The sequence below is a fragment of the Apodemus sylvaticus genome, chromosome 16, assembly GCF_947179515.1.
Source record: "Apodemus sylvaticus chromosome 16, mApoSyl1.1, whole genome shotgun sequence".
Classification (NCBI taxonomy): Eukaryota; Metazoa; Chordata; class Mammalia; order Rodentia; family Muridae; genus Apodemus; species Apodemus sylvaticus.
In genome coordinates, this window is record NC_067487.1 from 38,198,255 (window position 1) to 38,270,343 (window position 72,089).

The 72,089-nt window shown below is 43.4% G+C and overlaps 2 protein-coding genes and 1 non-coding gene across 4 annotated transcripts in view; all 3 read right to left on the reverse strand.

Moving 5' to 3' along the window:
- Positions 1-3,767: 3,767 nt before the first annotated feature.
- On the reverse strand, positions 3,768-40,157 carry Prkaa1 (protein kinase AMP-activated catalytic subunit alpha 1). Of its 2 annotated transcripts, XM_052159516.1 has the most exons (9): positions 39,996-40,157; positions 22,826-22,967; positions 21,046-21,139; positions 16,984-17,128; positions 15,531-15,618; positions 11,333-11,557; positions 8,843-9,329; positions 8,610-8,736; positions 3,768-7,001 (listed from the first exon to the last, which is right to left on the reverse strand). In XM_052159516.1, the coding sequence occupies exons 1-9, from the start codon at positions 40,120-40,122 to the stop codon at positions 6,757-6,759; spliced, it is 1,680 nt and encodes a 559-aa protein (XP_052015476.1). In that variant the 5' UTR covers positions 40,123-40,157; the 3' UTR covers positions 3,768-6,756. The 2 variants fall into 2 exon arrangements, with proteins under 2 accessions (XP_052015476.1, XP_052015477.1); XM_052159517.1 differs by lacking the exons at positions 21,046-21,139; positions 39,996-40,157 and having other exon boundaries at positions 22,826-22,909.
- A 31,035-nt stretch (positions 40,158-71,192) lies between these two features.
- Rpl37 (ribosomal protein L37) overlaps positions 71,193-72,089 on the reverse strand; it is a 2,060-nt gene continuing 1,163 nt past the window's right edge. The window contains exon 4 of the mRNA XM_052159605.1: positions 71,193-71,307. Within this exon, the coding sequence (XP_052015565.1) occupies positions 71,238-71,307 (70 nt within the window). The 3' untranslated portion in view covers positions 71,193-71,237. The remainder of the gene's footprint in view (positions 71,308-72,089) is intronic.
- Positions 71,384-71,464, reverse strand: LOC127667164 (small nucleolar RNA SNORD72). The gene has a single exon (XR_007973811.1). It is a non-coding gene; the product is annotated as a small nucleolar RNA SNORD72 (small nucleolar RNA).

Below are 72,089 nucleotides of genomic sequence, written 5' to 3' on the forward strand. Positions count from 1 at the left end.
TCTTCATGTAAAAATTCTTTGTTGAGCTTGGTGCCCCACTTTTTAATGGGGTTATTTGGTTCTCTGGGTTCTACCTTCTTGAGTTCTTTGTATATATTAGATATTAGCCCTCTGTCGGATTTAGGGTTGGTGAAGATCCTTTCCCAGTCTGTTGGTTGACGTTTTGTCCTTTTGACAGTGTCCTTTGCCTTACAGAAACTTTGTAGTTTTATGAGGTCTCATTTGTCAATTCTTGATCTTAGAGCATAAGCTATTGGTGTTCTATTCAGGAACTTTTCCCCCGTGCCCATGTCCTCAAGGGTCTTCCCCAGTTTCTTTTCTATTAGTTTCAGTGTGTCAGGTTTTATGTGGAGGTCCTTGACCCATTTGGAGTTGAGCTTGGTACAAGGAGATAAGAATGGATCGATTCGCATTCTTCTGCGTGCTGACCTCCAATTGAACCAGCACCATTTGTTGAAAAGACTATCTTTTTTCCACTGGATGCTTTCAGCTCCTTTGTTAAAGATCAAGTGACCATAGGTGTGTTGGTTCGTTTCTGGGTCTTCAATCCTATTCCATTGATCTGCTTGCCTGACATTGTATCAATACCATGCAGATTTTGTCACTATTGATCTGTAGTAAAGTTTGAGGTCTGGGATACTGAATCCCCCTGAAGTTCTTTTACTGTTGAGAATACTTTTAGCTATCCTGGGTTTTTTGTTATTCCAGATGAATTTGAGAATTGCTCTTTCCAGCTCTATGAAGAACTGGGTTGGGATTTTTATGGGGATAGCATTGAATCTGTAGATTGCCTTTGGCAAAATGAGACCACGCTTTTTCAACGCACCACAGCATTTCTTACTGGTTAGATATTTGTTGAGGTAAACTGATAAGTTATTTCTCCTCTGGTCAAATGAGCCAATTCAAGCCAGATTAAAATATATACAAATATGGGTTTATTTAGAAGCTGCACTCGGACAGGTGAGTTCACTGGCCCCAAGGAAGGAGGCCAGAAAAGATAGAGAAAAGGAGAGGAAGATAAAGAGAGAAAGCGCTCAGGCAGAGAGAAGGGGCTGGTGTGAGAGGGGAGAGAAAACAAAATGTCTGGGTTACATAGCAAAGATCCTCTGGGGGAAGGGCGCCCAGCCCCTGTGCTGTTGTGGGGGGGGTGGTATACTCGGTAGGGCCTGAGAGATGCTGGGAGAACCTGGTGGCCAGGTCTGCTTTGGTATGTAAAATACGCACCTAAGCTGTTTGTTCCTGGGTCTGAAAGCAAACAGAAACATAGCAAGATGCTGAGATACCATCAGTAACCCCACACACACAAGTCACCAAAAGGACCACCAACTTGTTTCTCTCCAAAATATCAAATATGCCCTGGAAGAAAACTCAACCCAACACTGGTATTAAAGTCACTGATGCTGGCCTAGAGTAATGTCTCTAGAGTGAGGTCCTCTTGTAGATCCTGTTCAGATCCTACACTCAACAGAGACTCAAAACTATCTGTAACTCCAGTTAGAGGGGACCCATTGCCCTCTTCTAGCATTCACGGATACCAAGCATTAGAGGCCCTTCCATACCCTAAACTCATACATATTGCTATTTTTCACAAAAGTTAAAATGCCACAGTGATAGAACTGCTGCGTGGATTTGAGGTAATGATGGCAAACTCTAATGGTAGTGATGTGCTCTATCACACTCCTACAGTGAAACTCTGGAGTACAAGTTCCTCCTGAGGCGAGACCTGGCTATGTCACCTGGCAAGACTCTCAATTCCCAGGCACAATAGCCAGGTATCATTGCTTCATCAGGGGTATTTCTAAACGATGGCATTCATTTTTCTACGCTATCAAGTGCTTTTGCGGCTACTGAAGTGTGATGTCTCTCAAAAGGGAGTGAAGATTCCAGTGATGAGTGAGGGCTGGACAGAGGGTCCAGCAGTTAAGAGCACTGGCTCCTGCTCTTCCAGAGAACCAAAGTTCAGTTCCCAAGACCAACATCCGGCAGCTCACAGCCTCCATGGAATTACAGCTCTGGAAGTTTCCACCACCGCATTCTGGGCTCTACAAGTGGCTACACACACACGTACACATCCCTAAGAACAAAATTAATTTTCATTCTCTCTCTCTCTCTCTCTCTCTCTGTGTGTGTGTGTGTGTGTGTATGTATGTATGTGTACACTGTAGCTGTCTTCATACACACCAGAAGAGGGCATTGGATCCCTTTACAGATGACTGTAAGCCACCAGGTGGTTGCTGGGAATTGAACTCAGGACTTCTGGAAGAGCAGTCAGTGCCATCTCTCCAGACCCAATAAAATCAGTTCTTTAAGGCTATTATAAAGCTCTACTGTCTTGTGGAACACAACTGGTTTTTTTTTTTTTTTTTTTTTTGAACGGCAGACAAACTGATTATTCATGTTTAGGTCTTTGACCTTTTGTTGAAATGAACAATGCAAGGGGCTTGTGAAATGGCTCAGCAAGTAAAGATGCTTGCTGCTGAGGTTCATGGCATGAGTTCGATTCCCAGATCCTACTGGTTGGAAAGACAGTTGTCATCTGACCTCCATGTGTGCCATGACGAACACACACACATTTTTATTAAAAAAAGAACTTCGTTTAAAGGAAAACAGTTGACAATGTCTGTTACCAATGACAAATTGTACTAATCTTGACAGCTTGCCAGTGTGTCTAGACTTTGAGATCAATGGTGACTTCAGATGCAACTTTTATTTATATTTTGATTATACTCATTAACATTTTGTAAGAGTTGCCAGGTCAGTCAGTATATTCAAAATAATCAATATATGGCTGTGGTAGCCAGCCTCTAAAATGGACTTCGGTGTTTCCTACCCTTGGTGTTCACACCTCCTTGAAAGTCTTCCCATGTCAGAGTTGGTCTATGGCACCTCACGCCCATATTAATCATAATGGACATTCTGGTGGAAGCAATGTGCCTCAGTCTGGATAGAGGTTCATGTGGTCACTACAACCCTGAAACCCTGAGTATCTACTCAGTGCATACTTACAGTTTTGTACTTTAGTATCTGTGTATCTCCCTCCATCCAGCTCTAATAAAATGGTTGGAGCAGGGCCTGTACCCTGCTGTCCTGGTGACGTCTGTCATGAATGGTTCACAGCGGCCCTATGAATGCTTGCGGCTCTGTTCTTCCCAGTCTCTCAGGGTAGCTTAACTGTGATGCCCTCTACTCTGGTAAGGAACTGGCAGTGTCTTCCAGGGCAGTGAACAGTCTCTAAATATTTGGCATTATTGATTGGCATTTACAAAAAAACCGAAGCCCACTCATTCGCAACAGGACAGTTTAATGGATGGTGTTTTCACATGCCAGTTTGTGTAAACTTGTAGACAAGATCTAGAAGAGTGAGCACTCCAAAAGAACTTCACATGCTGTTCAAAACATCTCTACTGAAGGTTTTTTGATTATTTAGAAAGCTAGCAATCCAGGAAAAGGCTCAAGAAATGCTAAGTTCTAGATTTAATAGTAGCTGAATGGTAGCAATGCTGGAATTTAAGTCCTGTGTTTGTGACTGGGCTGTGACAGTTGCTTCCGCTTTTACTGTCTGCATCTTAATATTTTTTGTCTATGGGCCGATTTCTAGATGAAACCTATACACATTTGTGAGAGACAAAAATCAGTGTTTTGAGTATGAAAATATAACCAAGCACTATTTTATATTTCAGTACATAAAAGAGCCCAGATACTCAGGGACGAACAAGCGCCTCCCTCCACCCCAAACCTTGATTAAATAAGAAAGACAGTGTAACAGGTGAAAAATGAAATTTTTTTCTTTATTATGTCATCTTTCTAAATCAGGTTACTCTGGGCCAACAAACATAAACCACAGTGATTGACTCCTCCCAACAACCGACTCACAGCTAGGCTGCGTGTGGAATCGTGTTCATCGTGTCAGGGCCCACAGTGAACAGGTGGAGGAGGAGTTAAGAAGAAGAATTTAGACAACATGGTTTTCTGTCCCAAGATGCCACTTGGAATACATATCTTACACACCCAGCCACATTAGTTCATTTGTGAATGGTATCAAAGATCTAAAGGATGGGGCAAGGTAGGGAGAGAATTCATATAAAATTATCTAAAACTCCAAAACGCTACAAAAGCATCTTAAGAAAAAATAGAACCAAAGTGAAAGCAATGGTGTTTTATTTCAGTGAAATTATTTTAAATTAGATATATTAAGCTCTCGCGTCTCCCAACTTGGTAGAAAAGTTCCTTTCATGACAAATCAACTTTAATGGCAAAATTTTTACATATCAGCAAAATCTGTTATATTTAAAACTATGTATACAGTTCTTTTCTGGCAAAAAAACATCACACAGCTTTCTGTTGTCAAGACGAAGTAAAAATATGGTTGCACAAAATCACAAAAAAAAAATATAAACTGCTGAAAAGATAATAAAAAGATTAAAAACCATTTGCATTGACCCCCCTTACATTTTCAGTATAAGGATTTGCAAACTACAATACATTTGTGGAAATTCTGTCCCGGGCTTGACATACTTAACTGAAAGTTGTCATCTCAGATGTCCTAGCTTTAAAAAAAAAATATTGACTGCAATAGTCTGCATTTATCATACTATTTATACAAGTGCAATATTTAAATATCTTCAAAATAAAACTCGGTAACTAAAAGGAATCACAGAATAACTTATAAAAGAAGCAAAGTTTACAAAATTAACAAATTTTAGAAGGTCCTATTTAATTGGCTCCTCCTTTTGTGCCCCGTACCCCCCCCCAACAGTTTATAGAGCTATTATTTAGTTCTATGTACAAATCTGTAACTTTACAAATGCAGCCTTCTGCTCCCAACATCGGGAACACGGCTCTGCATTCGGACAGCATAAGTGACATCCGGGAGCCCCACGCAGAGGGCACACACACAGTTATAAATACAGTTGGGAACTCATGTAAATGGAGTCTCCATTACTTTATACAGCATTCAAATCAGAGTTGAATAAAACAAGCCCCAAACCAAGAGCAGCGTCATTTTCGTCCAGAAATCAGTGCATGAACCATAGCGCCATCTCTTATGCACACTATCATGTCCTCCAGAAGCATTCCCACCTGGTTACATGAGTGCTGGATAGATTGGAGGATGGGGCAAAATGTTTTTAAATGAATGCAGTGGGGGGGGGGGTCCTCTCTTATAAATGGGGGGGATGATTAATCTTTAAAGAAAATGCATTTTTGCTTTGCTGGAGATCACTCAGCCTCGCCACTGAGCTAGCGTCTCTGACCAGTTCCCTAAACTTAAAGGAAACCAAATACGGCCAATATGAAATTAATTATTACCTCATACAATACCAGCTTTGTCTTGTGTAACTTTAAATCTTCACTTACACCTACTACTCTGATATCACTAAAAGAGAGAGGCATATAAATCAGAGATCGAAGAAAGACAGAACTTCTATAGCCACTCATTTTTTTAAAAATTAAAACCTGAAATAAACTTGACCATTTTGAATAAAGAATTTCTTCTACGTCTTTTCAAAATAGTATTATTAACCTGATTAAAGTATTACAAATGAAATCAGGCTGCAACTTAAGTGGGATTCTGAGTAGTTACAGCTAAATCTGGAAGACCAGGAACTATCTGGTTATTATTGATTTTATAATGGTTTTAGGAGATTTTTAAAGGACATTATCATTATTTTTAGGAGATGCTGAAGTATTTAGGGCTGGGATATGTATGTTAACATCTCAATGGTTCAGAATAAAAGCAAACATACACTCAAATATATGTGCATATCTGTATTTTATACATGTGTGGATCTAGAGAGCAAATATGGCCAAACAGTAGTTGTAGAAGCTAAGTAGTAGATATACATGCAGTCACTATATTCTTTCAGATTTTCTTTCTTTAAAAATTGTTCAGAATAAAATCAGGGGTTAAAAACTCAATCCTAGCATTCAGAGCTTATAAAAGATGTCCTTTCTATGCACTGGATAGACTTAAAAAATACACCATCAAATGACATTCAATACTGGCTGACATGACAGCATGTCTGTGCACTAACAAAGCAACATGATTCAGTGTGAGCAACTCAGCTCCTGGACCCAAAGCAGCACTTCATATACAAAACAAGGGGGAAACTGTAAAAGAAAATTCGGGCTTGGAGGGTCTGAACATATAAATCCTGGGGGCTTGGGGGCTTACAAGCCAAAGAAAAACTTAAAATTCAGACTGTTATCTGATATGACTTACTACACAAAAACAGCATTTTTGAGAGGAATATGGAAATAGTTCACAATGTTACCAAAAATGGGAACTAGTAGCTATTTTGGAAGTTAAGGAGCTCAAAAAACAGCATCACTTAATAAGATCTCTGGGGATTCTAGGCAAACTCACTCAATAAATTCATGAAGCTAATATAAAACACATCAACATGTACTAATGTGAAGGCTTTATGGTAAATTTATGGTCAATGGAGACCTGTCACAGCAAATTCAAATGGCCAAAAATCAAGTGAGCCTGAGGCCTACAATCCATTGTGTGTATATTATGCTGTGTGTACCCACTGAATGAGGAATAACAGGATAACCCTGATTCATTTCTGCACATTGGGCTTTTAACGATCAATCGTTTTCCAGCCCCTGTGCAAACTGCATTCCAAAAGGCCAATCCTTAGTTATATATACACACACATATTATAATATATATAAAACTTGGTAGGTGGAAGTATTTGGCTATTATTTATTATGCATGCTTATTGCATCAAAGAAATAAGCAAAGTTTTAGGTTTACTGTGCAAGAATTTTAATTAGATTTGCACACATTTCAAAAAATTCTATTGTGTGACTTCCTGGTCGTGGAGCTACTTCAACGGGAGAGGAGTCGAGGGAGGTCGCAGAGGAAGTGAGAGAGACTTCGGAGGGCTTCCCTGGAGCCTCGGCGTCCGAGTCACTCCTTTGGCAAGATCGATAGTTGCTGATGGACCCCGACCTCTGTGGAGTAGCAGTCCCTGATTTGGCTTCTGTAATTTCATCTGGGTGAAAAGAATTGCAAAGTTTTAGTATCTATGTCTCCCTGACATGTTTAAGCAGCACCCGCATGAGACTCCTCTCTGACTCTCTAAAGCACAGTGATTTTCTATACATTGGAGCAGGTGGGCCTGTGTCAAGCCCCTTTCCACGTTTACACAGGGCATGGAAAATCCATACAATGGCTAGTCAGCATGGGGTACGCCACAGTGCTCTGGACTTTGATGTCGACAAAGAACCAGTAAACTAATAGCCTGGGCTTTAATAAATATCTCCTAGCAGTAATACTAATTAAAACCACAGACTCACTGGGCAGTGGCAGGCACGCCTTTAATCCCGTAGACCAGGAGGCACAGGCAGCTCTGGGAGTTAGAGGCCAGCCTGGTCTACAGAGTAAGTTCCGGTACAGCCAGGACTACACAGAGAAACCCTGTCTCAAAAACAAAACAAAGCAAAAAGTACAGAATCGATTACTTGCAATATGAAAGGTATCCTGGAACTTATCTTGCCTAGGAATAGTTTTACTGATATAAAGGAGCCAGAGAAGTCAAGGGATTTATCCAAGGAACCACCAAATGGACAGTAAGTCCCCACCACTCAAGATCTCTACCCTCCCTCCCCTGACCAGTGCTCTTACCCTGACGGTTCACAAATGTCACTTAGAGCATAAAAAAAAAAATGTAATATATATATATAAAACATACATACATACATACATACATACATACATACATACATACATACATACATCTATGGAGCAAGAAGAACAGGTTTGACAAATGTCAGTCTTGCAGAACACAGGAAGTAATGCTTCCTAGTGAATTAGCAGGAAAAGGCCAGGAAGCTTCCTAAGACCTTGCTGAGGCGGCGAGGAGGATGGTAAGGACACAGGCCCTGTGTGACAGTGTGCACTGGGGCTGGGGGCGAGGAGGATGGTAAGGACACAGGCCCTGTGTGACAGTGTGCACTGGGGGGCTGGGGGCGAGGAGGATGGTAAGGACACAGGCCCTGTATGACAGTGTGCACTGGGGGCGAGAAGGATGGTAAGGACACAGGCCCTGTGTGACAGTGTGCACTGGGGCTGGGGAGAAGGCTCAGGAGATACAGAGCCTGATGCACAGCATACGGACCCTGATGTTGACCCCAGACCCATGTCAAGGACAGGCCAGCGAGGGCACACCTATAACACCCAACCGGAAGTCAGGCATGAAAGGGCCCCTGGAGCTCGCTGACCAGGAAGTGTGCCCTGAAGGGCAACCTTCTGTTTGCAAAGAGACTTTGTCTCCAAAGTAGGACGGAAGGGGAAGGAGAAGGGTACCTGACCTCTGCATCCCCTCCCATGCGTTCGTTCCAAGATACAAGCAGAGGGAGGGAGAGAGGGAGGGAGGAAGGGAGAGAGGGAGGGAGGGAGGGAGGAAAGGAGGGAAGGGATATAAAGATAGGCAAGGGATAAAGAGAGAGAAAGGAGGGGCGGAAGGGGCCATACTTACTGAAATGTATTACGTTGCAGGCTTAATTTTTATTTAAAAAAAGAAAACAAGACTATAAACCAAATTAGGTAACCAGGCCTAACATATCACATGTCAGGCCTCCATGGCTCTCTGTGTACATACCGTCAATACTACGGAAATCCAGTAAGTAAGTCCTACTATCCACTTGGTATAGCTGGAGACTCATTTTGGAAAATGTGCTTGTCACAGGATTCTTCCTCCGAACACGCAAATAATAGGGGTTTACAACCTAGCATTCAATATAGACAAAAAACAGAGGCGCGTCACATCGGCCCTTCCCCAGAGGACTTCTGTCTAGGGGCTCGCCACATATGATGGAGCGCCTGCCCTCTTACCTTCCATTCATAATCCAACTGCTTGATTGCTCTACAAACTTCTGCCATGATATCATTGGGTCGGCTCTGACTTCGAATCCCCAAGTGCCATTTTGCCTTCCTTACACCTTGGTGCTTGGATTTCTGTGGGTTTAATTCATCCAGGGTGTGCCTGGCCCTTGGTGTTTCGGCAACCAGGAATGGGACTCTTTCAGGGTGGGGCCGAGTTAAATGGTGATCGTCGAGGAAAGAGTCAGGTGGGCTTGTTGCCAGGTAGAAGTCTTTGGCCTCGTTCATGATCCTCCTGTTGTCTATTATGAGGTGGTAGGCGACCGCCAGCGGGTCCTGGTGGTTCCTGTTGTACAGGCAGCTGAGGACCTCCTCCTCCGAGCACTCAAACTTCTCACACACTTCTTTTAAGGCTTCGTCATCGATCATGGTTGAACTGTAAGACGGGTCCTCAGGAAAGAGATACTTCGGAAGGTCCTGTTTAAACCATTCATGTTCCCTGAGAGAGACAGCAATGGTGGAAGAAGGGTTTTCAGACAAACCAAGAATAAAAGTAATCGGTTCAAGAGATCAGGTTATGACTTAATTCTCATGCTACATTGCTAATGTTATTCTCTTTAAACTGTTTTCCTCTTCTAGTTCATACTTCATTGAATATGCTGAAAAACTATAGTCTACCACTAAAATTATAGTCTACCACTAATTTTTTATTTAGGTACTTTTATGTGTATGGGTTTTTTGGTCGATATGTACAATTTACACACCAGAAGGCTTTGGATCACATGGGACTACAATTACAGCCACCATGTGGGTTCTTGGAATTGAACTCAGGACCTCTGGAAGAGCAGCCAGTGCTCTTAACTGCTGAGCCATCCCTCCAGTCCCCTGCCAATAACTTTTAAGGATCAAGGCAGCCAAATGGAAAGGTATGTATGTCTACCCAAATGATACTGGAGTACACAGTCTTTTCCCAGCTCGCAAAGAAATTGTGTTGTGTGGCTTCACTGTTTACACAGTGTCAGGTTACAGGAAAAGTGCTTACTAACAAAAGCCAGTGTGTAAGAGCCTACAGGTGCTTACTGCACGCATAGTTTCACAATAAACAACTCACTCATGTAAAATCTATCCTCATCCTTACAACCTAGCTGTCCCAAAAGACCATCCTCTAAACAATTTCATATTATGTTCATTAACTGTTTATATAAAAGGATATGGAACTAAAACAAGAACTATACTAAAACTTTAAAAAAAAATAAACAAAGCAAGCACTGAAAAGAATAATGGTTTTTAAGGGTATTTTTTGTTGTTGTTGTTGTTTCCAACTGGTGACTGATTTTTGAGACAGAATCCTCATTGTGTAGCCCAGGCTGAAAGCAAACTCGCTGTCACACCCTTTCAGCTTCTCGAGGACTGGGGTCGCGGGGGTACACCCACGTACGGCATTTGCTATCCATTTAATTCTGAAAAATACCCAAAACATGTATGGATATACTTCTCACTTCAATATTTTATAATATTAATTTAATAGACTGAGTTTCCCTTCCCATGTGCCAGGCCCTGCCGCTTGGGGTCTCCTTCTCAGCTGGTCTTTTGTTTGCTTATTTGTTTTTGTTTTTTGAGACAGGTTCTCTCTATATATAGCTCTGACTGTCCTGAACTCACTTTGCAGACCAGGCTGGCTTTGAACTCACAGGTATCTTCCTGGTTCCACCTCTCAAGTGCTGGGATTAAAGGTGTGTACCACCATGTCCAGCTTCAACAGGACTTCTAGAGTAAGGAGAAGTGGGAAGGAATCCAGCTGCAAGTCCCATGTGCCCTAATGCTTTCTCCTCATTACTCGTATATGTACGGTCTGCCTTTAGGTCTTTCTGCTTCCAGTATCAGAAAAATGTGTAGTCTAGCCATCAGAAGATCAAAGAATTAAAAGAAACAAAAATAAAGTGACACTGATGGGAGACTAAGGTGACCAGGGAGCACGGAGTGCTCCTAAGACGTGACTTGCCTCAACCTGAGAAGCACAGCTGCCACCATCAGTCCTGCCTTATTTAAACTATTAGGTTAAACCATAATACAAAATGCAGTAATTTCTCAATACTCAATTGAGTGCAATACTCAATTTCCTATGACTCAAAGTGTATTGCTACAAGAAAAATATGTCATTAATAAAATAAAATTTTTCTCATGTCTTGAGATTCAAAAAGGTAGAAAAATACATTGGTTTAAAATTACCAAATTGCTGTGCAGTGGTGGTACCACATGCCTTTAATCCCAGCACTCAGGAGGCAGAGGCCAGGACAGTCAAGGCTACACAGTCTTGATAGATAGATAGATAGATAGATAGATAGATAGATAGATAGATAGATAGATAGATAGATAAGATAGATAGATAGATGATGGATGGATGGAAGGATGGACAGACGGATGGATGGATGGATGGATGGATGGACGGACGGACGGACGGACGGATGGTTAGTGGGTAGGTAGGTAGGTAAAGTGAGTTACCTGATATCTTTTATTGTGGCCCTCTTCATGGGATCTACCTGCAGCATGTGCTTCAAAAGGCTGATTACTGAGGGATTCAAATACTGAGGGGTATAAAAGATCCCATCGCATATCTTCTTAAAAAGAGTTGGCACATGATCATCATCGAAGGGGAGGGTTCCACACAGCAAAGCATAGAGGATGACCCCACTGCTCCAGATGTCCACCTCAGGGCCTGCGTACAGTCTGCATGGAGAATGCTAACATATTAACCCCCAAATCAGAAAGCATTGGTTATCAGTCTTCAAACACAAATACTTTATGAAGAATACAAGAAAATAATTTTTAAAGAAATCAGTGGTCAGAATATGGTATCTATAGCGACTGCTGCACATCGCACATAAAGATTCTAATCTTACCAGAATATTACCTTTTTTAAAATAAGCTATTTTGTAACTTGTGATCCATGGGTCAAATTGTTGCACTACCTTACTATGACCCTCAAAGTTCCTACCAATCAAGTCAAACCTTGAGCCGTCATGATCACTGTTGAATCGAGCAACAGAGATAATTGTCTTAAGTAAATGTGTGTGTGTGTGTGTGTGTGTGTGTGTGTGTGTGTGTGTGGTGGGCAGGTGTCACAGAGGGTGTGGACCTAAGATGACAGCTTTGTGGAATCTGTTCCTCCTACTTTTACACAGAATCCAGGGGCCAGACTCTGGTCACCTGGCAGCAAATGTTTTACCAGCCACGCCAACTCGCCGGGCCCAAAATTCGAGTCTGTAGTGACACATTCTGAATCCATTTCTCCTAAAACCCTCACGTCAAAGTGCAAGAACCTTGAGTGAGTGGCAAAAGCAAGTCAAGGGAGGTGGAGTTCACAGGATGCTCTACTTGAGGGCTTCTACGTGACGTGCTCTAGACACCATCTTAACTAGCTACAAACAAGCTGAATCACCCAGAGCCTGGCTTCAGGAGGAAAAGGACCCTTAAAGTGACGAAAGTACATCCTGTAGATAGCAGTAAACAGTTTTCAAAATGAGTGCTCCCATCCGTACAGACCTCAAGGAAAGACTATCCAATTACATTTCCCTAAGAGTCCATTTCATGCATGTTTGATCATGATGCATAACTTTTTTCTTTAGTTATATTCCCTATAGTATCTAGACTTTGAATTTTTCTCATACCAAAGGAATTAAGATAGAAAACACAAATGATTTTTTTTTTAATTCATCAAATTACCTTTCCTTTGAATGGTCTAAGAAAATAAGCTTGTGAAAATCGAAAGCACTGGAATATTTTTGTACTAGGACCATCACCATTTGAAACATTTAAACAAGGAAATGGTTTGGGTGGGCGGGTTAGTAAAACGTGACTGCAGACACTGGTGAGCAAGGCTCCCTACCACTGCATTAGCGATTCAGCCATAATGACAAAGCACCGTCTTTCTGTTTCCTTTGATTTTTGTTTGTTTGTTATTTCTTTGTTGGCTTGCTTGTTTTTGCAACACCATTTTACTTTATAGCCAGGCTAGCCCTGTCTCATGTAGGCCCTATGTAGCCTGAGCTGGAAGCAGACTCACATCATCAGTCCGCTGTCTAACCTCCCGGGTAAGAGGATTACAGAGGTATACCACCAAGCCTGGCCAAAGCGTTGATTTTTAAAAATAAATTCTTTGGGCTGGAGGGATGTTTCAGCCATTGAGAACCTGCGCTGTTCTTACGTGTCCCTGATTCAGTTCTCACCATCCACAGAGGGAGCACTAGCTCTGAGGGGTGGGGACTGGGGGATAGGGGGACACTGACCTCTGTCAGCAGCTACACTAATGTATACATACCCTCACACAAACACATATACATATATGATTTAAAATAAATCCTTTAAATTAAATTTTATAACTTCTGAGCAAATATCTTTTCCCAGATCACTACCCCATTTCCAAATTTGGGCGTGCTTTCTCTTTGTTAATAAACTGTCTCTATTTCTATCAAGAAGGATGAAGAAGAGGAGGAAAAGGAAGAAGAAGAAGAAGAAGAAGAAGAAGAAGAAGAAGAAGAAGAAGAAGAAGAAGAAGAAGAAGAAGAAGAAGAAGAAGAAACTTGAGCCTTGAATAAAACAAGGAAATAAGACGAAAATTAAATTTTGTTTTCACACTAACAAAAATACATCCGTATTTCAGTGCTAGTTAGTAGTTCAGAGTTCAGCAGTCATACACTGAAATCTCTAACAGATTTAGATTAAGACTGAACACAAATGAGTCTCTCTCCTTCCTTTTTACAACTCTCTTACCCCTCCCCCACCTCGCTTTTCGCTGATACCGGGTCGACCTCTATAACCCAGCCTCGGCATCCATGTGCGATGCCAGGCTATAGGCACGCAATAAATTCAGCCTGTCTGGTTTTTAGAGGACCACTTCTGTAATTGAGTTTCTAACACACTTTCCTTCCTCATAGAACATGAAGCTACCACATGAATGCCATCTATTTGAATACTTATAAAGCTACACATGACATTACACTTGCGACTGTGTTCTGCCTTCTGTGAGGTTTGGTTTGGTTTTTTGAAATGGTGTCTTGATCATCAACCTCTCAAGGTCCAGAATTACCAGCAAGGACTGCCATTATGTTACATTCGTAAATTTTTGCCTAAGTAAACCGCTTCTCATGAGTAAGTATTTCAGTAGTCAGGTTGTAAGTGACATATCTACCTTTACAGCTGATTAGCTTTAAACTCTCCCACCAGAGAAAAAAATTAAAGTACTTCATTCTAACTTCTTTAACATGACTTGCCAACAAACATTCTCCTCTATATATGGATTTGTTAGTTTATCCACTTGTTTTTTATTTATTTCTATCATCATCATCATCATCATCATCATCATCATCATCATCATCTTGTGTGTGTATGTGTGTGTGTGTGTGTGTGTGTGTGTGTGTGTGTGTGTTGAAGAATGTAGGCATCCAGGTATGCAACTGCTTGCAGAAACCAAGAGTGTGTTGGGTCTCCTGTAGGTAAGTTATAGACAACTGTGAGCCACCCAGATTGTGGTGCTGGGTCCCAAACTCCGGGCCTCTAGAAGAACAGCAAGTGCTCTTAACCATTAAGCCATCTCTCCAGCTCCTTGTGTGTTACTCTTTTTTTTTTTTAAAGATTTATTTATTTATTATATGTAAGTACACTGTAGCTGTCTTCAGACACTCCAGAAGAGGGGGTCCAGATCTCATTATAAATGGTTGTGAGCCACCATGTGATTGCTGGGATTTGAACTCAGGACCTTTGGAAGAGCAGTCAGTGCTCTTAACCTCCAAGCCATCTTTCCAGCCCCTTTTGTGTGTTACTCTTAAAATACAAAATATATATTCCCTTCTTTCTGCTGCAGGATATTTTATCACACTGTAAACCCCAAGATTGTGTTATTTACTGAAAAAAGTTGCTTCTAGTTGTAGTGTGGCTCAGCCTTAGCACACACCTTCCATTCCTGTGGCTGGAATGCAGACCTGCCTTTAGTACACACACCTTTAATCCCAACCAATGAGGGCAAAGTTAGTTTCTAAAGGAAAGCACCCATGTTTGAAAGTAGCTTCTAATTGAGTGGCAGACAACATAACAAATCAGAAAAAGATCAGACAAAATAGGATAGATATGCCCAACTCTCAGGAGAAGAGAGAGGACGTCCTTAAGGGGCAGTGCAGAGAGGGGCCATGTTACCAGGACAGCTGTACAGAGACAGGTTGCAGAGGAAGAACAAGCCAGACACAGGTGAAGACGGGGCAAGCCAGAGACTGAGAAGGAGCCAGATTAGAACAGATTGACAGTGATAGTCTGAGGTCAAGCAGAGCAATTCAGGAGAAGCCCAGAGAAGCCAGACTGGATCAGTTATGGTGGCGAGGAGAGTGAGCCAAAACGTCTGAGTTGAGACAGCCATAGATCACAAAGACCAAGGAAGGGCTGAGCTTGTTCAGCAGCAAGGCCCGGAAGCTGACATCTTTCTGGGCCTAGATTAGATTGTACAGAAGCTAGACGCTTCCAGGACTAGGCCTAACCTTGGCAGACTGAGGCAGTAAACCTTGGAGATGACAATTATTGCAGGAAAATATGTCACTTTTACATCCCTATTACTGACATTACATCCTCAAGGTGACAGACAGTACAGAGTAACACACCTAAGAGATATAAGCAACTACAAATACATCAAAAGAAGCAGGACGCCGGGCACTACCTTCCTGAAATGACTTCCGGTGCAGCGTAATTGGGTGAGCCACAGCTTGTTCTTAAAAATTCGCCATCTGACATCATGTTTGAAAGACCTGAAATGACAAAAAGTGGCCACTCAAGACTTCCCGAGGGCAAAAAGCAAGGGAAAACCCATTAAGCAACACAGCTAAGTTTGTAGTAACAAGATCAGCAACCATTTTTTGGTTAAAAAAAAAAAAAAACCAACTTTAACATTTTAACATGACCATAGTCTTTATTTCCCAAATATTCTGACCTTATACAAAAATGTACAATGGGGGGCTGTAGAGATAGCTCAGCGGATAAGATCACTGACTGCTCTTTCAAAGGTCACGAGTTCAAATCCTGGCACCCACATTGTGGCTCACAACCATCCATAAAGAGATCTGACACCTTCTTCTGGTATCTGAAGACAGCTACAGTGTACTCACATATAATAAATAAATAAATCTTAAAAGAAATGTACAATGTATTTCAATATTTAGAGTTTAATGTGTTTATACTAACTAGTGGTCGTTTTGAATACTAGAATATCCAACGCCTACATTTTAATATATATATTGCTAGGCAAAATAGACACAGATGAACAGAAAGATTTCTACCAGCCTCCATCTCTGCAATTCTAGATTGAAGGCATGTGCCACTACATCGGAAACCCAACTCTACAGCATTTAAATATCAATTTTTATTTTAAAAAGTTTCCTCATATAATTCATCTTTCTAGATTTTGATTTTACTTCATTAATTCCATCCCACTTTCCACTTTCTCCATAGTTGACTAACAAGAAATATTAGAAATTAAGCTGCAGTCAGGCAGTGGTGGCGCACGCCTGTAATCCCAGCACTCTGGGAGGCAGAGGCAGGCGGATTTCTGAGTTCAAGGCCAGCCTGGTCTACAGAGTGAGTTCCAGGACAGCCAGGGCTACACAGAGAAACCCTGTCTCAAAAAAACCAAATCCCCCCCCCCAAAAAAAAACCAAAAAAATAAAAATAAAAAAAAGAAATTAAGCCGCTACCTTTTTGACAAATAAGAGTCATTTCTTTTCAAATGAGCTCTCTAATGTTGACAGGTTGAGATATTTACGATCACAAAGCTGAATTTCAGGGCTGGCAGGATGGCTCAGCAGGTCAAGGTGCTTACCACCATGCCTGAAAACTGAGTCCAACCACTAAGACCCTCGTGGTGGAAGAGCAGGAGCATTTCCCAAATGCTGTCCTCTGACGTGTGTGTGTGTATGTGTGTGTGTGTGTGTGTGTGTGTGTGCATGCGCATTAAATAATTAATCTCTTTATGATCACCTTTGGAGACATGAGATTAAGCGCACACCTTATTGTTTTCCCTTCTGAATGCTCACTTGCAGAGAGGGATTCTCGTATACCCTATAAGCAGTATCAGGAGACATTGCATACACTCATTTAATCCTTACAACCATCCTTACCAAAGTCGGCTATCTTGGCATTCATGTGTGCATCAAGCAGGACGTTTTCGGGTTTCAAATCTCTGTGGACCACCATATGCCTGTGACAATAATCCACGCCAGAAAGGATCTGCTGGAACAGACGTCGACTTTCCTTTTCGTCCAACTAGGAAAAAGCAAAAAAAGCATTTTAAGCTGTGTCTCTCAAGGAAAACATTCTTACTTCCAATTCTCCAGGCTATAAACTGTCACAGCATGAGAGCTTCCAGGTGACGTCACCCACGAGGCACCTTTGAAGCGGGCAAGGAAGGCACGCAGCCCTCCACTGGAATGCCACGGCCTTACGGGACGGAATCAGCAGCTCTGACTTTGATCCTAGCATGTGCATAAACTATACTTAAAAAAAAAAAACACATCTTCTGTAGCTCGTGAGCGATTTCTAGTACCTTCAACTTCTACCTGAAACTCTGAATGAGAAAACTGAATGTTTTTCAGTTAGTGATGTTTAATCCTTCCCTCTTTCAATAAATATTTATTGAGCACATTCAATATGCTATACAGGTTAGATATTCATAATACAGAATTGAATGAAAGGGAGGGTCTACTCTAGTAGACAAAAATAATCTCCCCACCCACCCCACCCCCGCAAAAAAACAGACAAACAAACAAACAAAAACCATCAGTGGGAAGATAAAGGTCACAGAGTAATACAGAAAGGGCTCCACTGGGCAGATCCAAACCCACGGTCAAACAGATGCTTCTGGTCTGACTCAGCGGGTCACAGAAGGAAACAAAGCCATGCAGGTGAACAGGGATCTGTAGGAAGGAGAAGGCGGGAGTGGGAGGAACGAGGGGACAGTGGGGGAGAGTAAACAGGAGGCGCAGAACACACGGATGGAGCTGCCAGAGAGCAAATCTAATCGATGAAAAGGGAATGCAAAGGAGAGTACACAACGCCATGCTGGTGTGAGGGGACAGACTATGAAGAAGGGACACACAGGCAGCTGTTGTCATTGAGCCACACGCAATGATAGCCTGGGCTCTGGAATTTAAGCTATTTTTTAAGTTTTGTGTGTGCACATGTGTGCATGCGTGTGCGTGCACGTGTACATGTGTGTGTGTACATCTGCATGCAGGTGCCTATAGAGACAAGAATGCTAAGAACATTGGATCCTCTGGACCCGGAGTTAGAGACAATCGTGGGCCACCTGATGTGGGTGCCAGGAACCAAACCCCGGCCCTCTGGAAGAAGACTCTTAACTACTATTGAGCCATCTCTTCAGGCCCAAGATGTTTTCATTTAAACAAAAGAAAATCCTTAGCACATTTATGTTTTGCATGTTTATTGAAAGAGAAAGCTTACACTACAATTAAAAATGTTAAGTACAATCTTTTAAAACTAATCTTCAAATCTCTGTATTTTCTGACGTTTGCTCAACAAGGGGTAGGCAGCACCGCTCTACCCATGCTCCCGGACAGAGTATTTAACAAGTAAACTACTGGTCCCCTAGGCGGACTGCCACAGGAGATCCTCTGGTAGTCCAGAGTGAACAGTCCAAATCCAGAACTCTACACCTTCAACGCATGGATAATGTGGGGACAGAGAGAAACCAGTCATTGCTTTGAATACAAAATCAAAACTGCTACCGAAGTGTAGCATACCCTCACACTGAAGTGTAAGATACCTTTCCTTAAGAAAAATACATTAATACTTTTGCAATCTCACACCTTTATTTGTTCCAGTAGAAAATTGTGCAAGAGGAAGAGAAAATGTAACAAACGTTAAGAAGTAACACAGAAGCTGGGCAGTGGGGGCGCACGCCTGTAATCCCAGCACTCTGGGAGGCAGAGGCAGGCGGATTTCTGAGTTCGAGGCCAGCCTGGTCTACAGAGTGAGTTCTAGGACAGCCAGGGCTATACAGAGAAACCCTGTCTCAAAAAAACCAAATCCAAAAAACAAAAAACAAAAAAAAAAACAAAAAAAAAGGAAGAAGAAGTAACATAGAGGCTACAAAGGTGACAAAACTTTTATTTACAAAAATATAGTACAGAGAATGAAAGAATGGCAGGGACTAAAGAAAGATGAGTCAGGTCAGCAAACTCCCGGCAAATAAACATTACACACTCGGTCATTTGTGTCACTCCCTGAAACAGCACCAGGGTGCTGTCAGCACCACATAAGGCCCACAAAGCCAAACGATGGGGGGACGGCAGCCACCAAGAGGAGTGTGTGGGCAGCAGATGAAAACTCAGCAGAACGGAGACAAGCAAAACCAGATCCTAGAGGAGAAAATAAACACGTGCGCACATGGAACCCTGGGAAAGCTGAGAGGCGGGCGCACAGCGACTTTCTGAAGCAGCGAGGGGCGGGTGGGCCGCTGAGACAGCGGCCTCTGCAGGAAGCTGATGCCTCACCAATGTGGAGTAAGACCTCTGCTCCTCAGGGGAGCCAAAGCCGGGCCGCTCGCACGGGCTCCGTGGCAGGGATAAGGAAGAGGTAGACGACGTACATATTAACAGAAAAGACCTGACCCCATCTCCCAACTCAGATCCAACAGCTAAAGCAACACCGTCAAGAAAAATAGGGAAAAGCAGACACCAGATCTATCCAAGAAGAAAAATATTTGTGCCTGTGAGCAAAGAGTTCACCCTACCAAAATCAATGTCTCCAACAACTCAACCTGTGGGAACTTAGTTCTGAGATGTAAGTGGACAGCTAAGAATCACCAGAAATCTGAGTAAGAGTCATGTGGGGGTGGGGGGAGGGGGAAGAGAGAAATAAAAAGAGCAGAAGAAAAAAGGAGGGGGGCAGAAAGCCGGGACTACGGAGCGGGGCAGTGGCCAAAAGACTTTGAAAACCAAAATGTCGTTCTCAGGCAGGTAAGGCTACGTCTGTGAAGCCAAACAGGCAGCTTATCCAAAGGGAATTTCAGAAAATAAGGCAGAGATCTGAAATATAAACATGTGACAGCTGAAAGTCCGGCATCCAAATGGTACCACTAAAGACATCCCCGCGTCGTGCAGCAAAATGACCAGAAATGACAAACGGGAGGGAAAAAAAAAAAAAAAGATGAGAAACGCAGGCATGGATTAATTCAGGAAGAATTCCTCCAGTGGATAAGAATGGGGCCTTGGAGGATGAGAAAGGGAAAACTTCAGACAGAAATTAACCATGTTGAGAAATAAAGATTATTAACGTGCTTCATGAGTTTGATTCTGATTAAAGAGATACACTACATAACATGAAAGAAGGAATAATGCAAATAACTTTCTCGACTGAAGGCTAGCAAAGCTCCTTTCTCTGCCAGATGGGGATCTTTTAGAAGGGCCTGTGCCAGTCAGATAACTTGGGAGTAAATATGGCCGGGAACAGTGCTCAGTATTTGTAGTCATAACTTAAATGTCTTCAAGGCTCCTTCAAACACTAAACTCTTTAAGTCTAACTCCTAGCTCCTTCAAATTCCCTATTCCTTTCTCCTCCAGGTACATCAGAGTTCAGAAACCAAATCACGAACACAGCTTAAATGTGGCCAGGGTTGAACAGCAAGGCCTACATCGGTTAAGTACTTAATAACATATTTTGTGAGGAACACTTAGGAAAGCATAGTAGGAAAGTTTAGGAAGCAAATTAAGAACGTGCATAGGCCAGGCACACCTTTAATCCCAGCACTTGGGAGGCAGAGGCAGGGAGATCTCTATGCATTGGAGGCCAGCCTGATCTACAAGAAGGTCACAGTGGCATAGTGTAACCCTGTCTCAAAAAAAAAAAAGTTTGTATTGCCAAAACCATAAATCTAAGGATTATGAATTTTAGGGATTTAATTGAACTCTATATAGCACTAATAAGTCACATTACCTTGAACAACTACTTAAGAAGTAGGCTTTATATCCATGTCAATTAAATGGGCTCAGGGGTCATCTTTGAGATCCTTTCCCCCTACACAGCCTGGGATCCTACACAAAGTCATGCTAAGGGAACATATTACCAAACAGACCTCTGGAAACTGCTTGCTGACATTTTAAGCAATAAGGGGTACAGAGGAGTTAGCAAAATATGTACAGGATTAAATGAGAACTGCTTACCCTTCCATTTTTACAGATATAATCAAATAGCTCTCCTCCTGAGACATATTCCATCACCATGAAAATATCAGATGGTGTACTGATGACCTGGTACCTGGTGAGAGAAAACATTATCTACTAATATTAAAACACGAGTATTCATCCATTCAGTAAAGAGTTACTAAGCGCCTATGAGATAGAGACCAGGTACTGGGCTAGCTGTTCCAAGTCTGTGGGGAGCAAAGTCAGTCTCCTGCTTTGGTTATGGCCTTGATCCAGGTGCCAGGAAACAGACAGTATGTAAACAAGCTGGTTATGTTCTTGATCCAGGTGCCAGGTGCCAGACTTACTAAGTAAGTAAGTGAGTGGCAGAACATGCGATGCAGCGAAGACAGCAACCTCTTCTATACAGAGTTCTCCAGGAAGGTCACAAAGTACACCAGAGCAGAGCCCGAAGGAAGGAAAGAAGGAGCAGGCTACCTTTCCTGAGAAGAAGGTGGAGTGGGCAGAGGGAAGGAAGAGCTGGGGCCTGGGCCCAGCTGGGAGCCTGCCTGGCACCCTCAGGGTAAGGTAAGAGCAAAACAAGGCGGGAGAGAAAAACGGCATGTGGATCTCGTCATTGGAGACCAAAGATACAGAACTCCACGAGCCGGGAAGAAACCTTCGGCTTTTATTTAAAGGAATATGGAAAGCTGTGGGATGTTTTGATGCTAGCAGTCACGTCGTCTGCAGGGTCAAAAGGATAAGCAGTGTCGGTATGAAGATCGGAGAGAAGGCTCAGAAGCAGCCGGGGTGCAGCAGGTAGCTCAGGCCAGTGTGATGGTGATAAAGGATGGAGGAAAAGGTCAGAGATACATTCTGGAGGAAGAGATGGAGCCATGGTGGGAAGAGGGATAAACAGGATTGTTAATGATGCCCCCGACGGTCCCCCGGGGTCACGGGACAATTAACTGCGCCAGAGAGAACAGTGTGGGCGTCAGAGCTGAGATGATGGGGAGATGAGACCTGACCCGGTTCTTTGAAAGACCTCATGGACATCTCACTGAGTAAAAAGCAGGCACAAGGACTGTACAGTTGGGGACCATCAGTAGATATATCAAAACACTTTAATAAATGAGAGATAAAAAAGCAAAACAATTTTGAGCCAGCCAGTCCAACAGAGACGTCCCAGCAGCTTTAGCGTATAGCCTACAAGGTAACCGAGGGTAAGAAATAAGTGACCCGTAAGCCTCACCGGGGCTTCCTCAAAGCAACAGTAAGGATTGCTGTCCTTCTGGAAGACTGGATTTCTCAAAGTCTGGTATGAGTATGATCAAGTACAAGCAGGGTAGAGGAGGAAAAAAAAAAAAAAAACATTTCTAGTACACAGTATCTCCTGAGCCTAATTCCCAGCATGTTAAAAAAAAAAAAAAAGTTGAAATTTGTAGCTCAAGAATTTCTCCCCTCTTTTTGTTTTTCCTTTCGGGTGGTACTGGAGACCAAACAGGCCCTGGCACCTGCTACAGAAACGTTTAGTAGAAATCCAATGGTTGATAGTATCCATAAAAACAATATCACTGCCTCTTTCCAGACAACAGGAAGAACAGGAAAAAGGTAGGTATGAACTGTGCTAAACCACGAGGGCGGGCTCTGTAGCTGGCAGTGAGCCGGGGTCAGACACAGGCAGGAGCAGGAAGAAACCTCCAGCCTCGGAAGCAGGAAGAAGGTTAGGCCTGGGTCTGGTTTGCCAGGTCAGGCAGGTGTGGTAAAGGGATGCGCTGATGGCGGGGCGGGCGGGGCCAGGTGAAGGAGCTGCGCTTACAGTTTGATTATGTGAGGGTGCCTGAAGAGCTTCAGGTTCTGAATTTCTCTGCGGATTTTTCCCACCACGTCGAGGCTTCGAATCTTCTGCCGGTTGAGGATCTTCACAGCAACTTTATGGCCTGTCAATTCATGCTTGCCCACTGCGGAAAGAATAATTTTAATATGTTATACCGGTACTGATTGATAATCTACTTTGGTATATCATAATAGAAAGCTAAACACTCAGAAAATACTGGGGCATGTTTGCCGCCCTCCTCCCCGATTATACCCTTGAAAGTTTAGCCTTCAGTCAGGAGGAGACACACACAGGAACTGCTCACTAAAAGTGGATTTTGGGAAAAGGGGATTTGGAAGAGTTACAAGAGAAAAATTCTTCCTGTATGCCTTCACGTACTCAAATGCCTTTAACTTACTATTCATCTTTAAACTACTGTACATATAAAATCAAACCATCTTTTGTTTGAAAACTTTCTACAGATGTTCACACACAGAGAAACTGATACACCACCATTAAAATCACATGGTAAGGATCCAGACATGGTAGCTTATGCCTGCACTAGTCAAAAGCAGAGGCAGGGGGACTGGGAACTAAGGGAGGGCCTGGGTTATGTGGTAACACTGGGTCTCAAAACAAGCAAACCAAACAAAAGCCATAACACAGAATAGTTTCCCCTCAGACAACTTCCCTGCAGGGCCAGAGAGATGACAGCTCACCAGGTAACAACTGTCCAGGCAGGAAGCCCTAAATTCAAATTCCCACAACCCACTTTAAAAAAGAAGGAAAAAAAAAATCTAGCATGATCCATGCCTATAACACCAACACTGGGAGAAAGAAGATAGGTAGGCAGAGACAGGGGGATTACTGGTGCTTACTGGCTAACTACCTAGCTCTAGTTTCATGAAGAGATCTTGTCTCAAGGAAACAAACCAGAGAATGGTAAGGCCGGCCATGTCCTCTGGCCTGACATGCACACATGTACAGGTACACATGTACACACACATGCACAACACTACATAAAGGAACTCCCCTGTGACATGATTCCCTCTCATTAACAGCCCCTGTGACTGGCTGTTGTTGTTTTGTTGTGTTTTGGTTCTGTTCCGTTTGCAGTTTGGGCTCAATGGCATGTAGTTTCCATTTTCAAATAGGAAATCTAAAAATACGTGACTTTAGGCTGAAGAGACGGCTCAGAGGCACCCCTTCACCCCTAGAGAGTCCAGGTTGGACTTCTGGCCCTCGCGTGTGGCTTGCAACCATCTATAACCCCAGGTCCAGGGGACACGAGAACCTCTTCTAGCCTTCTTAGGCACTAAGTACATACATGGTGCGCATATGTGCATATATATATATACAAAACAGCCATGCACATAAAAACAGACAAATCATGTTTAAAGGGATTCCGTCTTCCCATGCCTACCCAGACGCTGATGGGCAGGCACAGAAGAATTCAGATATTGCTGCAGAGGCAAAGTCCCCAAAAGTCTAGTATCTGTGTGCCCTTCCTCAGAACCTATAGAAAAACACAGATCCTATCCAAATCAGAACAAAAGCAAGAGCACCAACAATAAGACATCACATCTAGTGAAGAGGAGCTCTAAAAGCCGAGGGCGCCGGCTGAGGCTTGTTGTCCTGGGAACATTGCTGCTAGCTAGCTCCAGGCCAGCAAAGGCGGCAGCACGGGATGGGGCCACTGCCCGGAAAAGCAAATAAAGCCGACTGTGGCAGTGCACGCCTGGGGTTGCCAGCGTATGAGAAGAAGGGGCAGGGAGCTTAAGGTCAGTTTGACTTCAAGGATACCTTATGACCAGCCTTGGTGACTTAGACTCTGTCCCCAAAAGAGCCCACCACCACCCCCAAAAAAAGTAGGAATCCAATACAGGAGGAAAATTAAGAAACCTCCCAAATGGTGACAGGTGTGCTGGTGTGGACAGCAGCAAATCCAGGCAAGGCCACATGGAGAGGAGCCAACGTCATTATTTTGAGGGGAGAGAGATAATCCTATATCTTTGAAAGTACGGGGTCCACATAGAGGAAGGAGAGGAGTCCCTAAGGCCATTCTCTCACAAGCACATGATGGCACATGTGCCCCTACGTACACATACACACACATATACACACATTAATAAGTGTTTTTCAAAAACACTTGAGGTTTATCCAAAACTATAGATATAATTTCTTTCATCAAGAAACTAGGGTGGGAAGCTCTGAGCATTCTGTTTGACTCACTTAGGAATACATACTTAGCATTTTAATATAAACCAGCCAACCTAGCCTGGTCCATGGGCCCCAGGGCAGTGAGAAACCCTATCTCAAAAAACTAAGTGGACCTCTTTAATCCCAGCAACTCAGAGAGGGAGGGAGGGAGGGAGAGAGAGAGAGAGAGAGAGAGAGAGAGAGAGAGAGAGAGAGAGAGAGAGAGGGAGGCAGGCCAGCCTGGTCTACATAGTGAGTTCTAGGCTGGCCCAGGCCACAGACACATTGCTGGACTACCTTTCTCCTTCTACGACTTTGGAGTCCCAGGCTATGTTTGTATCTATCAGATTCAGGCAGGAGCCTGGCACAACCGTCCTCTGAGAGGCTCCACCTAGCAGCTGACAGAAACAGATGGCATCTGACTGTTTGGGAAGTCTGGTGGGAGAGTTGGGGAAGGACTGAGGTACTCGGAAGGTATTCAGACTCCACAAGAAGACCAACAGTCAGCTACCCTGGACCCATGGGGGATCCCAGAGACTGAACCACCAACCAAAGAGCAAGCGAGGGCTGGACCTTGAGCCCCTAGACATATGTAGCAGATGTGCAGCTTGGTCTTCAAGCAGGTCCCACCCAAACTGGAGCAGGGGCTTACCCTCAACCCATTGCCTGCCTGTGGATCCTGTTCCCCTAACCAGGCTGCCTCAGCGGGACAGGATGTAACTAGTCCTGCAGAAACTTGAGGTGCCAGGGTGGGTTGGTTCCCCAGGAAGAACTTCCGCCTTCTCAGAGGTGAAGGGGAGGGGAGCAGAGAGGAGAGGCAGTGTGAGGAGGGGGCTAGGAGAAGAGGGGATGCTGTGAAAGAAATGTAAAGTGGATAAATAAATTAATTAATGGGGAATAAAAGCATTAAGTGCTGGCAGACACCTGTAATCCTAACACTAGCAGCTGAGGCAAAATGTCTGCCAAGAATTTGAGGCTAGCCTGGGCTACAGAGCCAGACCCTGACTCAAAATAACAAAGCAGGGTTGCAGATGAGGCTCAGCTGGTAAAGTACTTGCATAGCACGGGCAGCAGGCACTGGGGTTGAACCCCTGTACTATGTAACGGAATGTGATGCACCCAAGTGCACAACAGGGAGGCAGGAGGATCACAAGTTCTGGCTCATCTTCCAATACACAGCCAGTTCAAGGTCAGCCTGGGATACAGAAGACTGACATTTTAAAGAGAAGCCAGATATGGTGGCACATGCCTATGAATTCAACTTAGACGTCTGAAACAGGAGGACTGCCGTGACTTTGGGGCCAACAGAAGCTAGCATGTAAGACCCTTTCTCTAAATTAATTAATTAATTAACGATTCTAGCTTGACTCAGCCTGATGACCTAAGTTCAATTTCTGGGACCAACAAAATGGAAGGAAAAAACCAACTTCTCAAAGTTGTCCTCTGACCTCCACTAACACAACATGGTGTGTATACCCATATATATATACATACACATGCACACATCCATATATACACATACACACAAATGTGCACCCCCATATACACACATACATATGCACATGTCCATACATACACACACAATGTGCACACTCATATACACATACACATGCACATGTCCACACACACATATGCATACCATATACACATATACACATGTCCATATATACACACTATGCACACCCATATGCACACATACACATGCATGTGTCCATACATATACATATGCTACATATGCATACATCATATACATATACACATACACACATCCATACATACACACACACACACACATACATTTTTGTTTTTGATTTTTTGAGACAGGATTTCTCTGTACAGCCCTGGCTGTCCTGGAACTCACTCTGTAGACCAGGCTGTCCTTGAACTCAGAAATCCGCCTGCCTCTGCCTCTCAAGTGCTGGGATTAAAGGCATGCGCCACCACTACCTGGCACCACCCGGCACATTTTTGTATTTAAGAATATAGGGAAACAAGGAGCACAATGCGAATTCTACAACAGGACAGTTCAAGTCACTTAAAAGTTAGTATGACTCAGCAATAATGTGGCACATTTTATGGTCGGATACTAAAAACCGAGAGAGAATTTAACAAGAATAAAGGCTGCCAAGTGATAGGAATCAAGTCTATCATTTCAAGTACATAATTTCAGGCAGGAGTATTTCAGTATTTCACCTGCAAACACTATTAGTCCCCCTGTTAAGAAGGCAAAATGAATGAAGCTAATATCCAACCAAGCATAGCACAGTTTGTTCTGATACCTGAGTATTTCACCAAACTACAAATAACAAGGAGCGCTTGGATATAAGTTCTCACTTTCAAAACCGCTCCAGAGAGCCTTCAGTGGGTAAACTGCTGGCCTCCCAGCACAGTGACCTTCGTTCAACCCCTAGTATCACATACGTGGATGGGGAAAGAAGACTTGGGCAGTGCATATACAAAGCTGCCCTCTAAGTTCCACATGTGCTCAGTGGCACACACACACACACACACACACACCACATATACATAAATGAAAATTTTGCTGACTTAAATGCAAAAAAATAAAATAAATAATTAAAAAAGCACATGACGTAAAACTGTTCAAACAAAAAAGGTGAAAATTAACTGGGGGGCAGAAGGAGTTACCTCAGCCATCATAAAGCAAATGGCCATTCAAACCTCCCTGCACACAGAAGGAAACAGGAAGGAAGCAACAGAGAAAGGCATATGATTGGTTTTCCTGTCTGCTTAACAGAAAATTAGCATAATGGTTCCTTTGTTGTTGTTTGTGAGGGAGACAGCTGGAGGGACACTTTAGGGGACCAAATTAAATAAAATGCCTTGAGAATTAAAGGTGACGCTGTATTAAAAAAAAAAAAACAAACATACAGCTCCAAATTGAGCTACAAAGTAAACTGAAAACATGCATAAATGTGTCTCCGTTTATTACAGCTTATTATGTCAGAACAAAAGACTGCAGATCTCCTAATGACTAATTTCAGAAAACAGCTTAATCTGTTGCATTGTTCCAATACAGCAGGCTCTTATAGGAGACTATGAGAGGTGTTCCTCCCTATCAACATGGAGAATAAAGTTACCCAGGCTTCCATAGTTGCCGGCTACTATTTAAAAATAAGAAAGGAATTCTATAGCCACTGGATTTCGAATTGAATTGTTTTATACTCCTTTTCAGTTAAAAAGAAAAAGAAAGAAAGTCTGCCCACCCAAGGGGAGGGCGTCCATACCAGGCACTGGCAGATCCAGCCTTCCACAAGAGCAGACTGAATGCCCAGGTATCCTTCCAACCGGGAAGGCAGTACTCGGTAGCCTCTGGTGATGTTCCTCTTTGAAGGTGCTTAGCAGACTTCTGATTTGCAAATTTAAAACCCTCGGTAAATGCCATCTCCTGTTCTATAACACAGGGGACAGTGTTTGTAAAGGACCTTTCAGCCAACCAGCACAGTAGACAGGGATACATTTCTACTGCTCCCAAACCAATCCCCGTTCCCTATTTGATCAGCCCTGAGCAATCCATGCGGATAGTTCATGTGGATGTGGGAATAGCCATTTTGGATCTCAGCTCTTCAAACAGTGCCTTCGGTTCATTGGTATTCAAAGCCTGCCCTTATCGAGAGCCTTGGACATCGCCCTCGAGGGCAGCTTAAATACCACCATCCCAACCCACCGCTCCAAGCAGCAAGCTGGAGACGTCTGGATTCTGAAGTCCAGCCCATCTCCTCAACAGTTAATATTCAACAGGTCACTCACACACAGCACCAGACCTTTACAAAGAGGTCGCTTTCTAGCTAAGATTTTCAAGAACATCTCTATGGCCGCAGACAGGAACCATCCATTTCTCTGTTTCCCAGCACAGAAGGGAAGTTACAGGCTCATATGACTACAGTTTAAATCATGTAAATTCTTCTTAAACAAATACTGTTTGCAATAATATGAACCTAGCTGATTTGTATTGTGTAATACAATGAAGCCGTACACCTCATAAGTCATCGGCACATCCACTTTGTACACAAACATACTTTAACTAACTCTCAGCAGTCTTGGAAGACTGGCATTATGAATACCATTCTATGGGGCACTGAGGCACAGAGACCACAACTTATCCTCAAGTACTCGGTTGGTGAGTGGGACAGCCTAGAGTTCAACTCAGACTGGGTTAAAAACTTGATGCTCCCTCCTTGAGAGGAAATTCTCTTTGGACACTTTGAAGCACTCTTTGGACATTTGTAAATTCTTTATTTTATGCGTGGTATCCATGTGTGAGTGTGGGGAGCCTCGTGCCACAGCACATGCGCAGAGGCCAGAGGCTAAGTAAGCTTCAGGAGTCAGTACTTTCCTTCCATCCAGGCTCCAGGGACAGAACTCAGGAGCAGTGAACTTGCAGTGCACAGCCAGGGTTGGTACCCACAGAGCCACCTCGGCAGACCACAATAATACATATTTAGAAAAGCTCTGGGAACTGGAGAGGTAACTCAGGAGGAGTTAGGAGCTTGTCATGTTTCTGCAAAGGATCTGAGTTCAGTCCCCAGCACCTGAATTGGGCTGCTTCACAACGACCAGTAACTTCAGCTCCAGAGAGATCCAAGATTTCAGGCCTCTGCAGGCACTGGCACGCACAAGTACAAGCCCACACACAGACCCGCACACGTGTACATAAATAAAAAGTAATAAAATAGCTAAGCATGTAATGCCCACCATCAGGCCCCTAACTCAGACGCAGGGGCAGGTGGATCTCCAAGTTCAAGTTCTCTGGGTCTACAGAATGAAATCCTATCTCAAATAATGATGATGATAATAAAAATTAACCCTCAAAAAAAAAAAGGATAAACCAAAACAGAAGTTGTACAATATAATGCATATATATGCACCCTTTTAATAAAACATATAAAAGTTGAACATACCAGAAACATCTTCTGATGTCTCATGGTGAAAATCTGAAAATAGATCGAATATTCTATACTTAAGAAAAGAAAATCACTCTAAAATTTCATTCTTTCATTTGATCTTTTTCCTATATTAGAGCATATAAGCCTTGTCTGCTAAAACCCTATCAATTTCAAAATCGTTTATTCTAGTTTTTTAAATTTAAAAATCTTAGATATTATAGAGACATTTGGTTAAAAGATTCTCTCAAATCAACTTAAAAGTTACCCCCAAGGTGTGCCTAGTCTTACTGCAACACGATGATACACCATGTTTGGTTGATATCCCTGGAATGCCTACCCTTTCTGAAGGAAAACACGGTGGGGGGAGCGGACATCTGGGGACCAGGGAGGTGAGGAGGAGAGGAGGAAGTGGGAAGAAGGAAGGAAAACCACAGTAGGATGTATGAGAGAATACATTTTAAAAATTATCATTAAATAAATGATAATAAATGTAAAAAAAAAAGTTACCCTAAAATCTTGAAAAGGGGCATGATGTCACACAATTTTAATCCCAGAATTCAGGATTAAAGGCAGCTGATCTCTATGAGTTTAAGGACAACTTGATCTTTATAGAATAAGTTCCAGGACATTCAGATCTGTGTAGAAAAGACCTTTCCCCCTCCCCCAAAAATCAACACAGTAAATGAACTAAATCCTTTAATGAATCCTTTGAAAAAGCATCCAACTTACACATGAAAGACCTCCCTAATAAGAGAGATAATAAGAGAGAACTTGAGTTCAAAGTCTCAGCTCCCATGCCTGCAACTCAGCATCTGGAGGGGAGAGGCAGGCAGACCCCAGGATGCCAGCCAGCCTAGCTGACAGGGTGAGTTAGCTTCAGGGTCTTTTTTTTTTTTTTTTTTTTTTTTTTTTTGGTTTTTTGGTTTTTTGGTTTTTTGGATGTGTTTTTTCGAGACAGAGTTTATCTGCATAGCACTGACTGTCCTGGAACTCACTCTGTAGACCAAGCTGGCCTCGAACTCAGAAATCCGCCTGCCTCTGCCTCCCAGAGTGCTGGGATTACAGGTGTGCGCCACCACCGCCTGGCTAGCTTCAGGTTCTATATTCTTTGTTTACATTCCAAGTGATTTTCCCTTTCCAGGTTTCCCCCTCCCCATAAGTCCCATAAGCCCTCTTCCCTCCGTCCATTCTCCAATCAACCCCCTCCCACTTCTCTGTCCTGGTACTCCCTTACAATGCTACATCAAGACTTTCCAGGACCAGGGACCTCTCCTTCCTTCTTCCTGGGAATCATTTGATATGTGAATTGTGTCTTGGGTATTCAGAGCTTCTGGACTAATATCCACTTATCAGTGTCTGCATTCCATGTTGTGTTCTTTTGTGATTGGGTTACCTTACTAAGGATGATATCTTCCAGATCCAACCATTTGCCTAAGAATTTCATGAATTCATTGCTGAGTAGTATTCCATTGTGTAAATATACCCCATTTTCTCTATCCATTCCTCCACTGAGGGACATCTGGGTCCTTTCCAGCTTCTGGCTATTATAAATAATACCCGGGCTGCTATGAACATAGTGGAGCATGTGTCCTTATTACATGCCGGGAACTCCTCTGGGTATACGCCCAGGAGTGGCATAGCAGGGTCCTCCAGAAGTCTCATGCCCAGTTTTCTGAGGAACCACCAGACTGATTTCCAGAGTGGTTGTACCAGCTTGCAATCCCACCAGCAGTGGAGGAGTGTTCCTCTTTCTCTACATCCTCTCTAACACCTGCTGTCTCCTGAGTTTTTAATCTTAGCCATTCTGACTGGTGTGAGGTGAAATCTCAGGGTTGTTTTGATTTGCATTTCCCTAATGACTAATGATGCTGAACATTTCTTAAGGTGCTTCTCGGCCATTCAAAGTTCTTCAGGTGAAACGTTCAGTGAAGGACCTTGAACATCAGGGAACAATGCAGGAAGACACCCGACACTGATGTCTGTGTTCACATATAAATCATAAACCCCGAAACAGTCCAGCAGGTCTGGCCTGCTGAAATCCATGTCAGCCTGGAAGTGCAGAATCTTACAAACAGCTCTTTCAAAATAAAATTAGTAGGGGCTGGAGAGAAGGCTCAGTGGTTAGGAGCACTGACTACTACTCTTCCAGATGTCCTCAGTTCAAATTCCCAGCAACCACATGGTGGCTGTAATGGGATCCGATGCCATCCTCTGATGTGTCTGAAGACAGCTACAGTGTACTCATGTACACAAAATAAATAATTTTAAAAAATAGAATTAGTAAAGGCTCTCAGAATGGTATGATGCTAGATTCAGGGTGGGTACAAGTATCTATGGACTTGTTCTCTTATAAAGAGTGCAGAAACAGGAAACTAGCCATATGTGGTGGCAGCAGCGGCAGCAGAGAGTAGAGTTATGCTACCACAAGCCAGGCAAAACCAGAAATAATCAGAGTAAAGGGACACATTCGCCATTGACTTTCAAAAGAAGCACAGCCCTGGGGATCCCTGTTTTCACTCCTCTGACCTCCAGACTGTAAGAGAATAATTTCCTCTTGTTTTAAGCCAACAATCTTTAGTGCTGCTATTGCAGCCCTAGCAAGGTGATATGCTTATTGATTTTAAAGGTGGCCAGCACTCTGGAGGAGGCAGGAGAATTGGGAGGTCAAAGGACACGAGGGTGATAGATAAGAGAGATGGTCCAGCAGTTCAGAGCACAAACTGCTCCTCCACAGGATGGCCGCCAGCAGGAGGCAGACAACCATCTGTCACTCCAGCTCCAGCAGGCTCTACACACACACCTTCAGTCAAACATATATATATATATATATATATACAGACAGACACATATACAAACACAATTTAAAAAATAAGTCTTTAAAATAGCACTAATAGCCAGGCAGTGGTGGTGCACGCCTGTAATCCCAGCTCTTGGGAGACAGAGGCAGGCAGATTTCTGAGTTCGAGGCCAGTCTGGTCTATAGAGTGAGTTCCAGGACAGCCAAGGGCTACACAGAGAAACCCTGTCTGGGGGGCACAGGGGGGAGCTAGAATAGCATTAATAACAAGAGTCATATAAAAAAAGGCTTTCTACACTGGATTATATACTTCAAGGTCTCTGCAGAGAGACTGGGCAGTAGTAACTAAGCCACTCCTACTTCCCCATGCCTGCCAGGTGATCTGGGAGTGAGCATCTTCCACCCTGGGAAGAAGAAATGCAGCATTTCCCCTCCAGTTTGTTCTCATTTTACACCTTCATCACTGAGATCAAAACTAGACTAAATGGGGTGGCACAGATTATTCTGCCCTTTGCCAGACCTCAACTGGCACACTGGTTCAGCCAAGTGTGGAATAGGTCCTTCTACACGTGTTTCAACCGGCTTTGATCCCCTAGAGCAGGCTGGTTAGCTACACTAGCCAAAGGTGTGAGCTGACTTAAGGTGAGAAGAAAAGTGCACTAACACACAGACTCATAAATAAATGAATAGATAGATAGATAGATAGATAGATAGATAGATAGATAGATAGATAGATAGATAGATAAATTGAAGTAATACAAACTTCTCTTTCCAAAGTTTTCAAGCAATGTCTCAACCCTGATGCTCATAAAATATTTTCTGTTACCCTAGGCCTTATCTCAGCTGGGTGTGGAGGCACAGGTCTTTGATCCCAGCACTCAGAGGCAGATGTAAGGACGAGTTCAAGGCTAGCCTTGTCTGCAGAGAATTCCTGGACAGCCAGCCCTACACCACAGAGAAACCCAGTCTCAAAAAACAAACAAAGAAGTGAAGATATTATCTCCTTCCAGTTACCCATCCTTCCCACCTTCCTTCTTCCCAGTTAAGACAGTCATTTAAAGCTATGGCGTTACAATGTTGCCAGAGTTAACCTATAGGAACACAGAAATGTTTGCTTTGAATGTGATTGGCAACATTAACATTTCCACAGTGTAACACTTTTAAAACATAGTATCTCAAGATTCATTCTATGTCTTCAAAGCCTGTTATTTTGAGGATGAAGAAATTGGGGATTCTTAGGGTCTGTAGTTTGTCAGGGTATAGAGGGCTATTCTGATCAAGTTCCACCGCTCCTCTGGCTCTTAAGTCCTTCAACCTATCTACTCTTCCCTACCAACCATATGCAATGAGAAAGGGAGAGGGAATGGTATCATGTCAGAATCAGAACTGTTTTTCTCAAAACTGGGCTAAAGATTCTCTATTGAGTAAACTTAGGCGGAGTCAAAGAAATTGCTGTTCCCCAGAATTGCTGCTCCCATCAATCAGTGAATGTAACAAAAGGACTTGTGCCAAGAGTATATATTCCCTGAGGGGCCTGCCCTGCCTGCCCTTTATCAAAGCTTAAGTGGTATTTTTCAGACTGTTACTATGTTTTCAACAGTGCTAAAACGTTGCTTTTAAGCAAACCGCAACACTGGCATTAGCCACATCTACAAGGTTCACCTTCCAAGAGCAGCAGGTCAATCAACTAAAGATGAGCTAACTACAAACTCATTGTTCTCTCTACCCTGGACTCTGTTTAACTACAAAACATTGTCAACAAATGATCTCATCATACACATAATGCTGAGGTGTAACAAGATCCTATTTTTAAAAGAAAAGATTTTAACAGGCTAGAGACGCCACAGGGATAGAAAGATTCTCTGAAAGCATTCTAGCTGCCTAACCATTTCCGCTTGCTTTCTAAAATTAGAAGAAAATTCCACTAATAAAAGTGTAAGGGAATAGTTTAATACTTTTGAGAGGGGAGCTTAAAGGATTTATTTTAGGAACATCAAAACATACAAGGGCTGGAGAAAGACACCAGGCTGCTGTGTAAGGCGGCAGACTCCAAGCCTGATAACCTGAGTTCACACCCCAAGACCCACATGGTAGAAACAAAGAAAGAACCATCTCCAACACACACACACACTAAATAAAAAGGTAAAGTTTTTTTTTTTAATCATACAAAATTTCAAATACCAGAAGCGTAAGCAACACGTTACAGACATAGGTGAAGTCTCAGATGATTCCTCCCAGAGCCTTTCTCCATCTCTCCCCAGAGGTGACCACTAACTCTGAATTCAGTGTCCCTCTCCCATGCACTAACGTATTTTATTACACATAAATCCATAAAAACACAGTAACACCTCATTCTTTTCATAAAATGTAGGTACTAGAGAGACGGCTCAGCGGTTAGGAGTACTAGATACTCTTCCAGAAGTCCTGAGTTCAATTCCCAGAAACCACATGGTGGATCATGACCATCTGTAATGGGATCTGATGCCCTCTTCTGGTGTGCACTCATACATAAATAAAAATTTTTGAAAAGTTTTGAGAAATTACTATGGCACACTCACAAAAAAACAAAGAATGAACAACAGCATCCTTGGCTACCTAGTCTGTGGAGCAAAGATCACAGCAGTTCATGCATATCTACATAGAGACACGCTATATGAGGAGAAAAAATGTACTTACACATATATGTTGAGTAACTATGCATTACCTTTTGCTCTTAAAGTATTTATAGAAAACTCTTCTCTAAATTACATAACATTCCTTACTTCTTCCCCTAAATGTTTACAAGATATTTCACTGTGCGGAGAAACTATTTGCCTATTAGAAAAGTTAGTTCCAGGGCGATGGCTTAGTATGTAACGGCTCTTACAGACCTGACTCTGATCCCAGGGACCATGTGGTAGAAAGAACTCTAGAAAGTTTTCCTCTGACCTCCACATATGTAACATGGTGTGTGTGTGTGTGTGTGTGTGTGTAAAGTTCTAAACTTTTTATTGTAATTGTTGTTCTGTTTTATGAGGCAAGATCTCATGCAGCCCAAGCCGGTCTTCAATTTGTTATGTAGCAGAGGCTAGACTTAATCTTCCTGCCTTCGTCTTTCTCCCGAGTACTGGGTTTACAGATGTGTGCTACCACACCCAGCGAATTCTAAGCTTCTATACTACATAAATGGTATCACATAATAGAATGTTTCAAGCACATGCATATGTACAGAATAAGTCCCTACAAATTCAATTGTTAGGCTAACTTTAGTACATATGTCCTCTACAGATAGTATTTATACTGGCATTAGACAAATGTCTTGTAATCCATATAAATGTCAAACTGTACATATTCTTCTACAACATGAACTTGTATTTCTGTTTTTAGAAACAGTGTCTCATGCAGCCCCAGCAGGACACAAACTCAATATCTCACCAAGAATGGCCTTATATGCTCTCCAATGTTAAGATTACAGGCATATACTACCATGCCTATTCCCGATTGATTTAAGTATTTTGAGACAGTCTCACTATATAGCTCAGGCTGGCCTCAAACTTTCAACCTTCCTGTCTTGACCTCCTGAGTGCTGAGATTACAAGTATGTACCACCAGGCCCCGTCCTACAACCTACCTTTGATGCCTAACTTTATTTTCTAAAGAGTCACTCATGTCACGCATATTATATATGTATATATACATATTATGTGTGGGATTTTTATATTTATTTGTGTATAGGGGTGTGTATGTTTTGTCTTCTCAAACAGCAGAAAAAGGGATTAAGATCCCATTACAGATGCTTGTGAGCCACCATGTGGTTGCTAGGAATTAAACTCAGGGCCTCTGGAAGAGCAGTCGGCGATCGTAACTGTTGAGCCATCTCTCCAGCCCAGATGTAGATTTTTTTTTTAACTTAAGGAAATTTTCCTGATTCATTCAAAGAGAAGATTATCTATTTACCTGAAGTAATGGCTTAATATAGAAATACTCAGCAACTTAACAGGTAATATGTAGAAGTGACTTACTTGCTTCATGAAGACACAACTCATAAAAACTGTCAAAAACAGCCATTTGACTCTACTATTATAGTAACATGGCTGTCTGTCCATAGTTGATAACTGTTTGATGGGAGTTGGGAGGCAGCAAGCAAAGGAGCGGAGACTAACCCTTAACAGACCTTTCCCCATCTTTCCGCATCACAGCTCCCGTTAGAGTCTCTTATGTTAACTTTACCAACACTCATAGTTCTTAAAGAATGTACTCCACATTTCTCAATTAGAATTTAGGGCCAGAGTGGAGGTGGCACACACCTTTAGACCCAGGCAGAGGCAGGTGAATCTTTAAGTACAAGTCCAGCCTGGTCTACAGAGTGAGTTCCAGGACAGAAAGGCTCCGCAGAGAAACCTCTCTCAAAAACAGAGAGAGAGAGAGAGAGAGAGAGAGAGAGAGAGAGAGAGAGAGAGATCAGTATGTACATAGATACACAGAATTTATGGCTGATGCTATTATCTCTAAGAATTCTTAGAGAGGGGGGCTGGATGGAGAGGTGGCTCCCTGGTTAAGAGAACTGGCTGTTCGTCCAGAGTACCGAGGTACAATTCCCAGCACTCAAATGACAGCTCACAACTATCTGTGACTCTAGTTCTAGGGGATCCAACACCCTTAAACAGACACACATGCAGGCAAATACCAATGCACAGAAAATAAAAATAATTAAAAAAAAAAGAGTTCTTGTCAAACTAAGACTGGGGTTAATTTCCAATATGACCAGACACGCTTATTTCTACCCGCTCTCTGGGAATTCCTGCCTCCCACTTTCTCTCCTACCTAACAGTACTCATTCTTTCTGGTGTCCCTGCAGCAAGAGCAAGCACACACGTAACTCCAAACCTGGGTCACATTCCTCCCATGGTCATTATGGTTTGTATATACTTGGCCCAGGGAGTGGCACTATTAGAAAGTGTGGCCCTGTTGGAGTAGGTGTGTCACTGTGGGCGTGGGCTTAAGACATTCACCCTAGCTGCCTGGAAGTAAGTCTGCCACTAGCAGCCTTCAGATGAAGATGCAGAACTCTGCCCCATGCCTGCCTGGATGCTACCATGTCCCCACCTTGACGATACTGGACTGAACCTCTGAACCTGTAAGCCAGCCCCAACTAAATGTTGTCCTTATAAAAGCTGCCTTTACTGTTCACAGCAGTAAAACCCTAACTAAGACAGTCATGCTCTCCCCTCTCTGATGCATAAACCAAATGACATATGGCACAGTCCAGCCATTCCTCAGTAAGGAGAGGATCATAGCCAATCCTGTGGTTACTAATTTGACATTACTAATGTAAAAAAAAAAAAAAGCATCCCAAACAACTGTTTAACAGTTTTAAAATGAACTGGCTGCCTATTTAGACCCACGTCAACTAAGAAGTTCAAGGACAAGTTTAATTATAACCACGAAGGCCGCGATCCTCTGACTCACTCACTCGGGCCCTCTGTATTGGAGGAGGTTTATGAATGACGGTATAGTATTTCAAGAGAAGGCTGAGTGGGTGGAGAAGTGAAGGTTAAGGAAAAGCAGAGTCACTGGGAGGGAGGTTCGAGTCACTGCTACTTCCCAGGTCAAATCCCAGGACTGAAAAACAATCTCTTCTTCCCATCCATTCTGTTTGATCCGCTCTGGTCTGAGTCAAAGGAACGGAGGACCAGACGCCACCATTCCAAGCAGGACCTTCAGAAGGAGCCTGCGGAGCTCAAGCCTGCCTTATCACTTCGATCAGAGCCTTAAGCATTTCTTACCGACTCTATAACAGCCAACAAGGAACATACATGCCTAGCTAAAGGTAAAGAAAACACTGGAAGAGCTGCCAGTGAATGCCAGCTACCTAGGGAGCTGAGGCATGAAGAATGACAAGTTCAAAGCCAGCCTGGGCAGCATTCTAACACTCTCTCAAAAATAAATAAATAAATGCATGCATACATGCATACATAAAAAGAGACGAAGCAAAAAGCCGGAAGGTGTTCACAAACATCTCACTGGCTCTCCGAGATCAGGGCTCCCGCCCCAGACCACACCTGCTGTCTTTCACACTGACTGACTGGCTGACTTTCCTAGGAAGGTGTATGCATTTGTTCCCCTGAGGGTTACACAGCAACTTTCAGTTCTAGGACTGGGAAAGGGCAAGAGAAGGATGGAAGGGCTCGTCTGCTCCTCCTGGGAGCACAGAACTCAGTTAGCTTGCTGTGTCATTTGACAAACTTTTTCATTTCAATCAAATATCTACGAGCTTACTATATGCAGGTCACAATCCATTATTTCTCCAAAACCAATGCATGAATTATTTCTTAGCAGCTCCAAACTTCCTTCCTCTAAATACTTAATAGCAGGCTTAAATATTTTAAAGAGGGAAAAAAAAAAGTCCACCTCACAAAGGTTGTAATCAGAATTTTCCTTGTCACAAATGGTGGGCTAGAGAGCAAGTTTGTTGAAGACTGAATGCTTGTGCTTTTGCTAAAGCTATAACATGGAATTCTACCAAAACAAACAAAAAGTCCAAAAGATGGGCACTGAATTACTAAAATATAAATATATTGTGAGAATAAACGGTAACTGTACCTATAAGCTAATAAATACCATCTGGAGCTAACATCTGTCCTATCTACCAGGTATGGTTCTCAAAAACCGCAAAACTTCCGAAAACGGAAACACTTAAAGCAGCGTCGCATCCAACTATAAACCACGCATAGGAAACAGCGCCAGTTCACAGGCATAGCCATCAAAAGTCCTGATGGAGATCAATAGTCCTTACAAAGGCATTATTATTTCTGAAAGATATCTTTACAGCTGCCTTGCTTTTGGATGAACACATTTTGATTCAGCAAACTGAAGAAGCACTTAAGTCGACAGCCTCCTAAAAGCGAGGCAGCGACAAGTCCGAGGACCGCCAGGGCGCGATGGGCTGGCCCTGCGCCAAGGGCGCACAGGGGATCAGAAGCCGAGACCCCCTCGTCCGCTCCGGGTGCCCCCGCGCGCGCAGTGCCCAACTCCCTCGCCCGGGAAAGTTGCACCCAGAGCCATCCCCGCCCTTCGGGCGCCGAGCCGTCGCCATGGCGACCGCCCCCACCCCACCGCGGCGGACCCCACAGCTCTGCAGCCCGCGGCGGCCTCGGGCTCCGCTCCCAGCGCCGCCCGGACCGGGGATACGGAGCCCAGACACCCGGAAGGCGGGCGCGGGGGAGGATGCGGAGTGCGAAAAGGCGCGGTCGCCCGCCGTTCGCGGGGTCCGCGCCGGCCCGGGCTTCCTCACCCTTCACTTTCCCGAAGGTGCCGACGCCCAGCGTGTCCCCCAGGATGTAGTGGCCGATCTTCACCCGCCCGTCGTGCTTCTGCTTCTCGGCCGTCGCCATCTTTCTCCAGGAACTGAGTCTGCGCATGGCGCCGCGGGAGGGGGCGGAGGGGGCGGGCAGGGCCGCGCCGGGGGCGGGCGGGCGCCGAGGGGGTGGGGACGCGGGTGCGCCGCGGTGGGGCGCAGTCGCCGGCCGCCGCCCGCGCAGGCCCCGCAGTCCCCGCAGCCGGCCGCCGAGCGCACTCGCTCCCCCTGGCGGGCTAAGTGGCGGGGCGGCGGGAGCGGCGCCGGTACTCGCCTCGGCGCCCCGCATCCCTCTGCGCGCGCCCGACCACCTGCGCGCGGGAGAGCTTCCCCTGCAGCGGAGCCGGCCGCAGTGTCGTCGTCCCCACCCCACCCCCAGTTGCCACCCGAGGGTCTGCGTGTGAGGGTACTGCCCCCTCCCCTGTAATTCCCAGGAGGACGATGCTTACAAGTTGCTTTGAAACGAGACAGGGGGACACCGCCCTACCACTGATGTGTAATCTTGATTTTCACATCATCTCCGTGTCATCTGGAAGCCAAGGGTGTTTTCGCTCGCACTTTTAATACTTCCCACTGCTTTAAACAAAAAACTCTGAGCCAGTAAATTACTATGGGGCACCGCACAGCTTAAGCAGCCTGGAGGGTCTTCCTGGGAAATTTGCTACCCTCCAATTACTCCTGTGGAGTTATGTGTATTCCAGAAAGGGGTGCTGTCCCGAACTTAACGCGTTTAGAAATTATATTTTTACATTTTTAATAAAATGCACATTTTCAGTCCACTAAAAAAAAAAAGTGTTGTTGTTTGTATAAATGAAGCCATAACGTATCACCAAAAAAGTATGTTTACTTGTAACAGGATTTTGAAGTGAATCTGTTACTCAGTTCTAACAATAGGCAAAATCGAGTGCATTATCATAAAAAAAATACGTATGCCATCCTTTGATTTTGCAGTTTGAATTTCTATCAATGTCAATGGAGAAAAAGGCCAGTCTTCATGACAAAGTATTATTTTTTTAAGAGACAAAAAATGTCATTTTTCTTTGGGATGAAAATTACCAACTCTCCTAGTTTTCCCATGTTCTGGCTTATGACATCAAAGCAATGTAACATTAAACACTTTGTTCCCAGGAAGAGCTCTTCAGCAGAAAGAAATCCACTTTAAGCTTAGAGCAGTGGTTCTCAACCTTCTTAATGCTATGACCTTTAATATAGTTCCTCATGTTGTGGTGACCTCTGTCCCACCATAAAATCATTTTCAAAGCTACTTCATAACTTTTTTTTTGCTACTTTAATGAACCGAAAGGTAAATATCAGTGTTTTCTGATGATCTAAGGGGGTTGATCCCATAGCGGGTCGGGTTGAGAAAAAACTGCTTCTTAGAAGCGGAGAACAGAAACTGGGAACAGTAGGGAGTTAATCAACTCCCTATTTTACAAGAGGAGGGGGAAACCCTTTCAATTCTCCTGCCCCATGAACTAGCATTTGAAGTTACTTCACATTTACATGGCCGATAAGATTTAGCCCAGGAAGGTTCTACTGTTTATTTTAATCTACAAGAACTAAGTGGTCTCAGGCTGTAGCCCATATGGCAGAGAGCTGGCCTGGCATGGGTTAAGCCCTGGATGTGATCCCCAGTAACATATAAAAAGTGCATGGCTCATGCCTGCACTCTGGAGATTATCGCCAGAGAGATCAGATGTTCAAGGTCATTCTCTGCTACCTAGGGACACTAAGGCTGATTTGAACTACACGAGATTCTCATAACTCAGGCAGGAGAGATGGCTCACAGTTACAGGCACACGCTGTCAGGCCTGCAGACCTGAATTTGAACCCCAGAACCCACATGGCTGAAGGTGAAAATGAACTCTCAGAAGTTATCCTTTGACTTTCACATGCGTACCTACAACACACATATGCACACATTAGGTAAATGCTTGAAAAGGGAAAAAGAAAAGAATCACAAAATAGTCCAGTTACATCAACAGGAGCAAAAGGAAACTGAGTTTTGTAAAACCACTTGCTAATTTTTCCTGAAACTGTGAAGACTTGAGTCTACCACAGTGACAAGCATGGTGATACACTTGTTTAACTATTGCATTCCCGGAGAGAGGCAGATGTATCTCTGAGTTCTGGGACTACACAGAGAGTTCAGGCTACCAGGACTCAGACTGTCTCAAAGGAAAAGCAATCTTCAAAATGTAAAGATCATACAGAGAACTGGGGAGTTTAGGTTTAGGTTATGGGCTCTTTTGTTTGTTTGTTTGTTTGTTTGTTTGTTTGTTTGTTTGTTTTGTAGAATTTTTTCTTTATTTACATCTCAAATGTTAGCCCCTTTCCTGGTTTCCCCTCAGAAAATCCCCTATCCCATTACCCCTCCCCCTGCTCACCAACCCACCCACTCCCGCTTCCCTGTCCTGGCATTTCCCTATACTGGGGAATTGAGCCTTCTTAGGACCAAGGGCCTCTCCTCCCTTTGATGCCCCACAAGACCATCCTCTGCTACATATGCAGCTGGAGCCATGGGTCTCTCCATGTGTACTCTTTGATTGGTGGTTTAGTCCCTGCGAGCTCCGGGGTACTGGTTGGTTCATAATGTTCTTCTTCCTATGGGGCTGCAAGCTGCTTCAGCTCCTTGGGTCCTTTCTCCTCCATTGGGGACGCTGTGCTCAATCCAATGGTTGGCTACGAGCATCCACTTCTATATTTGTCAGGCACTCTCAGGCCTCTCAGGAGACAGCTATATCAGGCTCCTGTCAGCAAGCACTTGTGGGCATCCACAATAGTGTCTGGGTTTGGTAACTATATGGGATGGATCCCCAGGTTGGGCAGTCTCTGGTTGATCTTTCCTTCAGTCTCTGCTCCACACTTTGTCTCTGTATCTCCTCCTGTGAGTATTTTGTTCACCCTTCTAAGGACCAGAATGTCCACACTTTGGTCTTCCTTCTTCTTGAGCTTCGTTTGGTCTGTGAATTGTGTCTTGGGTATTCTGAGCTTCTGGGCTAATTAATATCCACTTATCCGTGATTGCATTCCATGTGTGTTCTTTTGTGATTGGGTTACCTCACTCAGGATGATATTTTCTAGTTCCATCCATTTGCCTAAGAATTTTATGAATTCATTGTTTTTAATAGCTGAGTAGTATTCCATTGTGTAAATGTACCACATTTTCTGTACCCATTCCTCCATTGAGGGACATCTGGGGTCTTTCCAGCTTCTGACTATTATAAATAGGGTTGCTATGAGCATAGTGGAGCATGTGTCCTTATTACATGTTGGAGAATCTTCTGGTTATATGCCTAGGAGTAGTTAGAGTTTTGGTTTTAGGTTTGGTTTGGTTTGGTTTGGTTTGAATGTTTGCAAAATGTTATTATCAGATACAATTATACTTAACACATAGAGTACAAAAATCCTAGGACCAAAATAAAATACTGTGAAAATATAAAAACAAACATTTATCACACATCTTTCACTTTCCCTTGAAGCATATCTTAAGTCAATTTAGCACTTTGATTTGCCTTTCCATAGTCTCAGTTAGAAAATGAACCTAAGCCGTGCGGTGGTGGCACACGCCTGTAATCCCAGCACTTGGGAGGCAGAGGCAGGCAGATTTCTGAGTTCAAGGACAGCCTGGTCTACAGAGTGAGTTCCAGGACAGCCAGGACTACACAGAGAAACCCTGTTTGGAAAAACCAAAAAAAAAAAAAAAAAGGAAGAAAATGAAAATGAACCTAATAAATCATACACATTAAAATTTGTAATTTTTGTTAGACCTGTTTAAGTAAAAGATACTTAATTTAAAATAAATTAATAAATGTATCCTGGTATTATTTCCCCTTTTGGACTTTACTTTTATTGCTGAAACACAGTCTTCTGTTTCATTTTTATTTTCATTTATTAGTTTTATTTTACTCTAATTTTATGCTCATTCTTAGTTTGGGTTTTTAAGGTTTATTTTTATGTGCATGTTTATTTTATGTGCATTAGTGTTTTGCCTGCATGTATGTCTACAAGAGGGTACCAGGTCCTCTGAAACCAGAGTTACAGACAGTTGTGAGCTACCACATAGTTGTTGGGGACTAAACCGAGGCTCTCTGGAAGAACAACCAGTACTCTTAACCCCTGAGCCATCTCTCCAGCTCCTACTTTTTTAAAACTGTCTTCAATAAAACCCACATTTTTCTAATTGTGCAGAAAGCCTGAAATAGTAAGCCAAACCGTTGGCAGGAACTTAGAGATTGTCTTATCTACTGACCACAGACAAGGCTTAGGCAGCTCTACAAGCCTAGGGGTTGAAAGGTTTTGTTTGGAGGAACTTCATTGCTGTTAGGGTTGTGTGTGTGTGTGTGTGTGTGTGTGTGTGTTGTTTTGTCCCTCTTATTTTGAGTTAAAACTTGCATCTAACTAAGTGTCTGAAATAGTAAAGAATGAGCCTTCTATAACACCTTGCTTCTTCCCGTCTTTCCTTTCTGGTTTAAGAAATGTTACCAACACCTCCATCTACCTTCTTTTCACTCGTTCTCTCACTGAACCATCTCCAAACCTTCACTTTCTTTGTAACTCCAGTCACTATGAAAACTGACATTTTTCAATGCCAGGAAAAGCCATGGCCCCTACGGTTGAAGAAGGTGGACAGCATGATATTCTACTGAGAGAGCTCTTTGTCTTTCCCTGCCTTCAGCTATGATGGACCTCGCTACACAGCTCAGCAGTCTTCCAGCTTGGAGGCAAAGATAGGTTAGCCTGAGGCTAGCACCCAGCTACTGACCCATCAGTTTTAACTCCAGCCCATTTCAGCAAAGCATATCAGAGTATAAGCAAGCTTATGAATCTACTCTAATTTAAGAGAAGATGCTAGGCTATGCATTGTAAGCCTGCTTGAGTACTATGGCATTTTTAACCTCTCTCTCTCTCTCTCTCTCTCTCTCTCTCTCTCTCTCTCTCTCTCTCTAACACACTGGTGCTTCTAAGACACACCCTGTCTCTTCCTGGTCTTTTCTTAAGCACTCTGTAGTTACTAAACTTATTGTCAATAACTTAATAAATATTAGGACTCTATAGTATGGTTCTTTTCATATTACTTCAGTGTCTGTCAGTAATTGTGGTAGCTGAGGTAGGATAGTAAGATAGGAAATGAGACCATGGACATAGATGGCTCTGTGGATAAGGGCATTAGCAACCCAAGCCTGAGAACCCAAGTTTGGTAAAAAGCAGAATGTGTCTGGGAGATGGTTCCCTGTTTAAAGTACTTACTGTCTGTCAGAGTAGAGAGCCAGCTGTCCAGCAGCGCCCATCTGTCTCTGCTAACTGTGGACACAGTGTAATCAGCTACCTGGTGTTCCTGCTACCTTGCCTTCAAGGCGTAATAAGCTATACCTCCAGCTCACCGGAGCCAGAACAACTCTTCTTCCTTGAGGGGCTTGTCTTGGGTATTTTGTCTCAACAATGAGAAAAGTCACTAAGGCTGCATTCTTGCTTTGTTGTCAGATAAGCCCCAGAATGTTTCACTGTATTGAGATATTACTGACTAAATGTGTGGATGCTCAAATTTTAACTGTTGAAATTCTATCTTTACTGTGATTATACTTTGAGGGGCAACTAGGTCATAAAGGTAAATACCACAGTAATAGGATCCATGCCCATAAAGACCACAGAGGGAGCCAGGTGGTGGTGGCACACGCCTGTACCCAGCACTCTGGGAGGCAGAGGCAGGAGGATTTCTGAGTTCGAGGCCAGCCTGGTCTACAGGACAGCCAGGGCTATACAGAGAAACTCTGTCTCAAAAAAAAAAAAAAAAAAAAAAAAAAAAAAAAAAAAAAAAAAAAAAAAAAAAACCAGACCACAGAGGGCCCTCATTCCATCATGTAGGATGACTACACAGTCTGACCATCTACTTTTTAGCAGTGGGTCCTTCCCAGAACTTGGATCTCAGACCTTTACCCTCCAGGACAGTGAAAGACACATTTCTGTTGTTCATAAGCAACCTGACCTAGTGGTATTTGCTTGTAAAAGATGAATCTTGTAAAAAAGCAAAACTTGTTTTGCTCCCTGCAACAAACTATTTTGACCAGATTCCCCAGCACACTCCAACTAGTTTAATTCAGTTTTTCACCATTTCTTTTTGAAAATAGTGTCAGATTCCCTAAGTTAAAAGCTCAATTCCCATTCGACCACCTCCCTTATCAGCTGCCAGCCATACACCTTAGGTTATGACTTGCATTTCTCTACATTTGAATCATGACCTACAACCCCTTTCTCTATTTGTTAGTTTTCTACAGCGTTTCACAGAACCTTAGAAAACAGTTTACTTACCAGTTAATTATAAATGATATCACAGAAGACCCATTCAGATGCAAGAGACAGATCAGACAAAGAATTCAGGAAGAGGTACCCAAGCCTGCTCCTGGCATACTGCCATCAGGGAAACCATAAATGTCCAGCAATGCAAACCATGTGCTTTTAAATGTTTGTGGAGTCTTTGTTACATAGGATTCAACTGCCATCCCTTTGTCCTCTGCAGAGGCCAGTAGTAAAGCAGAGAGTGTCAATTTTCTGATTATAGGGTTGGTTCCTTTGGTAAGCATGCTTCATCTTTAAGTTATTCCAAAGTCCCTTTATTAGAACCAAAACTGTTCCAATCATATACAGGGGACCTTCCAAAGATGGCAGGAGCTCTATCAGGAATGGGGTTCAAAATGCAAATATTAGACAAAAGATTTTTCTGCCGCCTCTTTTCTGCAGAGATGTTAGAAGCTGTGAGCTAAGTGCAATACCAAGCTCCTCCTTGTTCGTGGTTGTAGCCCAAACAACGGAGCTGGCTGTGCCTGCCTAGCCTCCTCTCCCTGGTGATGCTTTCTCAAACATTTCCTGGTTTGGCATCCTTCCCGGGGTTCTGCTACTCTGGTTTTAGAAAAGCCCACTAAAATTCATCTGGGGCTTTTCTCATAGCCAGACTCCTGGAGGTCTTGGAGGAACAAGTTTTGCTTCAGCACATGTGTTAAAGTCACATCCTACCAGCAGGATTTATCCTGTTGACCTTGACCTTGGTTACCTGGCTCGCTCATGGTTCCGTCTTATAAAATTACCCTGTTTCCTCTTTCCAATGTCTGAGATGAAATCATTAATTAAAGTCCATACTTAACAACTGGAGACGTAGGGCTGGAGACATGGGTCAGCGAATAATTGGATAAGAAAATATACTGGTCTTCCAGAGGATCTGAGTTCAGTTCCCAGCACCCATAGCAGGGTGCCATGCTCAGGGATTTAGATCATTTGCTGCTGTTCCAGACGACTTGAATCCAGGCCAGGCACCCTCACAAGGTTGCTCAGACCTGTACTTATACTTCAGTTTCAAGGAATTTGATGTCCTCTTCTGGCCTCTGTAAGCACCTGTACACACATGGCACACACACACACACACACACACACACACACACACTAAAATAATGTATCAAAAACCTGGACATGTGTAATCTTTCTGGTTTAGCTTATAGTATCCACTGAGCATTTGGAAGGCTGAATTAGAAAGACCACAAGCAGGATCCAGACCAGTATGGATTACACAGTGAGATGGTATCTAAAAAACAAGTGAAGGTTCATTACATAAACTGATTCAGAATTCTTTGTCTCCTCTCCCCCATCTACTCATCCACTCAGGCAAGCACTCTCCTGCCCCATTATTGAAACAGAGTCCCACTATATGTCCTTAGCTGGCCTAGAATCTGAACCCAGGTTGTAGCCCAGCACAGTGGTTTAAATGGGAATTTAAACCATTTAAACCCAGAAGCTCATACATTTGAATACTTGCTGCCCAGATGGTAGAACTGTTTGGGAAGGATTACAGGGTATGGCCTTGTTGGAGCAGGTTTGTCACTGGGAGTGAACTTCAAGGTTTCAAATGCCCCACATAATTCCTGGCTAGTGACTCTCCAAATAGACTTAGTGGATGTGGATCCATTGTATGCTCTTGGCTACTGCTCTAGCAGCATGCCGGCCTGCTGCCAGACTTCCAGCACAAGGCCCTTAACCATGGAGCCATGGGCCCTCAAATTAAATGATGTCTTTTATGGTGTGGTCACGGTGTTTTGTCACAGCAGTAGAGAAGGAACTGAGACAACCAAGCTGGCCTTGATGTGGCAGCAGTCCTCCTGCCTCTGCTTCCCAGTCCCAGTATGACACTAGTGCATCATGGTGTCTGTCTAGTTATTTATTGGCGGCAGTGTGAATTGATGACTGTTTTAAATCAAACATTATTTTTTGCTGCTCAAATTGTTTCAGCTTTCATTGGAGACTTCTCTATCTTTTTGAGCTCCTTCACCAATGTAGTTCTAACAGTTTCGCTTTCTGTTATTCCAGGACAAGTTACACTCATCTTGTGTGGTTCTTGCTGTTGGCTTAGAGTCATCTATTTCTTGGAGAGTCTTAGTTACTTCTTCTTCTTCTTCTTCTTCTTCTTCTTCTTCTTCTTTTTTTTTTTTTTTTGGTTTTTTGTTTGTTTGTTTGTTTTGTTTTGTTTTTTGTGTTTTTGGATTTGTTTTTTTTTCCAGACAGGGTTTCTCAGTATAGCCTTGGCTGTCCTGGAACTCACTCTGTAGACCAGGCTGGCCTCAAACTCAGAAATCTGCCTGCCTCTGCCTCCCAGAGTGCTGGGATTACAGGCATGCACCACCACCGCCTGGCTAGTTACTCCTTTTGTAGACTGGTATTTGGCACTGAGCACGCTCATTACCACTAGACCCTTTCTGCTAAAAGAACAGGAAAATAAGCATACAATGGATATATTAGCTGGTAAATCTATCCATATCTCAAAATAGTCTATGTAGGGAATGATATGAAGGCAGCTTGCTGTTACCAGAACACTGTAAACCAGGTGACTTAGCATCACAAGTTCATCGTTCATGGTCTAGAGGATGTGTAGTCCATGATCAAAATGACAGCACATTCTCTGTGTGGCAAGAGCCCATTTCCTGATTCTTAGCTGATGACTTTATTGCTGCTGTTTCAAGCGGTGGGAAAGGCAAGAGCTCTCTGGAATTTCCATAGGGGCAGGGATACCATTCTTAAGGGCTTCATTCCCATGACCCAGCCACTCCCTCCAAATCACATGACTATAGCCGTTGGTGAGTAGACTTCAACATGTAAGTTTTGGAGAGACCCAAATATTCAGCTTGTACTACATCATTGCGTTAGCTACTTTTCTTGTGTTGTAATAAAATACCCCAACAAGAAGTAACTCAGGGAAGAAAAGGGTTCTTTTGGCTTATGGTTCCAGGGGAACAGAGAATTTTATGGCAGAGAAGACAACAATGGGCCAGGAAGTCATGGTGAAGGGAACAGGAAGCTCCCGTGTTTCTTCATCTGCACATAAGAAGCAAACAGAATAGGAAGTGAGGCCAGGTTAAAAAGAAACCTCAAGTCATATACTTCCGCTAGCTAGGCTCCAGCTCCTAATGTTTCCCTAGCCTTCTCAAACAGTGGCACCAAAGGAATCAAGTGTTCCAACCTAGGCGCCTTTGAAGGACATTTTCCCTTCAAAGACTGAAATCCTTATCTGTTGGGCTTGGTCTGTTGCTATGTATTCAAATGCTAAATTCTGTATCTTGAGACCTGGTTACCCCAAGATGAGCAGATTCTCACCATACCAGCCTTTGGGGTGTAAACTTTGCTCTCCAATTATCCCTGATTGGTTAATAAAAGTTGCTGACAATCTGTAGTTGGGCAGAAAGGAGGTACGTGGTGCAAAGGTGCCCAGGCTTAGTGTCTCAGATAAGGACCATGGGGGAGAGGAAGGAGAAGAAGAAGGAAGTCAGTCACCATGGGGTAATATGACCATGAGAGTTGGCCTGATGAAGCAGAAACAGTGCAAACGAAATATATGGCAAATGATATATTGGGGTTCAAGGCATGAAAGCAGAGAAAAATAGCTTAGAGGGTTGATATCTGCCCAGCTCCAGTGCTTTAAACCTTATTATGATTCTAAAGATCTCTGTGTCTTGCTAGGCGGTGGTGGTGCACGCCTTTAATCCCAGCACTTGGGAAGCAGAGGCAGGCAGATTTCTGGGTTTGAGGCCAGCCTAGTTTACAGAGTGAGTTCCAGGACAGCCAGGGCTACACAGACAAACCCTGTCTCGAAAACAAACAAACAAACAAACAAAAACCAACCAACCAAACAACAACAACAACAAAAAAAACCCCTAAAGTTCAATGTTAAAGTCCAAGCCTCTCCTGTAAAAATGAAAAGTTAAATATTCTTTCAGGCTGAAGAGATGGCTCAATGGCTAAGAGCACTGGATGCTCTTCCAGAAATCCTGAGTTTAAATCCCAGCAACCATATGGTGGCTCACAACCAGCTAATATGAGATCTGACGCCCACCTCTGGTGTGTCTGAAGACAGCTACAGTGTACTTACATATAATAAATAAATAACTTTAAAAAATTCTGTGTTCCTCCTGGGCATATACCCAGAGGATTCCCCACCATGTAATAAGGATACATGCTCTACTATGTTCATAGCAGCCCTATTTATAATTGCCAGATGCTGGAAAGAACCCAGGTATCCCTCAACAGAAGAGTGGATGCAAAAAATGTGGTATATCTACACAATGGAGTACTATTCAGCCATTAGAAACAATGAATTCATGAAATTCTTAGGCAAATGGATGGAGCTAGAGAACATCATACTAAGTGAGGTAACCCAGACTCAAAAGGTGAATCATGGTATGCACTCACTAATAAGTGGATATTAACCTAGAAACCTGGAATACCCAAAACATAATCCACACATCAAATGAGGTACAAGAAGAAAGGAAGAGTGGCCCCTTGTTCTGGAAAGACTCAGTGAAGCAGTATTCAGCAAAACCAGAACAGGGAAGTGGGAAGGGGTGGGTGGGAGGACAGGGGGAGAGAAGGGGGCTTACAGGACTTTCTGGGAGTGGGGGGGCTAGGAAAGGGGAAATCATTTGAAATGTAAATATAAAATATATCGAATAAATAAAAAAAAAATTCTGTGTTCCAAAAAGAAAGAACCAGGGCATAATAACAATCATACCTAATTAAAACCCAAATCCAGAAGTGTCGATGCAAATCTTGTCTGTCAGTGTCTACCATCTTGGACTCTCTCATGACCTCTGGAGCCTGGACAGCCCTAGTTCTCTATTTTCACCATGGATGCAAACACAGCTCGTTCTGTACACAAAACTGGCGGCATTTCATATACGCTGCTTTTCTTCAGCAGATGCTCCACGATCACGGATTCTGGGGTCTCCAATGCAACTGGGGCTGACCTTCAATCACTGGCCTCTCTTGGCTGTACCTCAGCACCTCTATCCCTGTAACCAGCACCTCACGAGTGATTCTTATGCATTTACATGTTTGGCTGCTAGTTTGATCCACAGCCTTGATTCATTTGGACTATAGTTTCTTTATACTGACCCTGAGAAAATACTTCACAGAAGATTTTACCTCAACGATGCTGATCTCTTACTAACAAGAGGTGATTTTTCACCTCTTGACCAACATCCATTTATCCAAGTACAGTACTTCAGTCTGGCACTGGTCTTTTATTAATCACAGCTGAATCTTTAGCACTGTTTGAGCAAATCATCCGTATAGACTTGTTATTGCCTACTGTGTAAAGCTTATCCTTGTATTATTCAAATGCTGATTTCTGTGCCTCCATATCTGGTTGCAGTTGCTTCCCAATTATTCTCTGGTTGGTCAATAAAGCTGATTAGACAATGACTGAACAGTGGAGAGATTAGGGCTGGAATTCCTCCCAGCCAGGGGGAGGGAGGAAGGAGAGTAAAACAGGTGGGGATTCCCCCTGGGGAGAGAGTTCAGGAGACCTGTGGAACCCCAAGAGCCAGATCAGTCCTAAAAATGTAACCATCACTGGGATTTTGACTAGGAGGTAGCCAGATTCATTTAGAGGATTAAAGCGGGGGTAATACTGCTCAGTTGTTGTGCCCTTACAGCTTGTTCAATAAATATAATAGTCCAGCCTCAATTTTGGGGGAGCTAGCCCGGTTAAGAGGAAAATCGCAATAAATGCATTTATAAACAGCCACTAGCAAGTCCAGAGTTTTCATTTTCCACCGAAAGTCACATGCCCAGTGTAGGTTGTATTGTCCTCAACCTTCTTATCTTCCAAGTTCCCATGCAAACAGCCTATTATTCTCTGAGCTCTCAATGGTGTTTCCAACTGTTTTCATACCACCACAGCCCCACAAATAGCACAGTCAGTTCCATCAATCAACACTCCACTCTCGGCACCAATTTTTGTCTTACTTTCCTGCTGTGCTAATAAGATACCCTGACAAAAGCAACTTAAAGTAAGAAAGAGTTTGATTTGGAATACAGTACCATCCTGATGGGAAAGGCATGGCACTGGGCAGGAAAAGAATGGTGGTAGGAGCAGTAGGCTGGCTGACCACATCTCACCTACACAGGAAGGGAGGGGGGGAAGAGAGAGAGACAGAGAGAGAGAGAGAGAGAGACTACACATTTTTAAATCCTGCTGCTAGTAATGGAATGTCTCCAGCAATGCTCCATCTCCTGAAGGCCCCATAATCTTCCCATAGAGTGCCACCAACTGTGGGCCGGGTATTAAAATGCATGAAAGGTGTTTTAAACTAGTATATATAGTGTCATAGTTTTTTGAGTTTGTTGTTGTTGTTGTTGTTTTGCTGCAACAAAAGCACCATGGAAAAGCAAGTTGGGAAAAGCTTTATTTGGTTTATACTTCCAGATCACAGTCCAACATGGGAGGAAGTCAGGACAGGAACTCAAGCAGGGCTGGAACCTGGAAGCAGGAGCTGAGGCAGAGGCACCGGAGGCTGCTGCATACTGGCTTGCTTCCTAAGGTTTGCTCAGCCTGTTCTCTTAGAGAACCCAGGACTACAAGCCCAGGGATGGCACCACCCACAATGGGCCCTCCTCCATTGATCACTAATTGACAAGATGCCTTACAGCTGGATTTCACGGAGGCGTTTCCTCAATTGGAGCTCCTCCCTCTCTGATGACTCTAGCTTGTGTTAAGTTGACACACATAAAAGCAGCTAGTACACATAGGTTTGATTTATTCGGTAACTCACAGTCTGTACAACAAAACAAAACAAAACAAAACAAAAAAAACCCTAAATACACAAAGATTTGATTGCTTTTATTTTTCCATCAGGAACATTTGTTGTTTTTTTAAAGATTTATTTGTTTATTTTATGTATATGAACATACTGTAGCTGTCTTCAGACACATCAGAAGAGGGCTTCAGATCTCATTACAGATGGTTGTAAGCCATCATGTGGTTGCTGGGATTTGAACTCAGGACCTTTGGAAGAGCAGTCAGTGCTCTTACCTGCTGAGTCATCTTTACCAGCCCTTCTTTTCTTTATTTAATTAGATATATTCTTTATTTACATTTCAAATGTTGTCCCCTTTCCTGCCACCCCCCCCAAAACCCCTAACCCATCGCCCCTCCCTTTGCTCACCAATCCACCCATCCCTGCTTCCCTGTCCTGGCATTCCCTACCCTGGGGCATCGAGCCTTCTCAGGACCAAGGGTCTCTCTCCCCTTTGATGTCCAACAAGGCGGGAACATTTCTTTAGATAGGAAACCTAACTTCTAATGACACCTTTGTGAGGCTACAAGACCCCATACAGCTACTTTTTCCTTTTGTTATGTGAAGACAAGAAGGTGCCATTTCTGAGGTAGAAAGTTCTTATTGTCACCATGCTTCCTGGATCTTGGCTTTTCCAGCCTCTGCAATGTCAGTGATACAATTTCTCCTATCTGTAAAATGCAGTGTGTATTAGGCAGCATTCTTGAGAGGAACAGAGCCTGTAGAATGTGCAGAGCCTGTAGAATGTGCATGAACGTATTGTAAAAGGTTATAATACTGGGTTGGTTTATAGGAGAGGGGCTGGGTAGTCAGATAGTATCTATCTACATTCCAGAGTATAAGGGGACTGGGAAGCTTCACAGTCTATGAGGCAATTCTAATCTGTCACTGAAGGCCTAGAAATCCTGGAGAGTTGTTGGTATTGATTCCATGTTGGGAAGTTAAGAACCTGAAGTCTGGTCTCAGTAGAAGATGCCAGTGGTACTGACAGATGCACTTAGGAAAAGAGAAAGCAGCAGGTGCTCACCACCTTTACCCTTTATAACCACACCTCCCGCACAAGGGTGCTATCCACTTTGTGATTCGACCCACTCAGTCTTGTCTTAGAAGCACCTTGACCAACACACAACTCCGGGCGTGTCTCCTAGGTGAGTCTAAATCCCATCAAGTCAATAAGACCAACTCCCACACAGACTAAACTGTGTGAATGGAAAGAAACATTTGCAGCCAGTGGATAGAATTGCTAACTTAACTTTCACATATTCTTGTATCATAAACTATTTTATTGCTGCAGTAAAACACCAAAATGAAAGCGGTGTTTTTCTTTTGTAGGGGAAATGCTAGCAAAACTATATAGAAGAAAAAGTTTATTTGGGGCTTATGGTTCCAGAGGGGTAGAGTCCATGTAGCCTGGAGGTAGCCAGCAGCAGCAGCATGCAGCTATGCAGCTATGCAGCTATGCAGCTATGCAGCTATGCAGCTATGCAGCTATGCAGCTATGCAGCTATGCAGCTATGCAGCTGAGAGGTCTCATCTTTAGCCACAAACAGGAAGTGAGTCTTTTTTGAAAATAAAAAAGCCTAACATACTTCCTCCAGCAAGGCTGCACCACTTAATCCTTCTCTGCATAACCTGTATAGCTTGGTCCTAGAAACCTAACTGGGATGACAAGGGACTGAGAAAAGGACTAATATCCATCTAGAAAAGCTGGGGTCGCAGGGGATGCTCTTTTTTTTTTTTTTGGTATAGAATATAGTTTATTCAGAATAGGGGATGGGAGTTAGTGGTATAGAGAGGTAGAGAGAGAGAGGGGGGGGGAGTGGAGGCCGGCCATGACCACGTGGAGGGGGGGGAAGAGCCCCAGGGGCAGAGAGGTGAGAGTATGTGGGAGAGCGGAGAGCAAAAAGAGAGGGGATGCTCTTACTCTGACAGAGCCAGGCCAACTGTGTAACAATTCAGATCCTTGGTGAGTTTATTTATTTAGTTTTGAAATTTATTATTTTATTTTTAAGTATTATAATTATTATATTATGTAATATAGTATGTTTTAACTATAGAATTAAAATATATTATATTCCATTCTCCCTCAAAATCCTCCCATACACTCCTCCTTGCTTTTTTAAAAAAATTCATAGACTTTAAAAATATTGTTACATGCATATACATATATATGTATATGTATATCACATATTATACATATACACATATATGTGTGTGATGGTTTGAATATGATTTGCTCATGGGAAGTGGCACTATTAGGAGGTGTGGCCTTTTTGGAGGAGATGTAGCCTCTTAGAGGAAGTGTGTCACTTAGAGGAGCCTCACTGTTTTGAGGCTCCTAAACTGAAACTCCACCCATTTGGGAAGAGAGATTCAGTCGGCTCCTGGATTCCTTTGGATGCAGATATAGAACTCTCAGCTCCTCCAGCACCATGTCTGCCTGGACCATGCTGTGCTTCCCGACATGATGATACTGAACTGAATCTCAGGACTTGTAAGCCAGCCCCAGTTAAATGTTGTCTTTTATAAGAGTTACCTTGGAGCCAGGCAGTGGTGGCGCACTTGGAAGGCAGAGGCAGGTAGATTTCTGGGTTTGAGGTCAGCCTGGTCTAAGAGTGAGTTCCAGGACAGCTAGGGCTACACAGAGAAACCCTGTCTCAAAAAAACAAAACAAAACAAAAAACCAAAACCAAAACAAACAAAAAAACAAACAAAAAAGAGTTGCCTTGGTCATGGTGTCTCCTCATAGCAATGGAAACCCAAAGACAGTGTGTATATACATTTATATGTGTATGTATATTACATATGTGTGTGGATTCCAAGACACATAAATTCACTCTGCTCAGTCTATAAAATGTTGCTTGTATGTGTGTTGGCAGGGCTATTTGGTATTAGATACCCAACTGGTGTGCTCTTTCCTGAGGAAGACTATTTTTCCCACTCTGAGCATTCCTTAATTGCCTTTGTGAAGGTTGAGGCCTCTTGGGCTTCTCCTCTTCTAAATTAGAGTGCCTATTGTTGTTGTCCGGTTCAGGTCATGCCTAAGCAGTCATGTTGCTGAGACTACCTGTGTAGCTTCTGAATTGCTAGGAGACACAATCTCACAGCAAACTCCCCAGTCCTCTGGTTCTTGTAATCTTCCTGCCCCTATTCTGCAAGGATCCCTGAGCCCTAGCTGTGGGAGTTGTGTTGTAGACACATCAGCGGGTACTGGGCTCCGCAATTCTGCATTCTGATTGTGACCTTTTTTATAATGGTCTCCTTCTGTTGCAAAGAAAAGTTTCCTTGATGTGGTGTGAAGACACTTATCTGGGTATAAGAAACAATTTAGGATGTCTTTAGAAATTGTTTAGTGAATTTATTATGTACAATACCAGTGGAGGACTTAGCTAATATACATAAGACTTCCCTCTAGGGAAGCAATCTCAGGTTTGCAGACATTTTTGAGAAAGAGAACTTAGCAGTTACTAAGGTTATCTGTGTGCTCCACCATGCCTAGCTTACTCTCTGCTTGCTTGTTCGTTTTCTTGAGAAGCTTATTGAAGTAAAATGGACTGACATGAAGTAAAATTCACCTTAGTTGTAGGATTCAATGAGTTTAGAAAAATCCTATATGGTTGTCCAACCAGAGCTACTATGAATCTAGACGACTGACATCACTCCTCCAAATTCTTTTTGTTTTGTTTTCTTTAAATTTCACTTGTTACAGACTTGCCTCTTTCCGGGTGTCTTTTCTTTTAGGATAACCTTAGAGGTGTAGTGTAACAGTTTCCTCTGAAATTGAAACATTCTATCCTATAGTTCTGCTCCTTAAACAGAGAGGTAAACATTTCAGGATTCTCAGAGGAGAAGGGGAGGAGGCCATGAGGGGAAGTTCTGTATGAGGTGGGACTAAGAGGGCCCATGATGACGATCTGGATTAAAGTGAATAAATAAATTAATTAATGGAAAAAGAAAACAGAAAAGAAAGTAGTTTCAGGAAGTTCCTGAAACTGACCAGACCTACTAGGCCCCTCCCTGCCTGAGTAAGCAAGAAAAGCTGAGAATCCCTCACCCAAGCTACAAAGATTTCTCTTCGACAAGCCAAACTCCAGAGAAGCCACTGAGACCATATCTGCTGCCTGGGAGAAGCGGAAAGTATTTGGGTTGCTCGGAAAAGGGTCAGAGCAGAGGCACTTGGAATCAATAACTCTCCAACCTGTGGAGCTGTTTTATGGGCTGTGCAGTACGCTCCAAGTTCCTAGCTTTTGTGAGCTGTCTCCCATGCTGGAGTGCCTTGGTGATGCAACTGTGTTTGAGACATTTCTGCTCCAGTGCTCCAGCCAGTAGTAACCCCTCTCCATACTTCTGCGAGTAGTCCCAATAAAACTCATTGGTTCAAAACATTGAACTTTTGTCGTATCTCTCCCTACTTTGGTCTGTAGTAGGGTCTCTGGGGAGTGAGCAGTCATGAGTGTAGCATCTCCCCAGGAAAAGTTTTGCTATACGACATAATTGGTGCTAAGACAGGCACAGGACAGAACCAAAGATGAGTTGGAGAGACGTGAGTGCATGGTCCTGGCTATCGGTGGCCAGGCTTGCCACTGAGGCTGAAGCGCGAGTGGGGAGCATCTACACGGAGGTCATTCTGATACAGCCATCTTGTCCTGTGTGCTGTGTGTTAATGTGCCTTTGGGCTATGGCAGCAGGTGCATGGTTCTTGCAGAGTAGGGACACACACCTGAACCATCAAAATGAGGAGTGTCTGTGGGAGGAATCGTGGGATAGTCTGTGTCTATGTGGTATGGGCTAGCCCGCCTGCTGGATAAGTGAGGTCTACCACGTAAATATGAAGATACCCTGAATATAGTTAAAGGTTTACAGGAAACCTTTAGTGTGTAAGATTATCAAAGGAGCAGCAGAGGTGGCCTGGCCACAGTTGTGCAGCGTTAATCTGAGTCCCAGGCTGAGACGCTGGCCAAGCACGAACTCGTTTGTGTAAAGGAGCAATTGCAATAAGAAAGGCAGATGTGCCTGGCATGTTCCATGCTAGCCTCTGAGTTGGAAAGTAAGTTAGATAAATGAGAGGATTAGAAAGAGAGAGAGAGAGAGAGAGAGAGTAGAGAGAGAGAGAGAGAGAGTAGAGAGGGGTGGTAAAGCAGTAGACCTCTGAAATCCAATTCTTTGTAGAAAGTCTGTTATCCGATGTGTAGATGGGGGCCTGTGGTGGTTTGTGAGGGGACTCAGCCAGCCCAGGCACAGGAAGCACGGCTCTGGCAGGCCTTGCCCTCCGGCATCCCCTCTTCCTCATTAGAAACCATTAGAATGCATTCTGAGCCCAGCGGCGGTGGCGCACGCCTGTAATCCCAACACTCTGGGAGGCAGAGGCAGGTGGATTTCTGAGTTCGAGGCCAGCCTGGTCTACAAAGTGAGTTCCAGGACAGCCAGGGCTATACAGAGAAACCTTGTCTCCAAAAAAAAAAAAAAAAAAAAAAAAAAAAAAAAAAAAAAAACCAAACAAACAAACAAAAAAAATGCATTCGAGGCTGATTATCAAGGTCTAGTTATCAAAGCGTTGAAGCCCAGCAATCAAAAGCCCCCTGAGGCTACCTTATTTAACTTGCCTGATCAAAATGAGTCACCTCATTCTAACTTGGGGTTTAACCCTTTTATCTTTATAAGCAGCCGGCCATTTGCCTATGGGGCAATATCTGTCTCCTCTCTATCCAGAAGCAGGGCCTTGTTCCCCTTTGGGACAAACACCCCCTTCCCCCCTCCATTGTCTCTTCTGCCTTCTTCCCCATTCTCTATCTCCAGTCTTTGTCTCTTATCTCTTGGTCTTTGTCCCTGTGAGGCAAATACGTCTCCTTTGTGCTAAAAATTTGGCTTTGGGGTGTCCAGAGCTAATAACAGTTCCTTCAGTTTGAATAAGAATGGCCTCAATGGGCTCATTTTTTTTTTTAATGCCTAGCAGTTTGAGAAGGATTAGGCATGGCCTTGGAGTAGGGTGGGCTTGTAGGAGGAAGTGGGTCAAGGTGTGTTGTAGGATATTAGATCACACCTTGAATCCGAAGATTGTATTGTTTACTGGGAACTATTTCTAGTTGTGGTGTGGCTCAGTTCTTACCACATACTTTTAATTCCTCTGGCTGGAATACAGACGTGCCCTTAGTACACACCTTTACAACCTTCTCTAACAATGAAAGTAAAGTTAGTGTGTAGAAGGAGGCAACCATGTTTGAAAGTGCTCTCTAAATGAATGGTAGACAAAGTGAGGAATCAGAGAAAGATTTGACAGAATATTATATGCCCAACTTTCATCAATAGAGGAAAGGGAAACTACTTAATAGAACAATGCAGAAAGAGAGAAAAAGAGAAAGGAGGCAGCTTTACTGGGCAGTTGTACAAAGACAGGTTATAGAGAGAACAGGTGAAGACAGAACAAGCCAGAGAAAGACAAGCCAGATGATTAGAACATATTGACAAAGTTAATATGAGGCCAAGCAGAGCAATTCAGGAGAAACTGGGAGAAGCCAGATTCAATCAGTCATCTTGGAGAGGAATTTCAGCCAGAACAGCTGAGTTGAACCAGTGACCCAGAGTTCAGGAAAAAGAAGAAAGGGTGAGCTTATTCGGAATTTCAGCCAGAACAGCTGAGTTGAACCAGCCACCCAGAGTTCGGAAAAAACAAGAAAGGGTGAGCTTATTCAGCAGTAAGTCTCAAAGGCTGAAAATACTCTAGGCCTAGATAAGATTGTAAGAAGGCTTGAAACTTCCAGGACTAGGCCTAGGTTATCAGATGGAGGCAGTAAATCTCGGAGATAAAGATTACTTCAGTCGAATAAAAGATACTTTTACAAGTGGGGATGAGTTTTAAGGTTTAAAAAATCCCACCGGGCCCCATGTCTCTTTCAGCCTATAAATCAGGTTGTAGATCTTAGCTACTGTACTGCCTGTTTTTTTGTCAAATTGACACAAGCTGGAGTTATCACAAAGGACATCCAGGTGAAAAAATGCCTCCATGAGATCCAGCTGTAAGGCATTTTCTCAATTAGTGATCAAGGAGGGAAGGCCCCCTGTGGGTGGTGCCATCCTTGGGCTGGTGTTCTTGGGTTCTTTAAGAGAAGAAGCTGAGCGAGCCAGGGGAAGCAAGCCAGTAAGAAACATCCCTCTATGGCCTCTGCATCAGCTCCTGCTTCCTGACCTGCTTGAGTTCCAGTCCTGACTTCCTTTGGTGATCAACAGCAATATGGAAGGTATAAGCTGAATAAACCCTTTCCTCTCCAACTTGCTTCTTGGTCTTGATGTTTGCGCAGGAATAGAAACCCTGACTAAGCCGGGCGTGGTGGTGCACGCCTGTAATCCCAGCACTTGGGAGGCAGAGGCAGGCAGATTTCTGAGTTCGAGGCCAGCCTGGTCTACAGAGTGAGTTCCAGGACAGCCAGCGCTACACAGAGAAACCCTGTCTTGGGAACCCCCCCCCCAAAAAAAAAACAAAAAAAACCCCAAACAAACAAACAAGCAAACAAACAAAAGAAACCCTGACTAAGACAAATTTGAACAGCATAGTGGGGTATTCCTGTGACAACTTGACCATGTTTTGGGGAGGACTGTGGAAGGACTTTGGAACTTTGAGCTAGATGATACATTCGATGTTAAGAGCTCTGTAGGATGTTGTGTAGGAGCTTGGAAGATAATGTTGAGAACAGTGTAGAATATGGAGGCCTGGCTTGTGAAATTTTAGAGGGAAGATTAAAGACTCTTATCAGGGCCATGTTTTGATTGTGAAGATTCTATGGTTTTGGTTAGCTGGGGCTGAAGAATCAGCTGTGATTAACAAGATACCAGAACCACTAAAGTGAGCTTTTGTGTTACTTGGACTATTGATGCTGGTTAGTGGAGCTAGAACTTAGTGGTGATTAAGAAGAGACCAGCATCATTGAGGTGAAATCTTCTGGAAAGTGTTTTCTAAGAGCACAGAGGCTATGTTCCAGAGATAGCCACGATTGGCACCTTGTGCTGTGGCTGGACTTGGTACTGTGTAAGAGTCACCCAGATGGTACTGGTTTTGAAGGCATGAAGGGGTCATGAAGAGCAGCTGAGGCTTGACACTGTGAGAGGCCATGGAAGGCCATTGGTGAAGGTGCAGCCTCAGCTGCAATTGATGGCCCAGGACTGACGGGGTCATGCAAAGGAGTTAGTTGAGGCTTGGCCCCATGAAGAGAGTCTATGAGAGGCTATTGATGAAGCCTAGTTACAGCAGAAGATAGCAGTGTTTTGGAGATGCCAGTACCATGCAATGACCACCAAGAACAGCAGCAGTGGAGTACAGGCAGCTGGAGCCTAGAAGACATGGTGTGTGCTACAAAGGGCAGAGCTGGAGAAGCAACCCCAAGCCCTTGGAGGAATCCAGAAGATTGTGAGTGGATCCCAGACCTTGGACGGTTGGAGTTTGATTTTGCTTTTGATTGTGACTGTGCCCTGATATTTTTCCCTCTTGAAGTAAGAAAGTATTTTAGTGGAGTCCACAGTTAATAAACTTTGAATTTTTAAAAAAGACTTTGAATTTTGCTGGGCAGTGGTGGCGCGCATGCCTGTAATCCCAGCACTCTGGGAGGCAGAGGCAAGCGGATTTCTGAGTTCGAGGCCAGCCTGGTCTACAGAGTGAGTTCCAGGACAGCCAGGGCTATACAGAGAAACCCTGTCTTGAAAAAACCAAATCCAAAAAACAACAACAAAAAAACAAAAACAAAAACAAAAAACAAAAGACTTTGAATTTTAAAACATATTGGGTATTTTAAAGGGATTGAACTTTTAATATGTAAAGACTTTGGGACTTTTAAAGTTATTTAGATCTTGAGGATGAATAAGAAAGTAAGGATTGAGGCTTAATAGTGATGGGTTTGTGTGTCAAGTTGACAAGGGGTCAATTGTACTGGTTGGTTTTGTGTCAACTTGACACAAGCTGGAGTTATAGAAACAGGATATTCAGGTAAGAAAATGCCTCCATGAGATCCAGCTGTAAGGCATTTTATCAATTAGTAATCAAGTCGGTAAGGCTCATTGTGAGTAGTGTCATCCCTGGGCTGGTAGTCTTGGGTTCTATAAGAGAGCAGGCTGAGCAAGCCAGGGGAAGCAAGCCAGTAAGAAATATCCCTCCATGGCCTCTGCATCAGCTCCTGTTTTCTGACCTGCTTGAGTTCTAGTCCTGACTTCCTCTCGAAAGTGTAAGCTGAACACATTACTTAGTAATGTGCAGGAATAGAAACCCTGATTAAGACAGCTACTTCCCCAGCACCATACCTGTCTGCCACCATGCTCCCTCCCTCTGTTGAGGATAATGGACTAAGACTCTGAAACTGTAATCAAGTCCACAATTAAATGCTTTCCTTTATAAGAGTTGCCGTAGTCATGGGGTTTCACAGTAATAGAACAATGCCTAAGACCGGACATTTACAAATAGTCCAGTACAAGAAACCACAGTGATTGGGAAATAATGTTTAAATTGCTAGAACTAGGGAAGACTTTTAAACAAGCAATTAGCGAGCCTGTCACAGCAAGCTTGATGCACCAAAAGGGAGTGCACACCTGGTTTTGTAAGCAGGACAAAACTCTGTGACTGGGGATGTCAGAAGACCCGGTGGGGAAGGAACTTCTACTGTTTTCCTAGATGGATGTGGTGTGCTTGTCAAACTGCATTCTAAGCATGTGTGTTTGCACTCATAGGTCACTGCTGACATCAACCTCAACTTAAAATCACTGATGTTCTTGAAAGCAAGACTTGTGCCTCTGGTGCAGTAGCCTAATTCTTAGCTAAAGGTGGACATATTTAGTCTTCTGCTCAGAGGTTCAGGGGAAGAGGGCACAAATAGAATGCAAGAGCCAGAGAGAAGAAGGGGTGGGGTGTCATGTGACAGTTTTCTCCCAGAATGAAATATTCCATCCTGCAGGAAAGCCATTTTAAGCAAAAAGATAACTCAAAAAAGCTCCAGGTAGCCGGGCGTGGTGGCACACGCCTGTAATCCCAGCACTCTGGGAGGCAGAGGCAGGGGGATTTCTGAGTTCAAGGCCAGCCTGGTCTACAGAGTGAGTTCCAGGACAGCCAGGGCTACACAGAGAAACCCTGTCTCAAAACAAAACAAAAAAGTCCGAGAAGTCCCTGAATCTGATTAGATTCACTGGGTTCCTGTCTGAGCAAACTATAAGAGGTGAGAGTCCCTATCAGAAGAGTCAAACTTCAGATGGAGACCGCTTGAGTAATCTGGAAGAGGATTGATCTAGAGTCACTTGGAAAGGACACCCTCTGTCCTCGTAACCTTCCTGTAGACTGGACAGTATTCTCCAAATCCCTAGCTTTTGTGAGCTGTCACACATCCCGGAGGGGGTCTTGGTGAGGTAGCTGTGTTTGAGTCATTTCTGCTCCTGTGAGTAACCAACCCCTCACCACTACTCCTGTAACTAACCCCAATAAAACTCATGGGTTTACCAAGTTGGATTTTGCTGATACGTGTACTTTTGTCTGATGTGGTTTCCCTATCTAGGGTGAGTAGGCATCTCTCAGAAAAGTTTTGTCATACAACAGAACAGAAGCAAAACCAGCCTGCAATAAACTTCCACACACAGGCTTTAGTAGTATCATTTTTTTGAGTAGTTTAGGAACTGCTAGTGTCTGTGTTTAGCTGTATAAAAAGCAGTCCGTCTTTTGCAGTGTGCCTACAGCCTTTCATTTTCCCACCAACACTGGATGAGTATTCCAGTTGTTCCTCATTAGCACTTACTATGAGGATGGTGCCATTCTCCATAGCACTATTTCATTGTGGATTCATTTGCATTTCCTTAGTGTCAAGTCGTGGTTTGAAAGGCCCTGCAGGACATTTCCTGTCCAATCATTGAGACAGTGAAAGGCCTGTGATTGGACAGGAAAGGAGGTGGAGCCAGGAGTTGTAGAGGAGGATGCACCACCGCCCTCAAGGGGAAGCAAGTGAAAGGTCAGAATATTAAGATGGAATCAGACTTTAAAGGTTGGAAATTAAGAACCCAGGTATCCCTCAACAGAAAAATGGATGCAAAAAATGTGGTATATCTACACAATGGAGTACTATTCAGCCATTAAAAACAATGAATTCATGAAATTCTTAGGCAAATGGATGGAGCTAGAGAACATCATACTAAGTGAGGTAACCCAGACTCAAAAGGTGAATCATGGTATGCACTCACTAATAAGTGGATATTAACCTAGAAAACTGGAATACCCAAAACATAATCCACACATCAAATGAGGTACAAGAAGAACGGAGGAGTGGCCCCTGGTTCTGGAAAGACTCAGTGTAGCAGTATTCAGCAAAACCAGAACGGGGAAGTGGGAAGGGGTGGGTGGGAGGACGGGGGAGAGAAGGAGGCTTATGGGACTTTCGGGGAGTGGGGGTCCAGAAAAGGGGAACTCATTTGAAATGTAAATAAAAATATATCGAATAAAAAAAAACACGGTTAGAAATTGGGATAAGACTTTTATCATTGTAAATTGGCATCTTGTATTTGTGACTTTAATATATATAAATTGGCTAAGATTAAGAGTCATGCTTTACTGGGTAATTGGAATAAGTGGGCGCTGGGTGGAAGTGAGATGAACTCGCAGGATCTGCACTGGTAGCCCCGGACCTCCCCTGGTGGGAATGCTGCTCTGTGTGACCCCACAGGACAGAGGCCTGGTGGGGCGGAGAGTTGGCGGGGCAATCTTTTTTATTATTCACGCAACAGGCTCCCCAGGCCCCCTAGGCCCCCCCAGGCTCCTGTACTTGCACACTTGGTCCTCAGTTGGAACAACGGTCTGGGAAGGATTAAGAGGTGTGGTCTTATTAGAGGAAGTATGTCACTGGGAGTGGGCAGTTTGAGTTTTCCAAGGCAAGGCCATTCCTAGGTAGCTCTCTCCTTGCCTCCTGCTTGTGGCTCTCAGCTGCTGCTCCAACACCACACCTGCTTGCCCGTCGCCACGCTCCCATTTATGATGTGCAAGGAAGGACTCATGCTCTGACACTGTCAGCCTCCAATAACTCCTCTGTAAGCTGCCACGATCATCGTGTCTCTTCACAGCAACAGAAGAATAGAGAAGTAACTAAGCAATTCACCATGGTACACACCTTTAATGTCAGCAATCAGGAGGATCTCTGTAAGTCTGAGGCCAGGCTGGTCTACATAGTGAATTCTAGAACAGTCAGGGCTTTATAGATCCTGTCCAAAAAACCAAAAACAAACATACATAGTCTCAGAAAAACAATGTTAAATATTATAAAAATGTGATATTATATAAATATATAGCATACTGTATATTATTCAACACACATAACTACAATATGTATTACATTAATACCATATTTTAACATATATATGTAACATATAAAATATGTCAAACAAAAATATATCATGTATTTTTTTATATCAATAGAAGATATATAGATACAGAGGGTTTTTTTTTGATGTTGTTTTCTGGGGTTTTGTTTTTATCAGGGTTTTATGTATCTTAGGCTAGCCTCAAACTTACTAGGTAGCCAAGGTTGGCCTTAATAGTCTTCCTGGTTCTCCTACCTCCTCTCCCAATTGTAGGACTAATGGTATATGCTACAATATCTAGCAATTATTTCTTTTAATTTATAAATTTTAGTTTTAACCAGTTTTGTTGATATGAATCTGTTTTACACATGACTTACATGGCTTACTCATAACCACTTCTCTTACTTTATCTCTTGGTTCACTAACATAGCCCCTATCTCACATCAGCATCCCATATGTATATAGCTTTCAATATGATACAAGCTTTTTTTCTTCTTTTAAAAATTTATTATATGTAAGTACACTGTCGCTGTCCTCAGCCACTCCAGAAGACAGAGTCAGATCTCATTACAGATGGTTGTGAGCCACCATGTGTTTGCTTGGATTAGAACTCATGACCTTTGGAAGAGCGGTCAGATCTCTTAAACACTGAGCCATCTCTCCAGCCCCCTATGATAGAATCTTATTCATCAAATCTACCATTTGAGGGACCTGGCTAACATAAACTCCTCCGGAGAACTAAGCTGCTGTTACTGTTCTGATCAAAGCCACCTCGTGAGTCCTCAGGGCCATCGTCTGTTATGCAGATATGTTCAGCCTCTTGCCCCTGGGCCACATGTGTCCCAGAATAGTTATGAAAGCGGCAGGACACTTATTGATGGTGTCACGTGACAATGTCAAATTGGACAGATTGGACAGTCATGGACAGCAGATAGCCTAGACTGATGAGTTACTTCATCAAGTTAAATGATACCTTTCTACAGAGTGAGTTCCAGAGTAGCCAAGGCTATAGATCCTGCCTTGACAAACTAAAACAATCAAAAATGACATCGTGCAGCATTCTCTCCTTACTATTATCATGATATCCATTTTCCAGAATGATACTATATGATTGCTAATATATACAAACTGTTACAGTAAGCCAGACAGTATGCCTTATTCTCACAGTGATGCTTTGTAAAAAGAGTATATATGAGGTATGGTGAAAGTTATTTACCACTCTACAAAATAAAAGTACAAAGATCCCCGGGCTTACATTAATTGATACAGAAGCGAGTAATTTTTGTATTTTAACTTTACTTATAATCTTATGGACTCAATACGGTATTCTTTGTTGTTTTTCCAAACAGGTCTTTCTAGTCCTTACTATGTGCTGGGATTCAGGCATGTGTGACAACACATCTGCTGCAACTGTAGGACCTCCTTTTGGGGAGACCCCCACTCCATTCTCCGGATAGCATACATCCAAGGAAACGCGAGAGACCAACTTGATGCAAACGCATGAGGTAGTTTATTATCAGAGCTCTGGGCCGACACATACCTTACACAGGAGACAGAAGAGTCGACCCTGAGGCTCAAAAGTTAGGGGTTTGTATAGGAAAAGTCAGGGGGGTTTGGTGTGATTACACATGATTTGCTGATTCAAACATTGGCAGGGGATTCTGGCGCGCAGGGTGGGCTTTTTGGCATATGTGCAGATCGGGCCGTCAGCAATGTAGGAGGGCGGTTTATTTTTATTAGCAGGAAGGTCACTTTGACATTAGTAAACTGCATCCAAGGGACAGGAGACAGGAGACTCCAGTCCAGATGGTGTATGACCCATAGGAGATTGCCTAGGCATGCCCCTTATCTTTTTTGGCCGGTCTGTTTGTGGGATGACTCAACCATAACCTTGCTTCAAGCTTGTCCGGGCTCTAAGTCGGCTTGCTGCCTCAACTATGGATTCTGAAAAGTCCCAACTCCCTTTACAATATTATTTTGCTGAAGAGTGTTATCAAATGACCAAACTCAAAGCTCTAAACTTAATGTTGAGGTTCACATTCCTAGTTCGGGTAGCAGGCAGCCACGGCACCGAAACCTAGCTGGTCAAAAGTGAGATGTGCTGATGGTGTCAGTATATTATGCTTTTGTCACCAAGTAGGAAGAAACAAATCTAAGATGTCTCAATTTTGCCAGGTAGTGGTGGTGGCACACGCCTATAGTCCCAGCACTCTGGGAGGCAGAGGCAGGCAGATTTCTGAGTTCAAAGCCAGCCTGGTCTACAGAGTTCCTGGACAGCCAGGGCTATACAGAGAAACCCTGTCTCAAAAAAAAAAAAAAAAAAAAAAAAAAACCCAAAAAAAACCCAAATCCAAAAAAATGTCTCAATTTTTATGCCAGTTGTGTGGTGACACATGTTGGCTACATTAGACTAATATATTAGAATTAGTTTTACATTTTGAATGTGTCTACAAGAAAATTTAAAACTACATATTGCTTTGCACCTCTAACACCTTACATTTCATTGATATTTGCCGTTTTTGTGTATGTGCAGGTATGTACAAGCCAGTCTGTGCTCAGAGCGGTGGGAGGGGTCTGTTGCTGCCTTCTTCCTTGTTGGATCAAGGTCGCCCGTTTCTTCCACACTATACACACTCTATACTTAAGCCTAGCTAAGCCTGGAACTTCTGATACCTCAGCTTCAGCCTCGCTGTAGGAATGCCATCGATTGGACTCTGCTGGGCAGGGTGTCTCTTTTCTACCGGCTGCGCCGTCTCCCTGGCCTTCACACGACACTGCTGCTAGACAAAGCTCCAATGCTCGCCTACAGTGCTTTTGAGACAGTTTAGTCAAGCCAACTAAGTTTTACTCAGGTTAAATTTGACAAAGAACCCAGTTGTACTCTAATGGGAATCTGTTTCTCACATTTTCAGTCCAAGATCCACGTCCTGGTAGGCTATGTCAGGGAAGGGCCCAGTCTCTTCTTTCAAGACGCCATTCCTTGACACTGCATCTCCATGAAGATTGTATTCAGAAAATAAGGTGGTTTTTCATTTTTAATCTAAGGTGCTCAAGAAATGGTGACCATATTTTGAAATGGCTTTAACTCTCCTGCCTCTAACTGAAAAGTACAAGGACTATAAGCATTGTACCACCATGGCCTGTTCTGCTCATTTACAGTGTTAGCACAATGTAAAATTCCATGTGAATGGGGTCTTTCATCTGCTTTGTGGTGTATTTGCTGCACGCCTTCTGGGCCATGCTCTCTCACCAGGCTTCTCTCAGGAGCTCTAATAGAATAGTACTTAGGCAGCTTCCTGCTCCCTCTCGCCCTTGGGGATGTTTGTCCTCTGAGGGCCGCTGCTCTCACTATGCCTTCCCTACTCCCAGAAGGCATAAACTGCTCTCCACTATTAACTGTTTGCTACCAGGCCAGTTCCTCAGGTGATGAACTGTTCTAACCTGGGAAAAAAAAAGCACCCTTTCTCCTAGACCCTGCAGAGTGCTGGGGCTCAGTGGGCTTTTTCCTCATCACTGCTGGCCCAGACAGGCTTTTGATCAAGACAGCGGAAGCAAAAGGGAGAATTAGAAGAGAGCAGGGTGGTAAATGTGTCCCCAAGCCTTTGCACTTCCTTGGAACCCACTGACAACTTGTTCTGACCTTCTTGTTCACACACATCCATAGGAATGGAAAAAAAGAGCCCTGGGGCTGAAGACATTTGGAGCCAACACTTCCAGCAAAACTGGCAACTTGCCTCGGTCACTTAGCATGCACTTTGAGTTTGACATAGTACTCTCCAGACTTAAATAGTTTTGAGAGACATGGCTTTACTCCCTAGGTCCTCTTGCCTCTATCATCCCAAATGCTGAGATCACAGGCATGGCAACCCTCACCTACAAACTTAAAACACGAACTTAAGACTTTCAAAAGTAGTAATAAAGTGATTTCTGCTGAAGTTTATGTGTGTGAATGCTTTGCTTGATGCCTATGTACATATGTACCTAGCCCTGGGATGTCTGAAGAGGGTGTTCAACTAGTCATGGTTATAAAATACCATTGAATACTAGGAATTGAACCTGGGTCCCCTTAATTTTGAGTCATCTCTCCAGTCCTCAGCTCAAGTATCTAAGCATAGCTATGCTTAGCAAAATTAACTTTCCCAGAGGTCCTGAATTCAACTCCCAGCAACCACATGGTAGCTCACAACCATCTGCAATGGGATCTGATGCCCTCTTCTGGTCTATTAGACAGCTACAGTGTACTCATTCAAATAAAATATATACATCTTAAACCCCAGCACTTAGTAGGGCCGAGAGTTCCAAGTTAGCTCTAGCCATCTACTCAAAATTTAGTGCCACACATGCGCAACCCAGGACTAACAGACTTCATATATCTCATATGCTATGAAGGATACCCAATATTAAGTGACAATTCCAGACTTAACACCACTGTACTTGCCGAGTTACTGTATTATAAAACTTAGACCTTAAGTAAAATATATCTGCACCCTACCCTCAATTTAGCCGTCTTGTTCTTATTGCCTAGTTTTGTGGCTGCAATTTTCCCCAACCCTATTACAACCACCCAAATTCTCCAACAGGCATTAGCTTAATGGAAGATGAGCTCATCTCTTCTCGTTTAAGACAGGATTTTTCTGTAGGTCTGGCTGTCCTGCAACTACCTCTGTAAACCAGGCTGGCCTCAAACTGCCTCCCAAGCGCTGTGGTTTAAGGCATGAGGTTACCTTGTGCACCCTAAAACAAGCTTTTCAAGCTTTTGCAAAGTTGTATTAACTTCTTCCATCTCTAGATTTGTTCAAGTCCAGACACCCAGAGCTCAATTCCCATTTGCCTCAATGCCTTTAACCCTTGTTAGAAATTACCTATTCAACCCATTAGTAAGGACACAACAAACCAATCCTAAGTCTACAGACCATGAGATCTAGTGAGATGAACTACATATAAATTGTCAAAAGCCATTTCATGCCCTCCTTTGAAGGACAGAAGTCTCCAATACTAGGGCATAGTCCACTCAACATTTACATTAGCTGCTTACATACAAATAAACAGCACTTAAAAAAAAAAAAAAAAAAAAGACAGGCAGTGGTGACCCACACCTTTAATCCCAGCACTTGGGAGGCAGAGGCAGGTGGATTTCTGAGTTTGAGGTCAGCCTGGTCTACAGAGTGAGTTCAAGGACAGCCAGGGCTAAATCCTGTCTCAAAAAACCAAAAAACGAAAGAAAGGTTTACCGCGTGGCTCTGGTTTGATTTCCATCTCACAGATCCACCTGCCACCAAGTACTGGGAATAAAGGTTTTTTTTTTTAAAATCTTGCTTTGCTTTTATTTAAGTAAATTGGAAAAAGCTAAAAATTGGAAACTTCAGGATGAGTAAGAGCTCAGCTGTGCAGGCCTCCATGGTTTGTCCAAGCCCCGTGCAGACTGCAAGCGTAAGGCACTGCAGGCGTTGATATTCTGTCACCATCCTCGTCCCTGGCACGGCTGCCCACTCAGCTCATCACTTACCCACTCCATGGCCAAGACCAAGCAAACACCATGGGGACCAAGGCAGGCTCAGGCTTTCTTTCCCAAGAGAATTCACACAGCAGCCACCAACCCTCGCACCCACAGGACTAACCTTACACACCAGCTCTCAGCATGCTGGGAAGTGCAGGATTCTAAAGCAATCATATAACCGAACGCTGAACGGACATCAAAATACCTTAGAACACCACAGAGTTTTTGAAACCAGAACATTTATTTTATGACTGATTGAAATCCTCAAGATGAACTGGACGCTGCCACAGCGGCCCTCTTGGGTTTAGGCGTTGTTCCTTCACGGAATCCATGTCTGTGCCATGTTAAAGATAAAAAAGTTAATGCAATATCAAAACACTACTTCCAAATTCATCAAACACACCTTAATGAGCTTATCTCAGTTAAATGCTGAAATCATTATAGCATTCATATGTTCAGACATTTATTTTTTAGGACATCATTGATAAGCTATTATTTTACCCCAATCAAGACACCCACATTATATTACAGTTAACTGTCTCATCCATTTTGGGCTCATTTTCTCAGTTTCCACAAGAACTAATGTATGTATGGAGTTACTCCTTATGCTATAGGGGACAGGTCCTGGCAGCTTTCCTTTAGTAACAGGAAACACTGGCCAAGTTTAACAGAATCTTTGAAGGTGCTTAACCGACAAGTCTAAATGGTAACTAACACTCATCTCTACACAGAACTAGCTTAGGAAGATGAGTGATACCAAGCACATAAAGGTTAATCGGACTTAAAGCATGCCACTAGCCTACCAAACACTAGCAAACCACTCCACAGCAAGTCCACTATACAAACACAGCAGCAACTGTCAAGTACAGACTCCACAGCAAGTCTAAAAGGGGGCTGGGAATTCTGTGTTTTTAAGGAATTCCAAAGGCCCAGTCTCCAAAAAGCCCCATCTGTATTATGACTGATGACTAGCGACCCAGAACAGCTTAGCACACTGGAGGGAAGTTAGCTCAGGCTGAGCCAGGCAAGCTGCCTCCCACTCCCATAGACAGTCTTGTGTCTAGTATTTTTTCAGGCAAAAAACAAACCCTAGTACCACTCCCTGCATTCACCAAG

What these genes read in the sequence shown, in the direction of transcription:
- Prkaa1 (XM_052159516.1), bottom strand. Translation starts at nt 40,122, where the DNA reads ATGCGCAGACTCAGTTCCTGGAGAAAGATGGCGACGGCCGAGAAGCAG. An exon ending in TGCCAAGATAGCCGACTTTG is followed by an intron (nt 15,619 to 16,983) that starts GTAAGGATGGTT and finishes TTGTCATTTCAG; the next exon opens with GTCTTTCAAACATGATGTCA. An exon ending in AGTTGGATTATGAATGGAAG is followed by an intron (nt 8,737 to 8,842) that starts GTAAGAGGGCAG and finishes ATTGAATGCTAG; the next exon opens with GTTGTAAACCCCTATTATTT.